Source organism: Dendrobates tinctorius, unplaced genomic scaffold, assembly GCF_039654945.1.
Source record: "Dendrobates tinctorius isolate UK_male_01 unplaced genomic scaffold, ASM3965494v1 ptg000146l, whole genome shotgun sequence".
NCBI lineage: Eukaryota > Metazoa > Chordata > Amphibia > Anura > Dendrobatidae > Dendrobates > Dendrobates tinctorius.
This window is the reverse complement of record NW_027361813.1, coordinates 196,073-267,902: the sequence shown is the minus strand read 5'-3', so window position 1 is coordinate 267,902 and position 71,830 is coordinate 196,073. Positions and strand designations below refer to the sequence as shown.

The following is a 71,830-nucleotide window of genomic DNA, read 5'->3' as shown; positions in this document are numbered from 1 at the left end:
AATATAGGAGAGGCCTCCATCCCGTGTAATATAGGAGAGGTCTCCATCCCGTGTAATATAGAAGAGGTCTCCATGCTGTGTAATATAGGAGAGGCCTCCATCCCGTGTAATATAGGAGAGGCCTCCATACTGTGTAATATAGGAGAGGCCTCCATCCCGTGTAATATAGGAGAGGCCTCCATCCCGTGTAATATAGGAGAGGCCTCCATCCCGTGTAATATAGGAGAAGCCCCCATCCTGTGTAATATAGGAGAGGCCTCCATCCCGTGTAATATAGGAGAGGCCTCCATCCCGTGTAATATAGGAGAGGCCCCCATCCCGTGTAATATAGGAGAGGCCCCCATCCTGTGTAATATAGGAGAGGCCTCCATCCTGTGTAATATAGGAGAGGCCTCCATCCCGTGTAATATAGGAGAGGCCTCCATCCTGTGTAATATAGGAGAGGCCTCCATCCTGTGTAATATAGGAGAGGCCTCCATTCCCTGTAATATAGGAGAGGCCTCCATCCCGTGTAATATAGGAGAGGCCTCCATCCCGTGTAATATAGGAGAAGCCCCCATCCTGTGTAATATAGGAGAGGCCTCCATCCCGTGTAATATAGGAGAGGCCTCCATCCCGTGTAATATAGGAGAGGCCCCCATCCCGTGTAATATAGGAGAGGCCCCCATCCTGTGTAATATAGGAGAGGCCTCCATCCTGTGTAATATAGGAGAGGCCTCCATCCCGTGTAATATAGGAGAGGCCTCCATCCCGTGTAATATAGGAGAGGCCTCCATCCCGTGTAATATAGGAGAGGCCTCCATCCCGTGTAATATAGGAGAGGCCTCCATCCCGTGTAATATAGGAGAGGCCTCCATACTGTGTAATATAGGAGAGGCCTCCATCCCGTGTAATATAAGAGAGGCCTCCATCCCATGTAATATAGGAGAGGCCCCCATCCCGTGTAATATAGGAGAGGCCCCCATCCTGTGTAATATAGGAGAGGCCTCCATCCCGTGTAATATAGGAGAGGCCTCCATCCCGTGTAATATAGGAGAGGCCTCCATCCCGTGTAATATAGGAGAGGCCTCCATCCCGTGTAATATAGGAGAGGCCTCCATCCCGTGTAATATAGGAGAGGCCTCCATTCCCTGTAATATAGGAGAGGTCTCCATACTGTGTAATATAGGAGAGGCCTCCATCCCGTGTAATATAAGAGAGGCCTCCATCCCTTGTAATATAGGAGAGGCCCCCATCCCGTGTAATATAGGAGAGGCCCCCATCCTGTGTAATATAGGAGAGGCCCCCATCCTGTGTAATATAGGAGAGGCCTCCATCCCGTGTAATATAGGAGAGGCCTCCATCCCGTGTAATATAGGAGAGGCCTCCATCCCGTGTAATATAGGAGAGGCCTCCATCCCGTGTAATATAGGAGAAGCCTCCATCCCGTGTAATATAGGAGAGGCCCCCATCCTGTGTAATATAGGAGAGGCCTCCATCCTGTGTAATATAGGAGAGGCCTCCATCCCGTGTAATATAGGAGAGGCCTCCATCCTGTGTAATATAGGAGAGGCCTCCATCCTGTGTAATATAGGAGAGGCCTCCATTCCCTGTAATATAGGAGAGGCCTCCATCCCGTGTAATATAGGAGAGGCCTCCATCCCGTGTAATATAGGAGAAGCCCCCATCCTGTGTAATATAGGAGAGGCCTCCATCCCGTGTAATATAGGAGAGGCCTCCATCCCGTGTAATATAGGAGAGGCCTCCATCCTGTGTAATATAGGAGAGGCCTCCATTCCCTGTAATATAGGAGAGGTCTCCATCCTGTGTAATATAGGAGAGGCCTCCATCCCGTGTAATATAGGAGAGGCCTCCATCCCGTGTAATATAAGAGAGGCCTCCATCCCGTGTAATATAGGAGAGGCCCCCATCCCGTGTAATATAGGAGAGGCCCCCATCCTGTGTAATATAGGAGAGGCCCCCATCCTGTGTAATATAGGAGAGGCCTCCATCCCGTGTAATATAGGAGAGGCCTCCATCCCGTGTAATATAGGAGAGGCCTCCATCCCGTGTAATATAGGAGAGGCCTCCATCCCGTGTAATATAGGAGAGGCCTCCATACTGTGTAATATAGGAGAGGCCTCCATTCCCTGTAATATGGGAGTGTGCATCTGTGGAGACACGGGGGTTCAGTGGGCGCCCAGGTCCGCTAACTGGAACCGCATGGACCAGGGATCGTCCTGCCAAACGCCCGCTCTCCTTTACCATGGGCATAACGCTACTCGGACAACACAGGGTGAGGGTAACAGTGTGGCAATGCTTTATTGAATCACAAAACTGGCAGATAACACATAGAACAGTCCCAGCAAAATACCCCAAGCTGGTGCACATTACAGAGTCTCACCCTTCTGCTCAGTCTCCGGGATAACTGCAGCTGTTACTTCAAAGCTTCCAGGGTCGACTACCCCACCTGACGCACACACACAGAGCGGAGGTAACGACCAGCGTAGGAAGATGACCGTCCATTGAGATACAAGGCCAGTTGACCCTGAAGCAGATCCCTTCATGCCATGTAATAATCTAGTTGCCACCTTTGAACTGATTCTAACATTCCAATGTCTTATTTAAGTATGGAGCCCAAAACTGCATTATATCTTCAGGATGTGGACAAAATTGTTGGTATCCTTTTCTTAAAGTAAGAAAGATCCACAACGGTCACTGAAATAAGTTTAAACTTACAATTTCCTGAATAACAACTGAGAATCGCGCTTCGCTTTTGAATTAATGACACCACGCTTTCCCCCGTACCGGAGGTCCGCTGCCTTGGAGTAACCCTTGACACTGCCCTGTCCTTCAAGCCGCACATCCAAGCTCTCTCCACCTCCTGTTGCCTCCAGCTCAAAAATATTTCCAGAATCCGTCCCTTCCCAACCCTCAATCTACTAAAATGCTTGTACATGCCCTCATCATCTCCCGCTTCGACTACTGCAACATCCTATTCTGTGGTCTCCCTGCTAACACCCTCGCACTTCTCCAGTCCATCCTTAACTCTGCTGCCCGACTAATTCATCTCTCTCCTCGCTACTCCTCCGCTTCTCCTCTCTGCAAATCTCTTCACTGGCTTCCATTCCCTCAGCGTATCCAATTCAAATTACTAATACTGACCTACAAGGCCATCTATAACCTGTCTCCTCCATATGTCTCTGAACTAATCTCCTGATACCTTCCCTCACGTAATCTCCGGTCCTTCCCAGACCTCCTTCTCTCCTCCACACTTATTCGCTCCTCACCCATCCGCCTCCAAGACTTCTCCCGAATAGCCCCTATTCTCTGGAATTCTTTGCCCCAACAAGTCCGACTATCAACCACATTCGGATCCTTCAGACGGAACCTGAAAACCCACCTCTTCAGGAAAGCTTATAGCCTGCAGTGACCCCACTACCTCCTTCTCTCTCACCACTACCAGAGCTACCTCCTCACCACTACCGGAGATATCACCTCAACCAACACCGGCACTGCTGCAACCCACCAACCCACTGTCTCCTTCCCCACCATCCTGTAGCATGTAAGCCTGAAAGGGCAGGGTCCTCTCCTCTCTGTACCAGGCTGTCATTGTTAGTTTACTGTAAGTGATATCTGTAATCTGTATGTAACCCCTTCTCATGTACAGCACCATGGAATCAATGGTGCTATCTAAATAAATAATAATTTTGAGAGGTAGCATCCATAGTGGATCAACAGTTTTGGTCAGAGGTAATGTCATAGCTCTGTTGCTCGGTGTCCTTCCCTTGAGAAAGCCGTGGCGAAATGCACGTCGGGGTAGAGCGAGGTCCCCCCCTTGGTATTTCCAGCATGGGTAAGTGACAACAGCATTTTAAAGACTATGGGTATTGTCCCGGTATGACTTGGGTTACTTTGAGCAGCACCTTGGTGTTGTGTGTACGGATACAGCTCGGGCATGTTATAATATATTACACACTAGGGGCTACTCTGCAGTGATATTATTTAGGAATGTGGTGCTCTTTTTCCCTATCTGTCTTGCCTCTTATTTACAGGGGTGATTTCTCGCTCAGTTTCTGGAACGCTTCTCCTAATCACCTCATGCATATTTATAAATGTTTGATAATTTTTTTTAAAATAGCACAATAAAGATTTGCCTTTTACATATTATATACTTTTTCTTTTGTGGTTTATGGCTACTCCAATTTTCTTGTGTTTTGCAAGTTTCGGTCAGAGGTAATGTCATAGCTCTGTTGCTCGGTGACCTATCCCTAACGCTAGGGTCACCCTAGCTCACCCTGTTCCCCGGATTACTTATAATTGTGGAGATGCCGAGGCCACGTGCCTTCCCTTAGCTCCTGAATCCACCAAACAGACTAACAAGGTCATACGGACAGGGATAACGAAAAATACAAAACATACAAATATACTCACACATGTAACACAGGAATGCATCAGGGAGTCAAGGGTGGGGATAAACCAAAATAGGATAAGGAAAGGGAATTATCACACACTCAAAACCTAGCAACAGTCACAGATAAATCCACCAAACTCCTTCTCATATAACCACCAACAACCTCCAGCCATGCAGCATAAGCTTTCTGACAATGAGTGCGAGCCAGGACCCAGATTATATAGGAGATGGGAGTGGCTAACAGTGCACAGCTGAGAGCCTTCGCTCCAGGAGCTCTGAACATGTCCGATTAACCCCTGAACTGCTACAAGAAATCTGTACCGTTTAGGCTGTGTTCACACGTAGCTTTTTTTGTGTTTTCGTGGCGGTTTTAAACTTGCGATCTTGCCGCGAAAACGAAAAAAAAAAAACATCCCATGCATTCCTATGTGATTCCGCACATGCTGTGCTAATGCTGCGTATTTTTCCGCAGCGTAATTGCATCCTGGAAAAATACGCAGCATGTTCATTCTTTGTGAGGAATCGCGGGAAAATCCGCACACATGGGAATGCATTGTTCTGCTTACTTTCCACATGTGGCTGTGCACACCATGCGAAAAGTAAGCGGAACACCTGCGGATGGTACCCACGGTCCAGAGGACTGGAGGAGAGGGGAGTGTCCTCCAGGCTCTGGGTACCATATCCCTGTTAAAAATAGAATTAAAATAAAAAATTGTGTTCTTCTCACCTTCCGACGTGCCTCGCAGCGTCACCAGGCCTCAGCGATGCTCCCGGCAAGTCCCGTTCCCAGGGATGCCTTGCGACAATGACCTTTGATGACGTCGCGGTCTCGCGAGACCGCGACTTCATCAAAGGTCATTGTCGCAAGGCATCCCTGGGAAAGGGACTTGCCGGAAGCATCGCGATGATCAGGAACGCTGCATGGGACGCCGGAAGGTGAGAAAAACACGATTTTTTATTATTTTTATTATTTAAAACTTTATATCTTTTTACTACTGATGCCGCATAGGCAGCCTCAATAGTAAAAAGTTGGTCACACTAGTCCAACACTATGTTGGACGAGTGTGACCAACCTGTCAATCAGTTTTCCAAGCGATGCTACAGATTGCTTGGAAAACTCTAGCATTTTGCAAGCTAATTACGCTTCCAAAACGCTAGTTTTCCCGCGGGAAATAGGCGGGAATTTAAAATGCGGATTTCTCGCATATTTCCCGCGGAATGGAATTCTGGAATTCCCGCGGAAATTTCCGTGGGAATTCCAAATGTGTGCACTTAGCCTTAATATGAAGGTGAAGTGCTTTTAATCTGCCCCGTGTATCATATAAGTGTGAAGAACAGAATTAATCCAGAATGATGTATACAGACTGTGCCCTGCTATCTGCCACCATCGCACTCTAATCAGCATGTCCATTTATCTTTTCTCCTTACAGGTACGTAACCCAACTTTCCACACAGACTTTCCTTGCCTCTGCTGCTAGCATTCACTCGGTGCGTAACCCAACTTTCCACACAGACTTTCCCTGCATCTGCTCCTTGCATTCACTCGGTGCGTAACCCAACTTTCCACACAGACTTTCCCTGCCTCTGCTCCTTGCATTCACTCGGTGCGTAACCCAACTTTCCACACAGACTTTCCTTGCCTCTGCTGCTAGCATTCACTCGGTGCGTAACCCAACTTTCCACACAGACTTTCCCTGCATCTGCTCCTTGCATTCACTCGGTGCGTAACCCAACTTTCCACACAGACTTTCCCTGCCTCTGCTCCTTGCATTCACTCGGTGCGTAACCCAACTTTCCACACAGACTTTCCTTGCCTCTGCTGCTAGCATTCACTTGGTACGTAACCCAACTTTCCACACAGACTTTCCCTCACTCGGTATGCTTTTCAACTAACCTCTGCTGTACCCCCAATATTATTTATGAGCTTGTTTAGTTGCCTTGATCATATGCATCTGGCTCATTCTTAATTATGTGACCCAGATGAGCACAGACCACTCCTCTCTGCTTCACACCTGAATGTATTTTCTAGCAAGTATATTACAAACCATACGTCTGCCAAGACGTCAGTCTGCAGCGTCTATCATACAAGTGTGGAGCTCAGAATTAATCCAGTATTGAACCAGAAGGGAACTGAAGGTAACTGGATACAGTCACTGTAAACAATGTTTGTTTGTTTTCACTCTCACCCCTATAATCTTCTACTAACCCCTCTAATCCCTACACCTAGTAAGGAACTGTTCATCTCTCCGTTCATCCACATACAATCCTTTCTCCAAATACAGACAGCCCCCTCTTGCTCCCACCTGCTAACACTCTCTCTAGTCGTCCTCACTGCCGGTGACATCTCTCCAAATCCTGGTCCTCCTCACCACAATCCCACAGTCATCTCTACCTTCCATCCATGCCCAATCACAACTTTCTGTAACTTCTCTAACCTTATACCCATTCACCCAGCCCCGCTACCCCAGTCCCACTAACAGGAGCTCTGTGGAACGCTCGCTCTGTCTCCAACAAACTTTCCTACATCCATGATCTTTTCATTACTAACAAACTTTCCTTCCTCTCCATCACCAAAACCTGGCCCAGACTCTGACACAGCCTCTCCTGCTGCACTCTCCTATGGTGGATTCCACCATTCCCACACACCCCGCCCCATCAGCAAGCATGGTGGAGGAGTTGGTTTTTCCTGTCAGATAACTGCTCCTTCCCCCTAATCCCACTGCCACCCTCTGTTACCCTCCATTCCTTTGAGGTGCACTCTGTGCGCATCTACTCCTCCACCAACCTTCAACTGGCTGTCATTTATGTCACGCCTCCCACCGGCGCCGTTACCTGCGCGATCCCGGGTGCACCTCTCGCCGCGCTCCCGCTCCCGACATCCGGCCTCCTCGATGTCGGTCCTGCGTGCCTGCGCCCGACATTCCACCCGGCGCTCAGGCTGATGGGACCTGTGACGCGGTGGCTCCGCTCCCAACATGGCGGCGCCCACCGTCTATTTCTTCCCGGCATCTTCCCAGATAAGACGCCTGTTTATCCTATGCGGTGACGCTGTCTGTTCGGCCAGCGATCACTCATTCTTCAGGCCCTGTATCGCTACTTCTATTCTCTCTGCCGGTGTTACCGCTTTTAGCCTCTGTGTCCTCCTCCTGTCTATACTCGGTGTCCCTGTCTTCCCGGCTCCTTTGTCTCCCACCGTGCTACCATCTCTGGTAGGCCCTCTGAGTTTCTCCTGTCTTCGAGTTTCTTTGTTTGTCCTTCCTGAGGTCCTTGCCTGCTGTATTACCATATCTCTCCCTCTCTTGCAGCCTCCAGCTTCCTCCAGTCCCGTGTGCTCCCAGTCCCTTAGTCTCTCTCGCTCCGTGGTCTCTGTTACCTCCCCCTGCTGTTGCATCTCGGACTCTCTACCTCTGCTTTTCTGGTGCCTACCCAGTCGTCCCTTTGGCCCCAGCTGTCATGGTTTCATCCCTTGTAGGCCTGCCCCTAACGCTCCCTGTATAGGGGGTGGCTCCACCTGGTCAGCTCGCCCGCAGGGGCTCTAGAGCCGTGACCCAGAGGGTCCACTTCCGGGTTGTACTAGTGTTCTCCCCTCACCATAGCACAACCGTAACAGATAAACAGGCCATGGACCCCGCTGGAGTCTCGGCTACTCAGAAGGAGTTAGTTTTTTTACGGGAGAATCAGACGCGCATAATGTCCTTTATGAAATCTATGGACGCGCGCCTCTCCGCCCTCCAATCATCTGACCCTAGTAATGCAGCTCAGCTGGCCGGCTTACAACAGGAGCTGGCGCAGCAGCGTGATGCTCAGACCCATATTCTCAGCTACATGGCGTCGGTTGATAGTCGGTTACTCTCGCTACAGGCAGCTGCTGCTGCTTCTCCTCCAGCCGCTGGTCCCCACCCTCAACCGCGGTTGGCCAAACCACCCCGGTATAACGGTGACGCAAGACTATGCCGGGGCTTCCTGAACCAATGTCGCCTCCATTTCAAACTTTTGCCCCAGCAATACCCCACGGACCGGTCCAAGGTGGCCTTCATAATCTCCCATCTTGAAGGGGACGCTTTGGCATGGGTGAATCCCCTCTGGGAGCGGGACGACCCCCTGGTTACCCACCTGTCGGTCTTTTTGGATAATTTTCGTCGGGTATTCGACGAGCCAGGCAGTCTTGCCTCTACTACTGAGTCTCTGTTCAGTCTGTGCCAGGGTGCTCAATCTGTGGGCCAATACGCCATTCAATTTCGGACACTGTCGTCCGATTTGGGCTGGAACAATGAGGCGTTGGTGGGAGCCTTTTGGCGAGGTCTTTCGGGTCGTATAAAAGACAAGCTTGCGGGTCGCGACACTCCTACTGCCCTTGAGGATCTAATTTCCCTGGCTACTCGAATCGATCTTCGGTTCCAGGAGCTGGCTCATTAGAGAAGACTTGCGCGCCCGCTGCCGCCTATTCGCAGACCACCCAGTCCTCGACCCAGGGCTCTCACTTCCGCTTCCGCGCCTGAGCCAATGCAAGTGGACCGCCTGAAGCTTTCCGAACAGCGTCGCAAGGAGAGAAGCTCCCATGGCCTCTGTTTCTATTGCGGCAGTGGGTCTCATCTGCTCCGAACCTGTCCGGAAAACTTCTCCGCCTAGGTCAGGTAAGAGAGGCCTCCCTAGGTGTACATGATTCCTCTCAACCCCTTTCTTTGTCTGTCCTCTTGCATGTTAGTGATAAGCGGGTTTCTTTAGCGGCCTACGTGGACTCAGGTGCCGCCGGAAATTTTATTAGGCACGATGTAGTCACCAAATTTTCTGTCCCCGTGAGAACTCTAGAGAATCCACAGGTCCTTGCATCCGTAGATGGTAACCCTTTGCAAGAAACCATTACGCTAGTTACGCATGAGATCGAGCTGCAGATTGGGGCTCTGCACATAGAGAGAATTACGTTCTATGTTTTAGCAGGTATCTCTCATCCTGTCCTCCTCGGTCTTCCCTGGTTGCGGCTTCATGAGCCCACCTTGGATTGGCGTAACGGCAATGTTCTGCGCTGGGGGGAGTCCTGTCAGGCTCGGTGTCTGCTGCCGGTGCGTCCTATAGGTGTCCCCGTCCTCTCCCTGTTCTCTCCGGATTGCCGCCGGCATATAGCGCCTACTCGGATGTCTTCGACGAGAGAAGCTGGGGTCCTTCCGCCACACCGACCCTATGACTGCCCCATCGAGCTCATTCCAGGTACCACTCCTCCCCGCAGGAAGATTTACCCTCTCTAGCTGAGACGCAAGCCATGTCTGAGTACATTCAAGATAACTTGGCCAGAGGTTTTATCCGGAAGTCGTCCTCGCCTGCGGGAGCGGGTTTCTTTTTTGTGAAGAAGAAGGATGGGTCCCTTCGTCCATGTATTGATTATCGAGGTCTTAACCGCATCACGGTGAAGAACAAATATCCGCTTCCGCTCATCTCTGAGCTCTTTGACCGCCTGAGGGGAGCACGAGTGTTCACCAAGCTTGACCTTCGAGGAGCCTACAACCTTGTTCGCATACGGTCCGGGGATGAGTGAAAGACCGCGTTCAACACACGAGACGGTCATTGCGAATATTTATTCATGCCATTCGGTCTCTGCAATGCTCCTGCAGTATTCCAGGAACTCGTCAATGACATCTTTCGAGATCTCCTCTGTGTCTGTGTTGTGGTCTACTTATAGAATCATAGAATCGTAGAGTTGGAAGGGACCTCCTGGGCCATCTGGTCCAACCCCCTGCTCAAAGCAGGATTCGCTAAATCATCCCAGTCAGATGTCTGTCCAGCCTCTGTTTGAAGACTTCCATTGAAGGAGAACTCACCACTTCTCGTGGCAGCTTGTTCCACTCATTGATCACTCTTAACTGTCAAAAAGTTTTTTCTAATATCTAATCTGTGTCTCCTCCCATTCAGTTTCATTCCATTGCTTCTAGTCTTTCCTTGTGCAAATGAGAATAAAGTTGATCCTTCTGCAATGTGAAAGCCCTTTAGATATTTGTAGGCAGCTATTAAGTCTCCTCTCAGTCTTCTCTTTTGCAAACTAAACATTCCCAAATCCTGCAACCTTTCCTCATAAGACAGGGTTTGCAGACCGGTCACCATTCTGGTCGCTCTTTTCTGAACTTGCTCCAGTTTGTTGATGTCTTTTTTAAAATGTGGTGCCCAAAACTGGACACAATATTCCAGATGAGGTCTGACCAAAGAGGAGTAGAGGGAAATAATGACTTCACGTGATCTAGACTGTATGCTTCTGTTAATACATCCTAGAATTGCATTTGCCTTTTTTGCTGCTGCATCACACTGTTGACTCATATTCAGTCTGTGATCTATTAGTATACCCAAGTCTTTTTCACATGTGCTGTTGCTTAGCCCTATTCCTCCCATTCTGTATATACTTTTTTCATTTTTATTGCCCAGATGTAGTACTTTGCATTTTTCCCTGTTAAAAACCATTCTGTTAGTTGCTGCCCACTTCTCCAGTTTATTTATATCTTTTTGAATCCTCTCTCTCTCTCCTCTAGTATTAGCTATCCCTCCTAGCTTTGTGTCATCAGCAAATTTAATCAGTTTACCCTCAATTCCTTCATCTAAATCATTGATAAAGATGTTGAACAATACAGGGCCCAGGACAAAGCCCTGTGGTACCCCACTTGAGACATTCTTCCAACTGGATGTGCAGCCATTTACGACCACTCTTTGGGTCCGATCACTAAGCCAGTTATGAATCCACCTAACAGTTGCCTTGTCCATTCCATACTTAGTCATTTTTTCAATAAGGATTGTATGAGATACTTTGTCAAATGCTTTCCTGTAGTCAAGATATACTATATCTACAGCATTTCCTTGATCCACCCAATCAGTGATTCCATCATAGAAGGAAATTAAGTTAGTCTGACATGACTTATTAGTTACAAACCCATGCTGACTCTGTTTAATCACTTCATTCATATCCAGGTACTGACATACATGTTGTTTAATAATTTGTTCAAAGATCTTTCCTGGTATAGAAGTCAGACTCACCGGCCTATAGTTGCCTGGGTCCACCTTCTTTCCCTTTTTGAAGGTAGGAACAACATTTGCTCTTCTCCAGTCTTCTGGGACTTCTCCTGTTCTCCAAGAATTTTCAAAGATTATGGAGAGGGGTTCAAAAATTTCTTCTGCTATCTCCTTCAGTACTCTGGGGTGTAATTCATCTGGACCTGGAGACTTGAATTCATTTAGGTTAGCTAAGTGTTTCCTCACTATCTTTCTGTTTATAGATATCCTGGATTCTTCAATTCCCTTAATAGGACAGTGAAGAACAGTTGATGTTACATTTCCTTTCTGAGAGAAAACAGATGCAAAATAGGAATTTAAAAGTTCGGCCTTCTCAACATCCTGTCTTACCATTTCATCATTTTCATCCTGTAAAAATCCTATAGCATCTTTGACTTTTCTTTTACTTTTGACATACCCCCAAAAACCTTTATTATTGCTTTTGACATCTCTTGCAAGCCTCAATTCATTGTCAGCTTTAGATAATCTGATTTGTGCCCTTACATGACATCTTGATCTTCTCTCCCGACTTGTCTACCCACCTTCGAGACGTCCGTCAAGTTCTCCATCGCCTCAGAGAGAACCACCTTTTCGCCAAGTTGCAGAAATGCCTCTTTGAGCAAGCTTCGCTACCATTCCTTGGTTACATTATCTCGAGCTCCAGCTTGGAGATGGATCCTGAAAAGGTCTCTGCCTTCCTCAAGTGGCCGCGTCCCCTGGGTGTGAAAGCTATCCAGCGCTTTTTGGGCTTTGCCAATTATTACAGGCAATTCATCCCCCATTTTTCTTCACTGACCAAGCCTATTTCAGCTCTCGTACGCAAAGGGGCCAACCCCAACACTTGGCCCTCAGATGCTGAGACCGCCTTTGAGGCTCTGAAACAAGAATTCACTAAGGCTCCAGTGCTCCGCCGTCCAGATGCCAATAGGCCATTCATCCTTGAGGTTGATGCTTCGTCCGTGGGTACAGGAGCAGTTCTTCTGCAGAAATCCTCCGCTGGACGCGTGGTCACTTGCGGGTTCTTCTCTAAAGCTTTCTCTGCTCCAGAACGAAATTACTCCATCGGAGACAGAGAACTTTTGGCCATTAAGCTAGCCCTTGAGGAGTGGCGCCATCTTCTCGAGGGAGCCGTCCATCCTATCATCATATTCACGGATCATAAGAATTTGGCCTACGTTCAGTCTGCCCAAAGGCTTAACCCACGTCAAGCCAGATGGTCTTTGTTTTTTGGGCGCTTTGATTTTGAACTCCACTTTCGGCCAGGGGATAAGAACGTCAAGGCTGACGCCTCGTTCATTTTTGTCTGTGGACAATGAGGATGGTTGTGGTGCTAATAAAAATATGGATATCTTATAGCCTACATATTGTAATATATTGTTTATATGCTTTGATATAGTGTGGTCATTAGACCAAGGGTAGAAAGTATGAAATATGGTTGCTTGAATCCAAACACTATATTGCAATACTAGGGTGTAATCTGGACTTGTGTGGTATATTCTTACATATAAGCTAGGACAATAGGAATAACAACTGTATAGATAATGAATATGCTGCTTGAACAAGGAAGTCTTGTGCTCAATAATAGTCAATATTGGGTCGTGCATGACATCCATAATCGAGGAACGATTGTGATACATATCTTGACATGTTTGAATGTGTGTCTGAGTTACATAGGTATCCAGTTTTCAGAATAGGTGATTATGGAAGTCATGCCACCATCTTAGAGCATGATGCTATGAGCATGAAGAGTTAACTTTGTAACAAGCAACATATGTTGAACTTTGCAACTTTGACAAGTTGACCAGAGGCAAACAGATTCTAGGTTGACATACTATTGGCAAACAAATCTCTGGTTGGTGCAAACACACTAAGAGGCTATAGCAAACAGACCTTGTGAAGTCTTGTGCAGTTTCCAGATTCTGATGACTCAGCATACTGCACAGAGGGAATGTGGGAATATTGTGTATAAAAAGGTGGACCTGTGTCAGTGAGGTGGGGACATTTCCAGAAGCTATCGTGGGTGCACGGTCTCTGTGATGACAAGACCAGAGTATTTCCTTCTCACTGACACTGTGGGGTCCCTCCAGTGGAGAAGTGATGTTGCTATGCTACCTGGTAATGTATTGATGCTTATTTCTCTATGTAAACAAGACAGGGTAATATTATATCTGCCATTCCATTAATTTGGTGTTTTATAATCATTGTATAATAAAATTGTGTTATATGCAAGTAGTAGCCTTCTTCAAAGCCGTATCCGAACCTTATTGCTAAACAGTTGGCAATACAATGGTCCTACGCATATCATCAATCCGGCCAAAATCCTTACCGTGGCTCCGCTAAGTGTGCTTACCCCACCACCGGGTTAATCCTTTGTTCAAAGTGGAGACAGGCCGAAGGTCTTGCGTTGGGGACATTCGTCTAAATTTTCTGGACATGCAGGAGTCAAGAACACTCTCTTTCTTGTCTCCGGCCGCTATTGGTGGGCGTCACTTCGCCAGGACGTCTTGGACTTCATCGCTTCTTGTCCTTCGTGTGCCAGGAACAAAGTCCCTCGACATCGTCCTCCAGGGCGTTTACATCCGTTGCCCATACCTACGACCCTGTGGACCCACATCGCCATGGACTTCGTCACCGATCTACCACCGTCCTCAAAATGTACTGTTATCTTGGTGATCGTTGATCGATTTTCCAAAATGGCTCACTTAGTTCCATTGTCCAATCTGCCTTCTGCCCCTGAGTTGGCGAAGATTTTCTTGCTCCACGTGTTCTGACTCCATGGCTTCCCTCAGCATATTGTCTCTGATCGTGGAGTCCAGTTTACCTCCCGATTTTGGCGAGCTCTCTGCGGATTGATGAAGATAACCCTGGATTTTTCTTCAGCTTATCACCCCCAGTCGAACGGGCAAGTGGAACGGGTCAACCAGGTCCTAACTTCCTACCTCTGGCATTTTTCCAACGCCCACCAGGATGACTGGGTTACTCTTCTTCCGTGGGCAGAATTTGCGTACAATAATCATCCCAGCGAAGCCTCTTCCAAGACTCCCTTTTTCGTGGTTTTTGGACAACATCCCGGCATTCCCCTTCCCGTTTCCCCCACCTCGGGTGTACCGGCGGTGGACTCCTTGTCTGTGGATTTCTCTCAGATTTGGAGGGACACCAAAATGGCTCTTGAGAGAGCCAGTCGCAGAATAAAGTGTTATGCCGACAAGAAACGTTTGGACGCTCCCCCGTATCTCCCCGGGGAAAAGGTCTGGCTATCCTCACGGTATATCAGGCTAAAGGTTCCCTCCTATAAGTTGGGCCCACGTTACATTGGTCCCTTTGAAGTCTTAAAGTGCATCAATGACGTGGCCTACAAGTTGAAATTGCCCGCCTCGCTTAGAATTCCCAATGTTTTTCATATATCGCTCCTCAAACCCGCGGTATTTAACCGCTTCCACTCGGCTTCTTCTCAAAATCCCCAACCTAGCAGCTCAGATAATAACTTTGAGGTTAAAGATATACTCGCTATGAAAACTGTTAGGGGAAGAACTTTGTTTTTGGTTGATTGGAGAGGTTTCGGTCCTGAGGAGAGGTCCTGGGAGCCTCGAGAAAACATTGATGCTCCTCTTATCATGAAACGATTTCTCAACAGCATTAGGAAGGGGGGGAGTAGAGGGGGGGGTACTGTCACGCCTCCCACCGGCGCCGTTACTTACCTGCGCGATCCCGGGCGCACCTCTCGCCGCGCTCCCGCTCCCAACATCCGGCCTCCTCGATGTCGGTCCTGCGTGCCTGCGCCCGACATTCCACCCGGCGCTCAGGCTGATGGGACCTGTGACGCGGTGGCTCCGCCCCCAACATGGCGTCGCCCACCGTCTATTTCTTCCCGGCGTCTTCCCAGATAAGACGCCTGTTTATCCTATGCGGTGACGCTGTCTGTTCGGCCAGCGCTCACTCATTCTTCAGGCCCTGTATCGCTACTTCTATTCTCTCTGCCGGTGTTACCGCTGGTAGCCTCTGTGTCCTCCTCCTGTCTATACTCGGTGTCCCTGTCTTCCCGACTCCTCTGTCTCCCACCGTGCTACCATCTCTGGTAGGCCCTCTGAGTTTCTCCTGTCTTCGAGTTTCTTTGTCCTTCCTGAGGTCCTTGCCTGCTGTATTACCATATCTCTCCCTCTCTTGCAGCCTCCAGCTTCCTCCAGTCCCGTGTGCTCCCAGTCCCTTAGTCTCTCTCGCTCCGTGGTCTCTGTTACCTCCCCCTGCTGTTGCATCTCGGACTCTCTACCTCTGCTTTTCTGGTGCCTACCCAGTTGTTCCTTTGGCCCCGGCTGTCACGGTTTCATCCCTTGTGGGCCTGCCCCTAACACTGCCTGTATAGGGGGTGGCTCCACCTGGTCAGCTCGCCCCCAGGGGCTCTGGAGTCGTGACCCAGAGGGTCCACTTGCGGGTTGTACTAGTGTTCTCCCCTCACCATAGCACAACCGTAACAATTTATCACCCCCCCCCCATGCCAGCCACCACTTTCTTCGAAGATTCCCTATAATGAGGCAGATGGAGGCACTTTGGATGCCATCTGACCTGTGAGACCCGGTATTGTCTGTCTTTTTAGGATTGCATAAAAGTGCTGTCGGCCACAGTTTTGTGCACTTCTGAAAAGGACATCGCTAAACAGAGGTCAGAGGGAGTCTACAGTAACTCGGCTACCTCATTATAGTGAATGGATCCTTTGGGAGTTTCTTCTGAATCAAGTCACTCAGAGATTTAGATGGAAACCTGTCAGACTGCAGGTAAATACAAATTCCACTAGATGTCAGCAGAGTGGATAGAGGGCTGAAATCCTGCTCAGAGCAGACCAGCAGAACTTAAGCGAGGCTACCACCAGGTGGCAGCAGAATAGTCAGACAAGCCGGGTCGATACCAGAGAGTAGCGTAGTTCCAAGGGGAATTCCAAACATAGAGTCAGAGAAGCACCAAAAGGTCAGTACCGGTCCATAACAGAAGTACCAAAAGGAAGAGACGGAATCAGGTCAGAGCCATAGCAGAGTCGAGTACCGGGAAATCCAAACCCACAGGGATAAGCAGAGTCGGGGCAGGTAAGAGAGAAATGAAGAGACACGGACTAAGACAGCTAAATGCAGCAGGACAGATCAGTGTTTCACCAGAGCCAGCTCCACATGCTGTAGGCAGGAAATATAACTGGCACTGCCTGCAGAAAGCGCAGAGAAATACTGTAGCAGACCCGACACCGGAACGAGGAAGAGAATGTTAACCCCTGACATGACCAGACCGGGAAAGGAGAGACAAGACCCAAAACCCGGTCTGGATCATGACAAAACCCCAAAGTAAGTGCTCAGCGTAGAGCGCCAGATATATGTGATTCCAAATGTTAGGTAAAATGTTACAGAACAAATGCACTACCAAGGTGCAGCGGACCCATTAAGATGGCACAGGTGCAAAAATACCTGATGAGGCAGCCAGCCTCCAATCAGGACATGGCGGCTTGGTATGATAATGCACAGAAATCTAATCTGTATGTGGCAGTGTTCACACAGGAGAAGCAAAGCAGCCGGCTGAGCCTATTAGTCACGCCCTGTGGCCTCTGTTCACACGGTATGCATTATTTAGCACTGGCTGGCCCGCCTGATCTAATAGTTTGGCCGTCACTAACAGGATCAGCCGGATGCTTTGCATCTCCTGTGTGAACACTGGCACATACAGATTAGATTTCTGTGCATTATCATACCAAGCGGCCATGTCCTGATTGGAGGCTGGCTGCCTCGTCAGGTATTTTTGCGCCTGTGCCATCTTAATGGGTCCGCTGCACCTTGGTAGTGCATTTGTTCTGTGGCCTTAGTGAGTGGGGGACACGTGATCGCTCAGCCGGAAGAGCTGGTGACACGGAATGAGATGCAGTGAGGGCGCGCAGGGGAGGTATATAGGATGTGTGCTGGAAGCCGGCGGCTGTCACGCTATAAGAGAACTGAATATTCATTGCCAGCGCAGCGAATATTCAGTTGTCTTTAGCAGCGGGCACAGGCTTTAGCCGCAGCGGGCACAGGCTTTAGCTGCAGCAGCCGGCTCCTGCCTCTGTGACCCGCTGCTCCACCGCTCCCCCTTCCCCACCGTCTTTCTGGGACAATGACAAAAAATGTGCTGAAAAACTCAGCTTATACACGAGTGCATTCAGTAATTTCCAAAATGGGGTCACTTGAGGGGGGATTCTGCTCCTCTAGCAATTAGGGGCTTTGTATATGGAGTCCGCAAACTCTTCTAGGAAAATCTGCGCTCCAGGAGGCCAATAGCGCTCCGTCCCTCCCGAGCCTCTCCGCATGGCCAAGCAGCACTGTACCGCCACACATGGGGTATCGCCACGTGTCATGGGAGTTTCAGTCTTCCAATTAGAAATCGTCCAGACCTGAATAAGTAAGATGCTTCTTTATTGGACATGCCGGCATGGAGAGAGAATGACAGCCACACCAGGTGTGAGCCGTCCTCTGTCTAACTCAATACATATTCTTAAGAGTTTAAATAGCAGAGTCGAAAGGGTGTTGTAACACATTGCGTTTGCAGAAAAGAGTATATGGAATATGCTTACCATGTTAGAACTTCTTATCTACCGTTAACAGAGAAGTCACGCAAGACAAGGAAAGCAGCTAACGTTCACAAAAAGTAACACTCAAAGGTAACACCCATGTATTACATCAGCTGAAAAGAGTCTCAAAGTCTTAATCAAAAATAAATGGCATATATGCAGTCATGTGCATAGATACATACATACATACATATACACACACACATACATACACGCATGGGTATATATATATACACACATATATATACACACATGCACATAAAAGGACTTTATTACAGTTATTATAACATTCCCTCATCTTGTAATAAAATCATCTATCTGTACACATTGGGGACAGATTTCTTTTTGTCAGATTTCACAGAAGATCTTCATATAATCTAGAGGGAGAGTAATATGTTCAGTATATTTATCATTAAGTCCAAAAATGTTCATTCTTTCGTTGGATTCCAAGGTCTCCATTCCTTGATACATAGTTTTTGTTATGGCAGAGTCAATCAGTCTTTGAACAAGTCCTCTAATGCATAGAATAGCGCAGCGTCCACAAACAATCAGCACTCCGGCCACGATGGTAAGAGATGTCAGCGCAGAAGTGAATACTCCGGACCATTCCCCAAACCATCCTTCAGTCCAGGAATATGTCGTCATATCCAGAGTTCTCTGCTAATTCATTAGACGGGGCAGTCAGTCCATCAAGAGCTTTGGAGATACTTCCATCAGGATCTGTATTAAGGATAAAGGGTGCAACAAAATCCTCCAAACATTTTATATACACCTCCCTTTTCTGCTAAGAACTTGTCTAATGCCATCTTATTCTACCAAGCCATGAGAGAAGTTGGCCCTAATTGCTCAGCTGTCCATGTAACTGCATCTCAGGTATAATTAACAAATCTCTGCTGGTTATAGTATAAGTAGTTTATCCAATCTACATTCATTTTTATAATCACCCACCAAATTATGGATTCCCACCCGGCTGCCACCTGGTTCCTAGCCTTGTACTCGTCGGTCACTCCCCTGGGAACTCCAATGTCATCTCTGTAGATACTAGAATGGAAGGATCCTTGCAGAGCTTCACGTTTCCATCTCTTCCACTACGTACCTTTGGCCATATCCCTGTTGACAACAGGTGGAACGGAATGATTGGCTGGACCACCGCACAATCCCCTCGGGAACCATGTGGTAGTCTGGCTCTTATCCTTTTATCACCGCATAACCACCATACATCCGCTCTCAGGGTAGTGTGGTCTGACCATACGGCTGAGTACTTGGCCCTGTGGGAGACAATGATCCATTCTCTACAAGAGTCGCCTTGGAGCTCTCCGAAGTCGTGCCCATGCCCTGGAAGACTAAAACAAGTATAGTTACCAGGATTAGCAATCACCTGTGGTGGGAGATCCGGTTTCTCAAGTGGAGGATATAAAAATGATAACATTTTACATTTTCCTTCCCTTTCTGAGGAGACATAAGTTTTACTATACAACTTAATTTTTTTTAAGCTTTTTGCAATGTAGTTAAGCCATTCTAACCTTTCATTCTTCTCCTCACAGCCTCTCTCTAGAGCTAGTTTATCTTCATAAGTTAGGTTAGACAATCTAACTATGAGCCCTATAGACTCTGTTATGGTTCTCTCTGGCATACCTTCCTTGGGTCTATGTATACTATTATTCTGAACTTCTATGTAGAAATATCATATTGGCTCTAATCCTGACATATCAGCTCCTATAACCTTTGATCCCTCATCTTAGGGCTGATTACAATTATTCTTATTTGTGTAAGGGGATCTCCTTTTTCCTACTGGGGAATCAGGCTCTAAATCTATGTAGCCATAAGGCTTATACCTATAGTCTCGGGCTGCAATTGTCCATGCTGCTTTACTCCAGTCACACATTCATCCCCTCTGCTATTAGAGCTCATAACACAACATACTTATCAGACTCGGCTAGTTTCACAGCTTGTTCCCTATCTCTACATCCTTTATACAACAGACAGAAATCCAGTAACATGGCGGCCTCCTGCCCGATTTCAAAAGTAAGATTGAAAGTCTTAAATCTGAAACCATTCTACCACCCTGGACTTTCCTCTCCTGCTGGGTCTATTGCCCTCCACTCTCCCATCACCATAGTTATAAAGACCATACATGTGACTAACCCTGATGTACACATCCTAGATCTGACCGTCTTGTCCGGGTAGGGGGATGAATGGGAGACTTCACCAGTTTGAGACAAGCTTTCCCTTGTGGAAAACCTCCCTTTGTAGCTGGACTTTGACAAGCAAGTCAGATCCTACTCTGTCCCTACCTGTCTGACAAGTTTACAGTATGAGAGATGGGTCCAGGAATCTTGACCGCAGTAGGAGAAGTCCACAGGACTTGGTAAGGACCTTCTCACTTAGGATGGTGCTGGTGTCTCTTCTTTATCACCTTCACAAGGCCCCAGTCTGCAGGTTTCATGATCTCAGGTTTTGTTAGTTGGTTTCCTGGAACAAAACTATGAGTAGAAACTTCTTTGTGAGTTAATATCTTAGCCATATAGTCTGCTAATGTACAATCACCTTCCTCATCTAGCCTTCTAAAGGATTTCAGCTGAGGTAACAGAAAAGATCTCCCGTATATGACTTCAGAGGCTGTCAGCACTACCGATGTCCGTGTGACATACATATTTAGTACAACCCATAGGAGACAGTACAACCAATCTTTCCTGTTTCCTGCATGGTCTTTGTCAACCTGTTTTTCAAGATCCCACTGTGTCTCTCCACCAGTCCGGCTGACTGAGGATGACAGGCACAGCGGTTTCCCAACTCAATTGACAATGTTATAGGTAATAATAACATTACTTAGTTTACTATATATTTTCTGGAACCCCAAATCTGGGTATGATTTCCTTTAGAAGGGCCTTCGGTACCATTAATGCATCAGGGTGGACAGCTTCAATCCACCTGCTGAAAGCATCCATAATAACAAGGCCGTACATTTTCCCTCACACTTGTTCAATAAAATCCATACAAATGTGTTGGAATAAGTATTCAGGGTGGGGACATTGTCCTCTCTCTGGTCTCAGATTCCTTTAGGAATTATTTTTGCACAAGTAATGCAGATTAAACAAAAAATTTAATAGTTAGTAAAGCCATACATCATAAATACGTAAGATATGACCTCTACCATCCATCCTGTTGAGACATAGCTTATGCCATGGCTCAATACTGTGACATATCTTAGGAGGTCTCTGGGCAGTTCATACATATAGGTCATTTTTAAAGATAACCCCTTTTGTTACCAAATTGTTTTTTTTTCTTTTTTTCTTTTAATGCTGAGGCATGTCATCCACATATAAGAGCATCTGGCTCCTTCTGGTGACTCACATTGACCTAGGTTAGCCGATTTTACCTGGAAACAATAGTAGGTAGTTCACAGTACCCCTGTGGGATTCCGGTGACTGTATACCTGCTCCCCTTATATGTGAATACAAACCAAACCTCGCTCTCTGGATGTACCAGGATGCTGAAGAAGACATTACTGAGATCACTGTAAAGACCTTATGTTCCGGCCTCTAGTCATTCAGCAGAGTATGGGGGTCTGGCACTGTGGGGGCTCTTGTTATCACCGCCTCGTTTACAGATGGGGGCGCCCTCCCTACTGGAAACAAGGCTGTGTTACAAGGTGAGCTGGACAGGATATAATCACCCCTATTATCAATCCCACATCTGCCGGTCATGTGGACCACAAAGATTCTGGGTATGTGGTCAATTCTTCCTCTAATTCTAGGAAAGGATCAGCATTTCTCACTCGTTCCCCCGCCTCGCTGCAGGTGGACACTGGGTTTAGAAATGGTGTTCCACTTTAGTACTTGTGAATAAGCCTGCAGTCTGGCATTGTAAAATGAGCCATCACCCAAATCCTCCCATCGTTACTTTCCTTACACCCCAACAAAATCACCAAGGAATTTCCACGATCTACCTTTACATCTGGAGAGGGAAACTTGTGGCTCAGGGCCTCTAAAAAGCAAAAACAACAATTTAATTTGTTCTGATAGTTTACACCTGACGGCACAGTTCCCTTTATAATTCCAGTATATGGTGCAAAGAACAATCTAGAGCATGGAAATTCCCATATTTTACATCAGGACCCCTGAAATACCTGTAGTACATGGTGCAGTGTAGTCCTTCAGGTGTGTGAACATCTACATTTGTATACCTTTATCGATTGCTTCCTTGATGAAGGACTCGGTAATAAAGGATGGTCCTGCAGTTATTAGATCTAGACTGTATATCTGGATTCTCCATACCCCTGGAGCACCATTGTCTCAGCCATGGATTTCACCTATAGTCCGGCAGCAGTACGAATTATTCCCAGGCTCAGGGCTGCATCATATCCCTCCCACACAGCTGATAATATAATTTGTGCAATTGCACTTTTACCTGTGCTGAGGGCTCGGTATCTCTACAGGTGTAGACAATGGTCCTCTGTGTCTTACCACTTGCTCCTTTTACCACTATGCAGGCAGCGGACAGTCCAATAGTCAGTATCTCTTCTGGATGGACTAAGGTTCTAGTGGCTCCTGAATCAACAAGAAAAGTGACCTCATGGCTTCCCACAAGGAGAGTTACTTCTGGAAATACAGTGTTTTTTTATAAATGTATTTCTACTTTAGCAAAATTAAATATTTCCTCTCATTACACATTTCTTGTACCAAATTTTAAACTAAGTTTATCATCAAATGCAACCCATCTGTCAAAAGACACATTCAGGGTCTCCTAGTGGCCCCTTCTTATCTCAAAACCACAACCACATTCCACAACACATCTCATGCTCACAGCTTATCTCCCACCTCAGGACTGTTTGCTCTGGGTGGTGCCTACTCCTTGTTTGTCAAGACTAAAAAGACAATGTCAGCGATATAGAATTTTCACTCTCTATTTGTTATAATATATGAGTTAGGCCTATAAGTTACCAATAAGGACACATTGCACATCTGATCTGAAGACTGTTATCTCTGGGTACCTGATGAGAAAGGACCATATCCAGTCTCATTCCAGGGATACCTTCTCGGTACAATATTAATAACTTTCCAGCCTTCAGATGAAATGGTCAATAACACTCCTGCCTTACAATGAGGACAAGGTCTTAAAATATATATCTATGGGATAAAGTCCCATAATGATGTTACATAAAATTCTTAAACACAAAAAGACAAACAACAAGATGAGGACTATACACAATATAAACCCTGGAGCACAATGGATTTCTACCCACTTATAAGAAGTTTGACAAATATCAATGGAATTCATATGTCAACAAGAAGACAAAAAAAACAATAGAAACAATACAATTACTGCTCCTAATATCCAGGATCTAAATAATCCTCACTGATTACACTATGTCCCAGATATTTACCTGCTTGTATCTCTATATCCTGCCATCTCCGTCCAATGAAGGCCTGTAAGGGCCTAGTATGACAACACAGTGTGACAAACGTGAACGGTCCCCAAGGAATGGGGTCACTTTGATAAATGTGGTCACTGATCTGAACAAGATAAATATGCTCACAGGGACTTCTGACCAGTGTAACAGTACAAACACACAACGTACAACACTCTTCACAGTTAGGGACTGGACAGACACATGCACACAGAGACATAAGACAAGAGATTAAAGTTCCCTCGTACTCCTATTCCTGAAGTGCTGAGATAAAGTCCAATGACACCGCCTCTTTATATACAAAGACGTTCCCGTTCTTAATATCAGGTATTCAGAGCACCACAGGCGCAGACTCTCCTCAGTGAAACGAGGAGGTTCAGTCACTCTGTGTTATTAAAAGAAAAACACATAACAAAACAACATAGAATATTCTCTATGGGGATCAGGTGACATGTACCTAGGTGATTTATACCACTATAATAACCTATGATTTGTCTCCAGTCCACAGATGACTGTTGACCACGCCTACTGGACTCCCTAATACAGTCAGGATTTTATATTGCAATCCTCATACATTCACTCAAGATAACATTCAAGGAGTCTCATGTGTAACATAAAACATATTTATGGCGTTTTAGTTCTATGTAGTTTTAAAAGACAGACAAAACAGCACACTTAACAGAAAACAACATTCAAGAAAGTACAGAAGACAAAACAGAATACCGGCAAAAATTCATCTTATACTGGGTTCTATTTTAGGTTAATCCAGCGGATTCCTTAATCCTCCGAGAATCTCCCTCGATTCTCCCATCTAGATCAATTTAACGTGCACACGGAGTTTTTTATTCCACAGTAGCCTTCTCACACTGGCTTTGTACCCATTCTACAGAATATCGTACAAGAACTAACAAACCCCATACACTATGGAGCTTAGCAACTTACAGGAGTTATTATATAACCCCAATTGCATGTAAACAACTTCCAACTTACAGGAGCCTCTCACAAACCCCAATTGGAAACGTCTACAATCACGGTTCCCATTCAATTCCAAGAATAACATTCATACTGGATTAACAAGGTTACCGAATATAATGAAAATTATTAAATGTTCTTACCTGTATTCAGATACAGACGACTCCCAGAGATCCTTAGACTATACGAAATCCGTCACTTTCCCTCAGAACGGGATAACTGATTAATGCCCCTGGTGACGCCTAATGTCAAGGCGGAGGACTTACTTAAGGAGTCCCAGACTCCCCCGTGCACGGTTTACAGTACTCACCGGTGAGGGAAAGGTGTTGGATTCCCGGCCAATGCACCAAAATGTCAAGGGAGTTTCAGTCTTCCAATTAGAAATCGTCCAGACCTGAATAAGTAAGATGCTTCTTTATTGGACATGCCGGCATGGAGAGAGTATGACAGCCACACCAGGTGTGAGCCGTCCTCTGTCTAACTTCAATACATATTCTTAAGAGTTTAAATAGCAGAGTCGAAAGGGTGTTGTAACACATTGCGTTTGCAGAAAAGAGTATATGGAATATGCTTACCATGTTAGAACTTCTTATCTACAGTTAACAGAGAAGTCACGCAAGACAAGGAAAGCAGCTAACGTTCACAAAAAGTAACACTCAAAGGTAACACCCATGTATTACATCAGCTGAAAAGAGTCTCAAAGTCTTAATCAAAAATAAATGGCATATATGCAGTCATGTGCATAGATACATATATACATACATACATATACACACACACATACATACATATATACACATACACCCACGCACACAAAAGAAAGAACTTTATTACAATTATTATAACACCACGCTCAGTAGAAATTGTGGGACACATTTTGGTACCAGTTCTACCCACTTCTTGTGTGAAAATGTAAAATCTGGGGTTAAAACTTAATTTTGGTGGTAAAAATGTAGTTATTTTGTCCTCACTGCCCAATGGTATAAAATTCTGTGACACACCCGTGGTGTCAATACGATCACTGCACCCCTAGATGAATTCAGTGAGAGGTGCAGTTCTAAAATGGGGTCACTTATGGGGGTTCTGCTGTTCTGGCTCCTCGGGGGCTCTCCCAGTGGGTCATGGCACCTGCAAGCAGTAAAATCTGGCGCTCCTCGCCTTCTGAGCTTTGCACTGTGACTGAAAACTATTTCCCGATCACATGTAGGGTATTGGCGCACTCAGGAAACAATGGACCTCAGTTTGTTGTAAAAAAAATTCCTGTTAGCCCTGATTAAATTAAAAACGTGGGGCTAAAACAACATTTTTGTGAGAAAAATATGATTTTATTATTTTTACGGCTCAATATTATAAACTTCTGTGAAGCACCTGGATGTTCAAGGTGCACACCACACATCTAGATACATTCCTTGAGGGGTCTAGCTTCCATAATAGTCACTTGTGGGGGGTTTCCACTGTTTAGGTACATCAGGGGCTCTCCAAATGGGACATGACATCCGCTAATGATTCCAGGAAATTTTACATTCAGGAAGTCAAATGACGCTCCTTGGCTTCCGAGCGCTGCCGTGCGCCTAAACAGTAGTTTTCTTCCTCATATTGCTTATCGGCGTTCTCAGGAGAAATTTCACAACAATCATATAGTGCAATCTCTCCTGTTACTCCTATGAAAATGCAATATTTTGTGCTGAAAACATATTTGTGAAGAAAATGTGATTTTTTTTTCTATTTTTACGGCTCAACGTTATAAACTTTTGTGAAGCCCCTGAGGGTTGAATGTGCTCACCATACATCTAGATCAGTTCCCTGAGGGGTCTGCTTTCCAAATCGGTGTCACTTGTGGGGGATTTTCACTGTTTAGGCGCATCAGAGGCTCTCCATACGCGACATGGCGTCCACCAATTGTTCCAGCAAATTTTGCATTCAGAAAGTGAAATGGCCGCTCCTTCCCTTCCGCTCTCTGCCGTGCACCCAAACAGTAGATATCCCCCACATATGGGGTATCGGCATGCTCAAGAGAAATTACACAACAAATTTTAGGGTCATTTTTTCCTGCTACTCGTGTCAAAACAAAAAAAAATGGATTTAAATTCAGTTTTTTGTGAAAAAAAAGTTAAATCTTCATATCGCCTGGTATGTGGCCAGTGGAGCTACTGATCTCAGATTGGGAACTTGTGGACCGAGGACATTGTATGTGGCCATCTACGTGGACTTGTTGTACAACCATGGATGTATTGGATATAAAATAGTTGCATCCTTAACCTGCCTAGGTGATTTTTATAACCCACAGTTTCAGATTCTCACATGGATAATTGGACATCTTGGGGCACAGAATTCCGGAGGATGCGGGACGGGATATTCGGGAGAAGTCTTGGAGGCGGTTGGGTGAGGAGCGAATAAGTGTGAAGGAGAGAAGGAGGTCCTGGGAGGAGCGGAGATTACGTGAGGGAAGATATTGGGAGATGAGTTCGGAGATATACAGAGGAGAAAGGTTATGGATGGCTTTGTAGGTCAGTGTTAGTAGATTTAACTGGATACTCTGGGAAATTGGGAGCCAGTGGAGGACAAAGGGGGGAAGCAGGAGAGTAGCGAGGAGAGAGACTAATTAGTCGAGCAGTAGAGTTAAGGACGGACAGGAGGGGTGCGAGAGTGTTAGAAGGTAGGCCACAGAGGAGGATGTTGTGGTAGTCGAGGCGGGAAATGATTAGGACATGCACAGGCATTTTGGTAGCGTGAAGGTTGAGGAAAGGACCTATTTTGGAAATATTTTTGAGCTGGAGGCGACAGGAGGTGGCGAGACCTTGGATGTGTGTTTTAATTTAAAGGACAGGGCAGAGTCAAGGGTTACTCCGAGGCAGCGGATTTCTGGTGTAAGATATCAAGCAGGAACACGGGATGCAGTGGCAGAACGCAGGCAGAGCAAGGGCTAACAGGTTTATTTACAGGGAATAAAATACTCCACGCAGGGAGATAAAGTTAACCAGTAATAAAGGCACAAAACAATGCAACGGCTCAAATATTAGCAAACAAATAAGGAAGTCCTAACACTGCAGCTCCTGCTGCGAGCTCAAAGGGGTCACGATCTGATATGAGCCCCACGTGGCTCAGAAGTTGTTTTAACAGTCAGGGTACAAGGGTACAAGAGTCTGTCCTGTCTTCAGTCACTAGTATGGGGCACGTGTGCAGCACTCACGGACACGGATTGCCCTGCGTCTCGCTTACTGGAAGTCACCGGCACTCTTCGTCCCTCTCGCTCTCTATCCCCAGCTGCTGGCGGCGGGAAATGATGGTCACTGGTCTGCGGGGCACTGGGACATTACTAAGCCGGGCTTAATGTCACCTTACAATAGCAAGGTGACATTAACCCCTTATGACCCCACTACAAGGCAAGTGGGCAGAACCGGGCAAAGCTCCAGAATAGGCACATCTAATAGATGCACCTTTTCTGGGCAGCAGCGGGCTGCTGTTTTTAGGCTGTGGGGGCCAAGACTATCAGCCCTCAGCTGTCAGCTTTAGTCAGATTGGTTGCCAAAAATGGGGGGACCCCACGCCGTTTTTTAAAAAAAAAATTTAAATAATTAAAAAAAAACAGCGTGGGGACCCCTCTATTCATGAGAACCAACCTTGCTGACAGCTGAGGGTTGCAGCCCCCAGCTGTAAGTTTCGTCTGGTTGCTTCAAAAAATAAGGGGGACCCCACGCCGTATTTTTTTTATATACAGCGCAGGAGCGGCAGATGAATACTCCCATCATCCGCTCCAGCTCTCACTGTAATTAGCAGCTGTAGGTGTCAGATGATGGGAGCAGTAGTCCCATCATCTGACACCAGTGACCAGAGCAGGGGCGTAACATCTGCGGTCGCAGGGGTCGCAGCTGCGACGGGGCCCCTGAGCGCTTAGGGGCCCGGGCCCCAGGGCCGCTAGTCAGGGCATTAATGCCCTGACTGGCGTATGGAGCCCGATGAGCAGAGGGGGCCCGCATAGGGCCCCAGCGGCGGGGCAGGCTGGGCTGGAGGGGGGGTCAGAGAGGCACCGTGTCAGCGCCGACTCCCCCCGCCGCCGCATTGAACTATACCGGCGTCTATAACGCCGATACAGTTCAAAGTAATGATGGAGAAGAGAACGTCAGCTGACACTCCCTCTCCCATCATTCCCCGATCTGCCTCTGACACAGCGGGTGCGCGATGACGTCATCACACACTCACTGTGTATCAGGCAGGAGACAGGAGCCAGGAGCAGTGCGAGCACGAGGAGAAGGTGAGGAGTGTGTGTTTTCTTTTTGTTTTTTTTATGCAACAGTGAGTACAGCTAAGACTGTGGGACCTAGCTCGGGGGGGGGCTGTATACCATGGTGCTGTATACCATGGGGGGTGCTTTATACCATGGAGGGCTGTATATCATGGGGGGGTGCTGTATACCATGTCTGTCCCTTTGTCTGTCGCTGTTCCCGTTACAGGCAAAGGCACAGCTCAAACAGGAGCCGTCACAGGTCACGGTCCTCCAGAGGGCGCTCACCCTCCACATCAGCACGCTCCGATGCATCCAAAGGTCGCCGCAGACGTTCTTGGGCATCAAACAGAAGACTGGGCACAAGATGTTCATCCCAGACTGCCAGTCGGAGGGTCACCTCTACACCACTTAGGGCAGAGGTCTCAAACACCCGGGCCGCATGCGGCCCCTGAGGCAGGCATCTGCGGCCCGCGGTGCACCACGTGTCTCACTCCCTGAGGCAGGTGGAAGGCACGCATTCAGGAGCGCGCGATGGCTGCTCTGTGTGCACACACTGCACAGGACAAGGGATGAGGTCACAGGAGGGGGAGGAGTCAGGGGTCACATGATCAGGGGCCTCAGTGTATGCAGGACCCTGCTGTCTGTGTTGGTTACCATCGTGCTGGTGGATGAGGGGAATTTTATGTGTGGGGTCAGGAGGGGTTTACAAGGTGGATGTAGCAGCGCCGTGTGTGTACAAACTATGGAGCGCTGCCATGTGTGTATGAGGTATGCGGAGCAGAGCCGTGTGTGTACGAGATATATAGAGCGGAGCCGCGTGTGTACGAGGTGTACGGAGAGGAGCCGCGTGTGTACGAGGTGTACGGAGCGGAGCCGTGTGTGTACGAGATATATAGAGCGGAGCTGCGTGTGTACGAGGTGTACGGAGAGGAGCCGTGTGTGTATGAGGTGTGCGGAGCAGAGCCGCGTGTGTACGAGGTGTACGGAGCGAAGCCGTGTGTGTACAAGATATATAGAGCGGAGCTGCGTGTGTACGAGGTGTACGGAGCGGAGCCGCGTGTGTACGAGGTGTACGGAGAGGAGCCGCGTGTGTACGAGATATATAGAGCGGAGCCGCATGTGTACGAGGTGTACGGAGAGGAGCCGTGTGTGTATGAGGTGTACGGAGAGGAGCCGTGTGTGTATGAGGTGTACGGAGAGGAGCCGTGTGTGTACGAGGTGTGCGGAGCAGAGCCGTGTGTGTACGAGATATATAGAGCGGAGCTGCGTGTGTACGAGGTGTACGGAGCGGAGCCGTGTGTGTACGAGGTGTACGGAGAGGAGCCGTGTGTACGAGGTGTACAAAGAGGAGCCGCGTGTGTACGAGGTGTACGGAGAGGAGCCGTGTGTACGAGATGTACGGTGCGGAGCCCTGTGTGTGTACGAGGTGTACGTAGCGGAGCCGCGTGTGTATGAGGTGTACGGTGCGGAGCCGTGTGTGTACGAGGTGTACGGAGCAGAGCCACGTGTGTACGAGGTGTACGGAGCGAAGCCGTGTGTGTACAAGATATATAGAGCGGAGCTGCGTGTGTACGAGGTGTACGGAGCGGAGCCGCGTGTGTACGAGGTGTACGGAGAGGAGCCGCGTGTGTACGAGATATATAGAGCGGAGCCGCATGTGTACGAGGTGTACGGAGAGGAGCCGTGTGTGTATGAGGTGTACGGAGAGGAGCCGTGTGTGTATGAGGTGTACGGAGAGGAGCCGTGTGTGTACGAGGTGTGCGGAGCAGAGCCGTGTGTGTACGAGATATATAGAGCGGAGCTGCGTGTGTACGAGGTGTACGGAGCGGAGCCGTGTGTGTACGAGATATATAGAGCAGAGCTGCGTGTGTACGAGGTGTACAAAGAGGAGCCGCGTGTGTACGAGGTGTACGAGGTGTACGGAGAGGAGCCGTGTGTACGAGATGTACGGTGCGGAGCCCTGTGTGTGTACGAGGTGTACGTAGCGGAGCCGCGTGTGTATGAGGTGTACGGTGCGGAGCCGTGTGTGTACGAGGTGTACGGAGCAGAGCCGCGTGTGTACGAGGTGAATTAAGTTTGAAAGGAATGCGACCCCCGAGCTCAAATTTTTTTTTATGTGCGGCCCATTTACTCTGCCGAGTTTGAGACCCCTGACTTAGGGCCTCCAGCCAGATCATCATTCAAGAGGGATCTGGAGGGCCGCCATCAGCGGCAGCAACTCTACCTAAGGCAGACGACAGCCATCAGCTGTCACATGCTCCATCTATAGCTGCTATCCGGGGAGACCCATCCCTATCCCTCACGGCCACCGGTCAACATCGACCCATTACTTTCACTTTAACTGGAGCAGGAGTTCCGCCATGTTCCGCTGGCCAGGGGATCTCTGATCCATCTTGTCGGGCCGCCAGCCAGGAGCAGGACATCGCCACCGCAGGAACCGGGGTACCTCCATCACCTGGAGACACTCGGTCGGCGACAGACAGCGGTGAGTTTTGTATAATCAACGAGCTTAACAACGTTAACAACACAGGAGACAATGTTTTGGCATCTGCCATCAGGGCGCTAGTTCAACACTTAAATCAGCCTGGAGGTCAAACCGTCACCAGGACAACACCTCCGTCGACTAGTCTACACAAAGACGCCTTTTTCTGCGGAATTAGTCCGCTAGGTACACATTTAGACCTAGAGACAAAAGAAAAAATCTGGAATAATGACTGTAGACATATGGTCACTCTTATCAGCAGACCAACATTCAGTGGATAAGGAAAGGCACCTCCAACAGTGCTTGCCGGGCCGAGCTGGGCAGATTCCCTCTACACCTAACGGTTTTAAAGAGGGCACTGTCATTCCGGGCTCACCTGTATAGGAGCAATCCAAGCTCCCATCACCATAAATCCCTGACACATGTAGGGGAAACAGAAAAACCAGGACCCTCGGAACAGCTCACCCAAACCCAACCTGACCAGAAAACCAATCACAACAACCTGACAAAAGCCGGAATCAGGAAGATGGTAGACGAAGGCCAGGAGAGGTACGTAAGTGACTGGAAGAACGACATCATCAGCTCACAGAAACTGACCATGTACCAGAGTCTACAGAGAGACTACAGACTGGCCCCATACCTGGAGAAACTCCCGGACCCCAAAGACCGCAAGATCCTGAGCCGGTATAGACTCAGTGCCCACAGTCTGGCCTTCGAATCCGGCCGACACAGGCAGAGCTAAAAGCCCAGGGAGGAAAGACTGTGCCAACACTGTGACCAGGAGGCCCTGGAGGATGAGACCCACTTCCTGCTACACTGCTCCAAGTACTCAGCAGTGAGGGACTCTCACTTCATGAGACTCTCACATCTCTTCCCGGATTTCACCACCATGAAGGAGGAAGAGAAAACATATATCCTGCTGGGGGAAGAAGTGAGAGCAGTGGAGATAGCAGCGCAATATGTGAACGAATGCCATAGACTGCGAGAAAGAGAACTCTGATATGCCATGGACTTCTATGGCACCCACCCTGGATATGCCCCAATCCCCCATCCACCTTCCCTATGCCATGGACTTCTATGGCCCCCACCCTGGATATGCCCCATCCCCCATCCACCTTCCCTTTGCCATGGACTTCTATAGCCCCATCCTGGATCTGCCCCCATCCCCCCATCCACCTTCCCTATGCCATGGACTTCTATGGCCCCATCCAGGATCTGCCCCATCCCCCCTTCCACCTTCCCTATGCCATGGACTTCTATAGCCTCATCCTGGATCTGCCCCCATGCCTCCATTCACCTTCCCTATGCCATGGACTTCTATGGCCCCCACCCTGGATATGCCCCATCCCCCCATCCACCTTCACTATGCCATGGACTTCTATAGCCCCATCCTGGATCTGCCCCCATCCACCTTCCCTATACCATGGACTTCTATAACCCCCACCCTGGATCTGCCCATCCCCCCCATCCACCTTCCCTATGCCATAGACTTCTATAGCCCCATCCTGGATCTGCCCCCATCCACCTTTCCTACAGCCCCTTCCCAACATCCCTACAGCCCCTATCCCTATTCCCTTCTGTACACTTGCTTTGGCAAAACTAATGTGTATTTAGTCCTGCCAATAAAGCTTCTTTGAATTTGAAAGGAGGACTGGCGAATGGTCATATGATAGAAATAGAGGTAAAATAGCGCATACAATGAACAACTGGCTACAGGCCTTCGCTGTCCTCGGCTGTATTATGAGTGTAAAACACCCAGAACGCTGCTCTGTGCTATTATCAGGATTTAATATACAACTCATATAAATCTCATGGCGGTGTTGCATGGAGGCGCTAAGACGTGGAGTTCCGCAGGCGGCTAGCCCTGCAACCAGATCTAGGATGGGGAGTAAAAGCCACAGATGTATGGTTATGACTAATGCTAACACAAAACCATGCTCCCTTTTCAGCATCTGCCACTAGTTTCTCAGCAGCCGCCGGCCAGAACTCCGTGATCGTACGGAGACCAGGGGCCTGCCTGTTATATGACAGAAACTGCCGCTTCCAGGCATCATGCAGATACAGACACGACTGCCCAGCCTGCGGAAGCGGACACCCCGCATGTAGGTGTACACGCCATGGAAAAGTGGCTACGAGGCAAGACCCCGGTGAGCGTAGTCACCATGGGCCGTTGGCTAAGCCTTTATCCCAATAAAGAAGCTGACTAGCAGCTGTACGACGGCTTTTTTATCCCCTTCAAATTTAACCTTACACCGACATCGGCGAAAAATCTAAAATCAGCACGAGAATTCCCCGAGATTTTACATAAAAAAATCAGAAAAGAGGTCGAACTCGGCAGGATGGCGGGCCCATTTAAATCATTGCCTTTCAAAAATTTCAGAATCTCGCCTTTAGGTATTGTGCCCAAAAAAGAACCCAGTAAATATCGGCTAATACATCACCTTTCCTACCCAAAAGGTGATTCGGTCAACGACGCAATACACCCAGAAGACTCGTCGGTAACCTACACTTCGTTTGACAGAGCTGTTGAACTTGTGCGCGCGGCGGGGCCCGGCGCCCTGCTGGCAAAATCCGACATTGAGTCAGCTCTCCGTCTTTTACCCGTGCACCCTGAATGCTTCCATTTGTTGGGCTGTAAGGTGGGCCAGCTTTTTTATTTCGACATGTGCCTGCCAATGGGCTGCTCCATCTCCTGTCACTATTTCGAGCTTTTCAGCACCTTCTTAGACTGAGTAGTGCGTCACGAAACAGGCAGCAATTCAACAATCCATTACCGCGATGACTTTTTGTTCGTTGGACCTAGGGAATCTAAACTACGTTCCTTCCTTCTCCAAAAGTTTAAGTTTATAACTCGGCGCATCAATGTTCCGCTATCGCCGAAAAAAACGATCGGTCTGTGAAACGTGCTCCCTTTCCTTCGGCATTGAAGTAGATACAAATGAAATGATTTTTCGTTTACCGGCGGATAAATTGGAAAACACTGCAAACGGTTGAGAGTTTCCTCGATGCGAAAAAAAAAGATCACCCTCCAGAAAATGCAGTCCTTGCTAGGTTTGCTCAACTTTGCTTGTCAAGTAATGCCAGTTGGCAGAGCTTTTTCTCGTAGATTATCATCAGCAACAAAGGGCATCGCCCAGCCGAGCCACAGAATCAGACTCAACCGCTCTTTGAAGGCGGATTTGTTGGTCTGGAAGACATTTTTGGAATCCTGCAATGGCTAAGCAAGGATCTAGGTCTAACGGTGGGTGGAGATTTCACAAATGGTTTTGTCGCAATTTACAAGGACCAATGGTGCAAAAGCAGCTGGCCGGACCTATGGACCTCAGCCACCTGGGGCCGCAACCCTGTTTTGTTGGAGATTTTTTCTATAGTAACATCAGTCAAACTTTGGGGTGACAAATTAAGAAATACAAACATCAGATTTTTAACCAAACACACGGGAACCGCAAAAAATTTAAACAGCATGTCTTCTTCTTCCCTGTCGGTTCTCACACTGTTGCACCGCCTACACTGTTAAGTCTTAAGGCCCCATCACACTAAGCGATATCGCTAGCAATATCACTATAACGTCACTGGTTTTTGTGACGCAGCAGCGATATCGCTATGTGTGATACTTACCTCCGACCTCTCCCCCGCTGATTATCGCTGATAGGGCGAGAACGTCCAGGACTCTTTCTCGTCGGCCGCTTCCTGCTGGGCTTCCTGCTGTGGAGACGAGCGACGCGTGGACGCGGGCGGGAGGACGTCTTCATTGCCGCATCTGACAGGTAAGTAGCAATCCCCGACCCCTGCGATGTTGCTGGTGAGATCTGCCTGTGTGGCAGCTCACTAGTGACCACTTAGCGATGCACCAGCGATCCTGACCGGGTCATATCGTTGTCGGGATCACTGGTGCATCGCTAAGTGTGATGGTACCTTAAGACACAACATCTGGTGCCGTCGCCAGAGTTACGTCTACTGTTGATAAGATTGTTAACTCTTTGTTATCTTCCGATTGGCAGGCCTTCAAAGTCTTCCTTCCCAGCGCAGAACCAACGGGCCTACTGTGTCCTCCCTCCCTCTGGGACACGGTGGCTAATCACTGATGCCCCTCAGTGACACCAGCTACCTGGCAGGTTTATGGTAAGGCATGGGAAGAATGGTGCTTGTTAATTAAAGGGAGACCAGTCAAAACGTGCAATCAGGCGAGCTGCGACGTGGTAGTAGAACTCTTGAACTTTCTCAGGCATAGAGGCGCGTCAGGTGCATTGGCACAACGGCATTTATCGGGAATAGCCTTTTTCTTTCAGCTAATGGGGTGGGCGGGCGTAACAAAATATTTTTTCATCAAGCAAGCCGTTAAAGGCTGGAAAAGGCTTCAACCTAGTCAAGAATGTCGTCGCCCCGTTTCTTTAAGTCTGTTGCATAATGTTATCACAATCTCTAAAACGGTATGCAGGTCACAATACGAGTCAACCCTAATATCTACTGCGCTTGCAATCGCATTCTTCGGAGCGCTACGAATTAGCGAATTAGTGCTGCAGTCAAAACGCATCATTAGGCGGTTTAATCAACGAAGATCTCATTATATGAGGCAACGCTTTGCGCATTAGGGTACGGAAATCCAAATGTGACCCCACTGGTAGAGGGACGTGGGTTCTGGTCAAGGCTCTCGACGGCCCCGTATGCCCTGATAAAATAGTAAAACGCTATACGGTTATAAGACACGCGAGTAGATTCTTTCTCTCACACACCGGCGGGTCCCCACTTACTAAATATCAATTTCACGCAATTTTTAAGCAATGTCTAGAAACTGTCGGCGTAAATCCAAAGGAATACGGAACGCATTCCTTCAGAATAGGGGCGGCCACCGAAGCAGCTAGGACCGGGGGGAGCGGAAGCTGAAGTACAGAGATTGGAAATCCGCATGCTTTGCAAGATACATAAGACCAGACCTGCTCTAACACATCTTGTCTCTTACAGGCGGTCAGAAGCCCACAGTATGGGAAGTGGGACATTCTTTTATTTATTGGGCGTGCAAAACAGCCGGAATACACCCCGGTGGAAAACATACTTCCCACAACTAGAGGTCAACTGGAGAGGCATCAGAGGGCTCCGGTGGCGTCAGATCTTCCCGGAGGTGGTAAAAAATTGCTAAGATGGCCAAAGGGCCGCTGATATTGGTATTACACACTGGTGGTAACGATTTGTGGAAGAAAACAGGTGCTGAGCTCTACACAACGATGTCAACGGACATAGAGCGGGCTGTTTATACCGGATATAGTGGTGGTGTGGTCGGACATAATACCACAAGTGGTCTGGCATGGAGCTAAAGATCCTAAAGCCATCGACAAATCAAGGAGAAAGATAAACTCGAAAATGTCAGGGAAAACTACGGCATCGTAGTTCGCCACCACGACCTGGAGAAAGACAACTCAAACTTGCTGAGACCGGACGGCGTTCATCTCACGATATCGGGCTCGATATATTTCTTAATTTGCAGGACGGGGTTGAACAGGCCTTAATGATGTAGTGTCAGGGTCGGAGTCCTGTGTAGGTCATACACATGATCCTCCGTGGCGGTAGTGTAGAGGGGGCTAGGTTTGTAACCGCTCATCAGCTTCCTTGCCCAGCGGTCAGTGACGGGACTTCCAGCTATGAGACCGCTGCGAATTGTACTTGCCTCTCTCTGATTATTAATAAACTGTGACCAACCTGTTCACCCATCCATGCTTGTCGGTGTCTTGTTATTGCGGGATTGGTGGGAGGCGGGAAGGCACTGCTTACGACACACAGGTCTCTGCAGTCTCATCATTCAGCCTGCCATCTAGACGTAGCAGAGCCGAGTGATGTCACATCCGGCTGTCCTTGACTTTTCTGCAGCAAATATACTGCAAGAAAAGTCAACCAGCGTATTTGCAGCGTTTTTTCACCACTCATTCAAGTCAATGGGTGAAAAATGCTGAAAAAACGCTGAAAGAAGAGACAAGCTCTATCGCTACAAAAACTGCAAAGCACAAAATCCTGATCCCAAAACAACGAATGTGTGTGTCTGAGATTCCTGAAATCACATAGGCTTTGCTGCTAGTGAAAAAAGCAGCTGAAAATTAGCATTAAAAAAGCGACGTGTGTGAACTTACCCTTACTGTACTGAATGTCGGGGTCTCCGGGCGTGTACTGCTCATAGGGAGGTCTCCAGCAGGATGCTTTGCTTTTGCATTGTTTAGGCTATGTTCACACGTTGCGTTTTTGCTGCGTTTTTGCTGCGTTTTTGTTGTGCATGTTGATATTGGTTTAGTGCCCCCCAAAGAGCAAGTTGTGTCTTCAGAGAAGAAGAGGACTAGAGCTCCAGTGCCCCCTATAGCATGCGTTAACGTCCTTAGGTATTTGCACCAAAATCACAGTGAGACCTGATACCTGCCTTTTTTTGCTGCATTTTTCTGTTTATTGCTTCTATGGATGAAAAAACACTGAAAAATGCGACGCTGCAGATTCCCAATCCAGACATCAAAAAGCAATGTATGCAGCGTGCTGAGATCTCGGAGCCTGGGCGGATTCTGGAAAACACAGCTTAAAGTGTGCATAAAAAGTGCAGCAAAAGCTCCTAGTTATGAGGGTCAGGTGGAGATGTAATGAGAGTCAGGGGAGGGGTGCTGTAGTAATAATGAGGGTCAGGTGGGGGTGCGATAGATATAATGAGAGTCAGGGGAGCGGGTGCTGTAGTAATAATGAGGGTCAGGTGGGGGTGCGATAGATATAATGAGAGTCAGGGGAGGGGGTGCTGTAGTAATAATGAGGGTCAGGTGGGGGTGCAATAGATATAATGAGAGTCAGGGGAGCGGGTGCTGTAGTAATAATGAGGGTCAGGTGGGGGTGCGATAGATATAATGAGAGTCAGGGGAGGGGTGCTGTAGTAATAATGAGGGTCAGGTGGGGGTGCGATAGATATAATGAGGGTCAGGGGAGGGGGTGCTGTAGTAATAATGAGGGTCAGGTGGGGGGTGCGATAGATATAATGAGAGTCAGGGGAGGGGGTGCTGTAGTAATAATGAGGGCCAGGTGGGGGTGCAATAGATATAAAGAGAGTCAGGGGAGCGGGTGCTGTAGTAATAATGAGGGTCAGGTGGGGGTGCGATAGATATAATGAGAGTCAGGGGAGGGGGTGCTGTAGTAATAATGAGGGTCAGGTGGGGGTGCGATAGATATAATGAGAGTCAGGGGAGGGGGTGCTGTAGTAATAATGAGGGTCAGGTGGGGGTGCGATAGATATAATGAGAGTCAGGGGAGGGGGTGCTGTAGTAATAATGAGGGTCAGGTGGGGGTGCGATAGATATAATGAGAGTCAGGGGAGGGGTGCTGTAGTAATAATGAGGGTCAGGTGGGGGTGCGATAGATATGAGAGTCAGGGGAGGGGTGCTGTAGTAATAATGAGGGTCAGGTGGGGGTGCGATAGATATAATGAGAGTCAGGGGAGGGGTGCTGTAGTAATAATGAGGGTCAGGTGGGGGTGCAATAGATATAATGAGAGTCAGGGGAGCTGGTGCTGTAGTAATAATGAGGGTCAGGTGGGGGTGCGATAGATATAATGAGAGTCAGGGGAGGGGGTGCTGTAGTAATAATGAGGGTCAGGTGGGGGTGCGATAGATATAATGAGAGTCAGGGGAGCGGGTGCTGTAGTAATAATGAGGGTCAGGTGGGGGTGCGATAGATATAATGAGAGTCAGGGGAGGGGTGCTGTAGTAATAATGAGGGTCAGTTGGGGGAGCGATAGATATAATGAGAGTCAGGGGAGGGGGTGCTGTAGTAATAATGAGGGTCAGGTGGGGGTGCAATAGATATAAAGAGAGTCAGGGGAGGGGTGCTGTAGTAATAATGAGGGTCAGGTGGGGGGGTGCAGTAGATATGAGGGTCAGGTGAGGGGTGTTGGTGTGGTAGTAGTACTGAGGGTCAGGGGAGGGGGTGCAGTACATATATCGGTCAGGTGAGGGGGTGCAGTAGATATAATGATGGTCAGGTGAAGGGTGTGGTAGTAATAATGGTCAGGTTGGGGTGTGTGGTAGATATAATGAGGGTCAGGGAAGGAGGTGCGATAGATATAATGAGGGTCAGGGGAGGGGTTCTGTAGATATGAGGGTCAGGTGGGGGTGCGATAGATATAATGAGAGTCAGGGGAGCGGGTGCTGTAGTAATAATGAGGGTCAGGTGGGGGTGCGATAGATATAATGAGTCAGGTGATGGGTGTTGGTGTGGTAGTAATGAGGGTCAGGTAGGGGTGTGATAGTAATAATGAGGGTCAGGGGAGGGGTGCTGTAGATATGAGGGTCAGGTGGGGGTGCGATAGATATAATGAGAGTCGGGAGCGGGTGCTGTAGTAATAATGAGGGTCAGGTCGGGGTGCGATAGATATAATGAGTCAGGCGAGGGGTGTTGGTGTGGTAGTAATGAGGGTCAGGTAGGGGTGTGATAGTAATAATGAGGGTCAGGGGAGGGGGTGCAGTACATATAATATCGGTCAGGTGGGGGTGCAGTAGATATAATGATGGTCAGGTGAAGGGTGTGGGTGTGGTAGTAATAATGGTCAGGTTGGGGTGTGTGGTAGATATAATGAGGGTCAGGTGAGAGAGGAGAAGAATCTGCAATGCTTATATATTAATAAGTGCCACCAAGTCCTGTCCCATTGCTTCTCTGTGAGTGAAGGGTGGAGTGGCCCTGTAACGAGTCTGGCACCATGAGAGAGAGTCTGTACCTGAGGGCCCTGGATAGACCGAGACCCTTTTCCCTTTTTCCCAGGAAGAATTGCTTGGCTTGTAAGGCCAGATGGGGGTCTCCACAAGTATAGTCAGGACCTCCATAGTTTGGAAGCCTATTCTTGTGGAAATGGACAATACAAGGGACAAGTAGAATAAAAACAAGATTTTATTGAGTTTTTTCTTCCCCTGAAGATTTCTTAGTTCCAACTTTAAGACATTGAAAGTATTCAGGGACAAGAGGACGGGGGTTCAGAGAAAGAACGGGCGACAACGCGGGGCCGCTTCCAGACCAGTAGAAGAAATAAATTACAGTGGTGTCTTTGATGGGTCAAGTTTAGAAAATAAGACGCAATATACAGCAAGTTGGGGTTCAGCGCTGGGCAAGAGAGCGCACCCCAGAGGGATGACATGACTCCATTACTCCTGGTCTTTGTCCTCTCCGTGGGTGATGACGTAGCAGATGTTCTTGTAGTCTACGTTGCCGGCTACATCAGGAGGAAATGCTGTCCACATGTTCTTGATCTGAGGGAGAGAATGAACAAAGGATGAGGGGATGTCGGACTCATGAAACGCCATTATAAGTCACTGCTGCCACAATGGGCGCTCACCTCCTCAGGAGTGAATCTGTCACACTGTGTGATCAGGAGTTCTTCGAGGCTGAAAGAAAACACAGAAAATGTGAGGACAGAAGAGCAGTATGGAGCAATGGGACAGATGGGTAACCGACCTGAAGAAGGAGTCGGGGAGAATAGTGCCGCCTTATTACTGTGGTGTATGGTGGGCAGTGCTGGGGAATGGGACAGAGGGGTAACAGGACCTGGAGGAGAAGTCGAGGAGAATAGTGCCACCTTATTACTGTGGTGTATGGTGGGCAATGCTGGGGAATGGGACAGAGGAGTAACAGGACCTGGAGGAGAAGTCGGGGAGAATAGTGACATCTTATTACTGTGGTGTATAGTGGGCAATGCTGGGGAATGGGACAGAGGAGTAACAGGACCTGGAGGAGAAGTCGGGGAGAATAGTGACATCTTATTACTGTGGTGTATGGTGGGCAATGCTGGGGAATGGGACAGAGGGGTAACAGGACCAGGAGGAGAAGTCGGGGAGAATAGTGACACCTTATTACTGTGGTGTATGGTGGGTAATGCTGGGGAATGGGACAGAGGGGTAACAGGACCTGGAGGAGAAGTCGGGGAGAATAGTGACACTTTATTACTGTGGTGTATGGTTGGCAGTGCTGGGGAATGGGACAGAGGGGTAACAGGACCTGGAGGAGGAGTCGGGGAGCAGAGGGCCACCTTATTACTGTTATGTATGGTGGGTAGTGCTGGGGAATGTGACAGAGAGGTAACAGGACCCGGAGAAGAAGTCAGGGAGCAGAGGGCCACCTTATTACTGTGGTGTATGGTTGGCAATGCTGGGCAAAGGGACAGAGGGGTAACAGGTCCTGGAGGAGGAGTCGGGGAGCAGAGGGCCACCTTATTACTGTGGTGTATGGTTGGCAATGCTGGGCAAAGGGACAGAGGGGTAACAGGACCTGGAGGAGAAGTCGGGGAGAATAGTGCCACCTTATTACTGTGGTGTATGGTTGGCAGTGCTGGGCAATGGGACAGAGGGGTAACAGGACCTGGAGGAGGAGTCGGGGAGCAGAGGGCCACCTTATTACTGTGGTGTATGGTGGGCAATGCTGGGGAATGGGACAGAGAGGTAACAGGACCTGGAGAAGGAGTCGGGTATAGTAGTGCCACCTTATTACTGTGGTGTATGGTTGGCAGTGCTGGGGAATGGGACAGAGGGGTAACAGGACCTGGAGGAGGAGTCGGGGAGCAGAGGGCCACCTTATTACTGTGGTGTATGGTGGGCAATGCTGGGGAATGGGACAGAGGGGTAACAGGACCTGGAGGAGGAGTCGGGGAGCAGAGGGCCACCTTATTACTGTGGTGTATGGTGGGCAATGCTGGGGAATGGGACAGAGAGGTAACAGGACCTGGAGAAGGAGTCGGGTATAGTAGTGCCACCTTATTACTGTGGTGTATGGTTGGCAGTGCTGGGCAATGGGACAGAGGCGTAACAGGACCTGGAGGAGGAGTCGGGGAGCAGAGGGCCACCTTATTACTGTTATGTATGGTGGGTAGTGCTGGGGAATGTGACAGACAGGTAACAGGACCCGGAGAAGAAGTCAGGGAGCAGAGGGCCACCTTATTACTGTGGTGTATGGTTGGCAATGCTGGGCAAAGGGACAGAGGGGTAACAGGACCTGGAGGAGGAGTCGGGGAGAATAGTGCCACCTTATTACTGTGGTGTATGGTTGGCAGTGCTGGGCAATGGGACAGAGGGGTAACAGGACCTGGAGGAGGAGTCGGGGAGCAGAGGGCCACCTTATTACTGTGGTGTATGGTGGGCAATGCTGGGGAATGGGACAGAGAGGTAACAGGACCTGGAGAAGGAGTCAGGTATAGTAGTGCCACCTTATTACTGTGGTGTATGGTTGGCAGTGCTGGGGAATGGGACAGAGGGGTAACAGGACCTGGAGAAGGAGTCGGGGAGAATAGTGCCACCTTATTACTGTGGTGTATGGTTGGCAGTGCTGGGGAATCTGACAGAGAGGTAACAGGACCTGGAGGAGGAGTCGGGGAGCAGAGGGCCACCTTATTACTGTGGTGTATGGTTGGCAATGCTGGGCAATGGGACAGAGGGGTAACAGGACCTGGAGAAGGAGTCGGGGAGAATAGTGCCACCTTATTACTGTGGTGTATGGTAGGCAATGCTGGGGAATGTGACAGAGGGGTAACAGGACCTGGAGAAGGAGTCGGGGAGCAGAGGGCCACCTTATTACTGTGGTGTATGGTTGGCAGTGCTGGGGAATGGGACAGAGGGGTAACAGGACCTGGAGAAGGAGTCGGGGAGAATAGTGCCACCTTATTACTGTGGTGTATGGTTGGCAATGCTGGGGAATGTGACAGAGAGGTAACAGGACCCGGAGAAGGAGTCGGGGAGAATAGTGCCACCTTATTACTGTGGTGTATGGTAGGCAATGCTGGGGAATGTGACAGAGGGGTAACAGGACCTGGAGAAGGAGTCGGGGAGCAGAGGGCCACCTTATTACTGTGGTGTATGGTTGGCAGTGCTGGGGAATGGGACAGAGGGGTAACAGGACCTGGAGAAGGAGTCGGGGAGAATAGTGCCACCTTATTACTGTGGTGTATGGTAGGCAATGCTGGGGAATGTGACAGAGAGGTAACAGGACCCGGAGAAGGAGTCGGGGAGCAGAGGGCCACCTTATTACTGTGGTGTATGGTTGGCAGTGCTGGGGAATGGGACAGAGGGGTAACAGGACCTGGAGAAGGAGTCGGGGAGAATAGTGCCACCTTATTACTGTGGTGTATGGTTGGCAATGCTGGGGAATGGGACAGAGGGGTAACAGGACCTGGAGAAGGAGTCGGGGAGAATAGTGCCACCTTATTACTGTGGTGTATGGTTGGCAATGCTGGGGAATGGGACAGAGGGGTAACAGGACCTGGAGAAGGAGTCGGGGAGAATAGTGCCACCTTATTACTGTGGTGTATGGTGGGCAGTGCTGGGGAATGGGACAGAGGGGTAACAGGACCTGGAGAAGGAGTCGGGGAGAATAGTGACACCTTATTACTGTGGTGTATGGTGGGCAGTGCTGGGGAATGGGACAGAGGGGTAACAGGACCTGGAGAAGGAGTCGGGTAGAGTAGTGCCACCTTATTACTGTGGTGTATGGTGGGCAGTGCTGGGGAATGGGACAGAGGGGTAACAGGACCTGGAGAAGGAGTCGGGGAGAATAGTGACACCTTATTACTGTGGTGTATGGTGGGCAGTGCTGGGGAATGGGACAGAGGGGTAACAGGACCTGGAGAAGGAGTCGGGGAGAATAGTGACACCTTATTACTGTGGTGTATGGTGGGCAGTGCTGGGGAATGGGACAGAGGGGTAACAGGACCTGGAGAAGGAGTCGGGGAGAATAGTGACACCTTATTACTGTGGTGTATGGTAGGCAATGCTGGGCAATGGGACAGAGGGGTAACAGGACCTGGAGAAGGAGTCGGGGAGAATAGTGCCACCTTATTACTGTGGTGTATGGTTGGCAGTGCTGGGGAATGGGACAGAGGGGTAACAGGACCTGGAGGAGGAGTCGGGTAGAGTAGTGCCACCTTATTACTGTGGTGTATGGTGGGCAATGCTGGGGAATGGGACAGAGGGGTAACAGGACCCGGAGAAGGAGTCGGGTATAGTAGTGCCACCTTATTACTGTGGTGTATGGTGGGCAGTGCTGGGGAATGGGACAGAGAGGTAAGGGTACCGGTAGAAGGAGTCGGGGAGAGGAATGAAAGGCTGATGGCTACTTACAACTGCTTTTTGATGGACCCTTTTGCCTCAGGATCAAGCACCTTAAATGCCCCGGTGATAACGTCCTCTGGATCAGCACCTGCAGACAGACATTGTCAGAGAAGGCCCCAGCCCAATATCAAATCCTAGTAGCCTGTGTCAGGTAGTGGTTCACTGCCCCCATATAGCAGCTATAAGTTCCCCAGCCCTGTCTGTACCATGTATATATTCTGCTGCCCACTATATACCAGCTATATGTTCCCTTGCCTTGTATGTACCATGTAGAGGGTCTGCTGCCCGCTATATACCAGGTATAAGTTCCCCAGCCCTGTTTGTCTGTATATACCATGTATACGGACTACTGCTCCTATATACCAAGTATATGTTCCCCAGCCCTGTCTGTACTATGTATATATTCTGCTGCTCACTATATACCAGCTATATGTTCCCCTGCCTTGTATGTACCATGTATAGAGACTGATGCACCTATATACCAGGTATAAGTTCCCCAGCCCTGTCTGTACCATGTATAGAGACTGATGCACCTATATACCAGGTATAAGGTCCCCAGCCCTGTCTGTACCATGTATAGAGACTGATGCACCTATATACCAGGTATAAGTTCTCCATTCCTGTATATACCAGGTATAAGGTCCCCAGCCCTGCCTGTACCATGTATAGAGACTGATGCACCTATATACCAGGTATAAGTTCTCCATTCCTGTATATACCAGGTATAAGGTCCCCAGCCCTGTCTGTACCATGTATAAGGTCTGCTGCCATTATATACCATGTATAAGGTCCCCAGCCCTGCCTGTACCATGTATAGAGACTGATGCACCTATATACCAGGTATAAGTTCTCCATTCCTGTATATACCAGGTATAAGGTCCCCAGCCCTGTCTGTACCATGTATAAGGTCTGCTGCCATTATATACCATGTATAAGGTCCCCAGCCCTGCCTGTACAATGTATAAGGTCTGCTGCCATTATATACCATGTATAAGGTCCCCAGCCCTGCCTGTACAATGTATAGGGTCTGCTGCCCTTTATTTGACTCTCACCCTTGAGCTTCTCGCCGAACATGGTCAGGAAGACGGTAAAGTTGATAGGTCCTGAAGCCTCTTTGACCATTTCATCGAGTTCCTCATTCTTCACGTTCAGGCGGCCTGTAGGGAACAGTTACAGGGGTCAGAGGGGAAGAGCGCCCCCAAATGTGTACTTGCCATTCATGAAGCCCTGTCATAGGATGTTGTCCTATAGATTCTGGACATATGTTCCTTAATGTCACTAGGGGCAGTAAGTATAATAGTAGGGCTCAATCACGTTTACTGGGGGACAGTTCATGGAGTTTGGGGGATCACCTGGCTCTGCACTCACCCATGGCTGCAAAAGTGTCTCTCAGATCTTCCTTATCGATGATCCCATCTCTGTTCTGATCGATCACTGTGAAAGCCTGAGGAGAGAGGAGAGCAGTTTACCCCCAATCTGCCTGTGCTCATAGTAGGAGTTTTATAAGAGGCCCCCCAACTGTGCTGATAGATGGGGGACCCCAATACCAAGAGCCAGTACCAGAATGGTTATAAGAGGTCTCAGCACTGTAGACTGTCATCGGTGCAGAGAGGTTTGTATATTTCCTGGCACCAGCCCCAAAGATGAAAACTACAGCTATCGACTATTCAGCCCGAAATATCTGACAACATGGAGCAATAGCCTTCAGCTAATCTACAGTCAGCCTCTGTATAGTCACATGGCTGATTACAGAGGACAGTAGTTGTCATCCAGTAGACTCCATATTCTGCCTTCCCCCCATTCACACACCTGTCTACCCCTGTTGTGTCCTCCGCCCCCACACAAATAGCGGAGCAGGGTCACCTACTCCCTTGCATGTGGTCTGGACTAACAAGGGTGACTACAGGCCTCACACCACACTCACCTCCTTAAACTCCTGAATCTGGGTTTGGTCAAACATGGACAAGACATTGGAGGAGCCTCCTTCTGCTGCCTTTCTCTTGGCCTTCTTTGCTGGTGCCTGTAAGAGAAGGAAGAGTCAAGCGGTGCAGACAAGTGGGGGAATCCTCTAGGAGTTCAGAAATAATAATATGCAGTTCTTCTGGGAGGTTCAGAGGTGATTATATACAGGTGATCTAGGGGTTCAGTGGTAATTATCTGCAGATGTTCTGAGGGTTCATAGGCAATTATCTAACAGTCTTCTACGGGTTCAGAGGTAATCTACAGATGTTCTGGGGTTCAGGGGTAAATATTTACAGATGGTCTAGGGGTTCAGAGGTAAATAACTGTAGATGGTCTAGGGGTTCAGAGGTAAGTATCTACAGGTAAATATCTACAGATGGTCTAAGGATTCAGATCTAGGTTCTCCCATTAGCCTAGTAATTGTAGGAGCTCACTATGAGCATAGATTTCGAAGTCCATAGCTACAATAGTAGTGATGGAATTGGAATTTTTAAAGGTGTCAGCTGGCATACTTCAGGTCAGAAGATCTGGAGAGAAGAGGACGAGCCGTAGAATGTGGGTGTTGGATAGTTGTGGATGAGGCACCAGTTGGAATTGAGGAAATTCTGCTCGAGTTGCGTTTCTACTCCCTTACTCGTACAGGACACATGAGTTTGGGGTCTGCTACATCCAGAAGGGTCACAAGTTGAACCCCAACGTGAATCCTTCTCCCAGTGCCTGAACCCAAAGTGTAGCTCCGGCTGATGATTGGCTTCTCTCCTTTCCTCTGCCCTGTCCAGCACATAATCCAGGGGCTCCTAGCTCATTGACTTACCATGTCCTCGGTTGAGTTGGTGCTTGTCCTGGTCAGAAGGAGTGAGTGACATGGAAGAGCAAACCCCAGAACGTATTATATACCCCACTCCCTCAAGACGCTGCTTCTAACTTTAGCCTCATCCTCAACTTTGGCTGTAAGGAGAAGGGAGGTGGGAGGCCCAGGGACAGAATAGTCCTGACCAAAATAGCCCAGGACTCTCAAGGCGTCTTCTGCTCCTTTCTTGGACACATGAAGAGAAATTGGACAGCTGCAAGGGGGAAGGGGGAAGACGCAGGGTCCGAGAGAAAGAAAGAAAAGGGCTGGAGGCCTCGAAATAATGAACACTGCTCCCAACATTCCTTATTATATATCAATGCAGGCCAACAAGATGTTGTATCACCTATCTATTATCTATCATCTATCTATCTATCATCTATGTTATCTATTATCTATCTGTTATATATCTATTATCTATCATCTATATATCTATTATCTGCTATCTATTATCTATTATATATCTATAATCTATCAATCTATTATCTACCTATATATTATCTATCTGTTATATATCTATTATCTACCTATCTATTATCTATGCACCAAAAAAAGAGCATGCCCCGCACCTCCAAAAATCATTCAATGATCTAATGCCGCTAGCCAAAAGTATATATAACTGACCACGAGGTTCTCAGTGTAACATTCTGACCAGACTGCATGAAGCCGCGGCCACGTCACGGCAAACCTCGTGATGGGTCCTAACCGGCTGGAGCCGCGCGCCGACCACCACCACAGCAGCCATGCACCGGCAGAGCAGGCGGCCCGATTTCTCAAGACCGCACCGCTCCACCAGCACAAAACCACAGCAACAATGGCCGCCACACAGCACCAAGTGTAAGGAGCAATGACACTCACCTCCATCAAGCTCTTCAGTGAGAGCAGGAATGGGCTAGCCCAGTGTTCCCCAACTCCAGTCCTCCAGAGCCACCAACGGTCCGTGTTTTGAAGATTTCCTTAGTATGCCTCAGGAGATGATTGCAGTACCTGCACAGGCAATAATTCCATCACCTGGACAATACTAATGAAATCCTGAAAACATGACCTGTTGGACTGGAGTTGGGGAACTCTGGGCTAGACTCTTTACTGTGCAGTCTCCTGCTAACTAAAATCACCCGTGCCAAATGCGAGGCGTGCTGGGCCAAGACAGGGGAAAGAGCATGCTATGCACCATAAAAAAGCATGAACCGCAACTCCAAAAATACGCGCCCATGTACCTGCGCCCAGTGTAGAGGCCCAAGAGGGTCTCGGTTCTTTTGACCCAGCTGATCTTTTCTCTGTTCTACCCACAGGACGATATGCAGATTGTTATCAATCAGCAGCTAAACTCCCAGAGAGAGCAGGAAAGGACGACCGAGACTGCACCATCCACCCCCACCAGAAGAGACAGCCGCCGAAGACAGAGAGATGGCGGCAACAGCATCTTTTCAATCTTCAAGAGGAATTTAAGATGAGAGACTCTGAAAATTCAGCATAGTTTGGAGATATGGCCAGGAGCAGGGCCACCCTCCCACCATATCAACAGGTATGACTCGGAGAGCCAATCCCCCCGACGAGTGACTGCACAGAGCTATATAGGCCCTCATGACCATCCGACCACCATATCAACGAGCATGACTCAGAGAGCCAATCCCCCCGACGAGTGACTGCACAGAGCTATGTAGGCCCTCGTGACCACCCTCCACCATATCAACGAGCATGACTCGGAGAGCCAATCCCCCCCGACGAGTGACTGCACAGAGCTATATAGGCCCTCATGACCATCCGACCACCATATCAACGAGCATGACTCAGAGAGCCAATCCCCCCGACGAGTGACTGCACAGAGCTATATAGGCCCTCGTGACCACCCTCCCACCATATCAACGGGCATGACTCGGAGAGCCAATCCCCCCGACGAGTGACTGCACAGAGCTATATGGGCCCTCGTGACCACCCTCCCACCATATCAACGGGCATGACTCGGAGAGCCAATCCCCCCGATGAGTGACTGCACAGAGCTATATAGGCCCTCGTGACCACCCTCCCGCCAAATCAACGGGTATGACTTGGAGAGCCAATCCCCCCGACGAGTGACTGCACAGAGCTATATAGGCCCTCGTGACTATCCGACCACCATATAAGTGAGCATGACTCGGAGAGCCAATCCCCCCGATGAGTGACTACACAGAGCTATGTAGGCCATCGTGACCACCCAACCACCATATCAACGGGCATGACTCGGAGAGCCAATCCCCCCCCCCGAGTGACTGCACAGAGCTACATAGGCCCTCATGACCACCATATCAGTGAGCATGACTCGGAGAGCCAGTCCCCCCGACGAGTGACTGCACAGAGCTATATAGGCCCTAGTGACCATCCGACCACCATATCAGTGAGCATGACTCGGAGAGCCAGTCCCCCCGATGAGTGACTGCACAGAGCTATGTAGGCCCTCATGACCACCCAACCACCATATCAACGGGCATGACTCGGAGAGCCAATCCCCCCCCGACGAGTGACTGCACAGAGCTATATAGGCCCTCGTGACCATCCGACCACCATATCAACGGGTATGACTCGGAGAGCCAATCCCCCCCCGACGAGTGACTGCACAGAGCTATATAGTCCCTCGTGACCACTCTCCCACCATATCAACGGGCATGACTCGGAGAGCCAATCCCCCCCCGAGGAGTGACTGCACAGAGCTATATAGGCCCTCGTGACCATCTGACCACCATATCAACGAGCATGACTCGGAGAGCCAATCCCCCCGACGAGTGACTGCACAGAGCTATATAGGCCCTCGTGACCCCCCGACCACCATATCAACGAGCAAGACTCGGAGAACCAATCCCCCCGACGAGTTACTGCGCAGAGCTATATAGGCCCTCGTGACCATCTGATCACCATATCAGCGAGCATGACTCAGAGAACCAATCCCCCCAACGAGTGACTGCACAGAGCTATATAGGCCCTCGTGACCATCTGATCACCATATCAACGAGCATGACTCAGAGAACCAATCCCCCCAACGAGTGACTGCACAGAGCTATATAGGCCCTCGTGACCATCTGATCACCATATCAACGAGCATGACTCGGAGAACCAATCCCTCCGATGAGTGACTGCACAGAGCTATATAGGCCCTCGTGATCATCTGACCACCATATCAACGAGCATGACTCAGAGAACCAATCCCCCCAACGAGTGACTGCACAGAGCTATATAGGCCCTCGTGACCATCTGATCACCATATCAACGAGCATGACTCGGAGAACCAATCCCTCCGATGAGTGACTGCACAGAGCTATATAGGCCCTCGTGATCATCTGACCACCATATCAACGAGCATGACTTGGAGAACCAATCCCTCCGATGAGTGACTGCACAGAGCTATATAGGCCCTCGTGACCATCCGACCAACATATCAACAAGCATGACTCGGAGAGCCAATCCCTCCGACGAGTGACTGCACAGAGCTATATAGGCCCTCATGACCATCTGACCACCATATCAACGGGCATGACTCGGAGAGCCAATCCCCCTGACGAGTGACTGCACAGAGCTATATAGGCCCTCGTGACCATCCGACCACCATATCAGTGAGCATGACTCGGAGAGCCAATCCCCCCGACGAGTGACTGCACAGAGCTATATAGGCCAACATGACCATCCGACCACCATATCAATGGGCAGGAGGCATTATATGACTTGTGGAGGGGCTGTCCTCTCTCTTTTTCAGCACATTGCATGATCTGTCCTTTATTCCTGTGGATGTGCGCTCCTCCCATTTGGCACAGGTGATTTTAAGTAGCAGGAGACTGCACAGTAAGGAATCTAGCCCATTCCTGCTCTCACTGAAGAGCTTGATGGAGGTGAGTGTCATTGCTCCTTTCATTTGGTGTTGGTGCTGTGTGGCGGCCATTGTTGCTGTGGTTTTGTGCTGGTGGAGCGGCGCGGTCTTGAGACACCGGGCCGCCTGCTCTGCCGGTGCATGGCCGCTGTGGTGGTGGTCGGCGCACGGCTCCGCTCGGTTAGGACCCATCACGAGGTTTGCCGTGACGAGGCCGCGGCTTCATACACTCTGGTCAGAATGTTACACGGAGAACCTCGTGGTCAGTTATATATACTTTTGCCTAGCGGCATTGGATCATTGAATGATTTGTGGAGGTGCGGGGCATGCTCTTCTTTCAGTCTATTATCTATCTATATACAGTTGTGCTCAAAAGTTTACACACCCCAGCAGAATTTTTTCTTTCTTGGCCTTTTTTCAGAGAATATGAATGATAACACCAAAACTTTTTCTCCACTCATGGTCAGTGGTTGGGAGAAGCCATTTATTGTCAGACTACTGTGTTTTCTCTTTTTACATCATAATGACAACCCAAAGCATCCAAATGACCCTGATCAAAAGTTCACACACCCCATTTCTTAATGCCGTGTATCGCCCCTCTCTAGCATCAATGACAGCGTGAAGTCTTATGTTGTAGATGATACAACTGTATCTATCGCTTTATATCTATCTATTATTTATCTATCTTTCTATTAATTATCTATCCATTAACTATTATCTATCTATCTATTATCTATCTGTCTATTATCTATCTATCTATTATCTATCTGTCTATTATTTATCTATCTATCTATCTATTAACTATCTATTAGCTATTTATCTATCTATCTATTATCTATCTATTAGCTATTTATCTATCTATCTACCTATCAATCTATCTATCTATCTGTCTATTATCTATCTGTCTATTATCTATCTATCTATCTATTATCTATCTATATATCTGTCTATTATTTATCAATCTATTATCTATTTTCTATCTGTTATCTATCTAATAGTAAATAAAAAATGAAGGCAGCACTCCATAGTCCACGTGTTGAAAAAAGGTTGTGAATGTATTCAGACCCACACGTCTGGGCAACGTTTCAGTTCTGTTATCTATCTAGCTATTTATCTAGAAAATAAAGAAAGATAGAGGCAGCACACCATATGAAATTAGAAAGGTCTGCACTTGAGACCGAAACGTCGCCACATGGGCTATTAAAAAGCACTTTTTTCTTATTTCATATGGTGTGCTTCCTCTATCTTTTTTGGTTTTCTATTTACAAGGACTGGTATACCTGTGAGGCTTTGCACCTTACTTTTTCCTGTGCTGTTGTTATCCAATTTTTATCTATCTATCTATCTATCTATCTATCTATCTATCTATCATCTATCTATTATCTATGTATCTATCTATTATCTAGCTATGTAATATCTATTATCTGTCTCTCTATGTATCTAGTTGAGTGTGCAGGGCAGAGCCCCGGCGCGCGTTTCGCGCGTTGCTTCTTCCTGGGGATGTAGTGTAGGGGTGGGGCTCTGCGCTGCACACTCCGGTTGTATATACATAACTGCTGCTTCTTCCATCCATTACACTTGCTGCTGACTTGCACTCTATCTTTAGTATGCGGCTGTTTGCATATGTACCTTTTTGCAGAAATCACTGCCAGTCATTAATGATTGTTTTATTATGCTTCTTTATTTTTGCACTGTGTTGTATATTATGTGTATTCAGCCAGGACTCCCTTAACCCATGTGGCACTTTGATTGCACCTGAAGCTGCGCCTTCGGTGACCTTATGTAACCCTCTATGGTAGACGCCATGCACTTCCCTTATCCTAGGTGCTATCAGCACAAATATCGGAAAGCTTTGGCAGTGTAGTCTCCTACATTGTGGATGTGAAATGTCTGAATTTTCCTTTCTCTCCCTTCTACTGGATGAATATACTCATGTATTGCTCTGGATGACGTCCTGGAGACAGGCTCAGAATAGCCCTCCGCCTTTGGACACTTGCAGTGCTCGGCTCCCTGACGGTGCAGGGTTGTGTCAGTGGAGCTCCTTTTAGGGGATGTGCGCACGTTGCAGATTTGCTGTTGTCAAAATCTGGCGGATTCTTCCTCTTTTGGCAGAAAGCACAGCTGAAAATCCACACGGATTTTCATGCGGATTTTCATGTGGATTTTCATGCGGATTTGTAAGCTAAATAAAGATATATAACAAAAAAGAATGGTGAAGTCATTTCCTTGTGTCACCTCTTCCTTTACACTCTCTATTGAAGAACATAGTATCATTACATACCATGTCCAAATAGAATGTTTACACACAGAAAACAAAGATAAGTGACTATGTAATACCAAGCCCGAGGTTTAGGAATGAACAGGTGTCAGCCAGATACCCTCATTAATAAAATGGTAAATAAAGAGTTAAATAAAAGACACACACACACACACACAGGAAATCTGCATGAAGTGCAATATCTGTTTAATTTTCAAAAAATGTATAAAAAAAATTGCGTGGGCTCCCGCGTAATTTTCATAACCTTTTTCATGACGGCTGAGGGCTGATGTTAATATTCTGGGAAGGCGCCAATAGCTATAAAGGTTCCCAGGCTATTAATATCAGCTCACAGATGTTTGCTTAGCCTTTACTTGCTAGTTTACAGGGGAACCCCCCCAAAAAATTGACATGCGATCCCCCCTATAAAATCGAACCAGCAAAGGCTAGGCAGACAGCTGCAGGCTGATATTAATAGCCTGGGAAGGGGCCATGGATATTGACACCCCCCCAGGCGAAAAACATCAGCTCTCAGCCACCCCAGAAATGCTGCATCTTATTCATGCACCAATTCTGGCACTAAGCCTCACTCTTTCCATTTGCCCTGCAGCGGTGGCAAGTGGGGTAATATTTGTGGTGTTGATGTCACCTTTGTATTGTCTGGTGATATCAAGCCCACGGCTTAGTAATGGTATGGCGTCTATAAGCACCTATCCATTACTAATCCTATAGTTATATGGTAAATAAAGACACAGAATAAAGTCCTTTATTAATCTTAAATAAACCATACTTACTAAACACCTAGTCCCCGACTCTCTCGTCTCCTGCAACAAAAATAAAATAATAAACCAACATATAATACTCCGCCATAGTCCTAAATAACGAGTGTTCCATGATGATCTCATGTGTAGAACACTGACATCGGGAAATGTGACTGCTCTACCCGGCCTCGGGTGATACACTGACAGGAGATAATCGCTCCTGCAGTGCTTCCCTAAGAGTTCACCAGAGTTTGTGCTCTCACTTTATGGCACCGCTGCGTGAGAATATTCTCACGCAGCGGTGCCACAAGTGACAGCACGAACTCTGGTAAACTCTCTCGGCAGCACAGTGATACACTGCGGGAGGATCACCTCCTGTCAGTGTATCACCGGTGGCCCTGTAGAGCGGTCTCATCTCCCGATGTGGCTGTTCTATACATGAGATCGTTGTGGGACACTCGTTATTAAACGGATTACGGCGGAAAGGTGAGTATATGTTGGTTTATTATTTTATTTTTGTTGCAGGAGAGGCGGGAGCGTTGGGGACTAGGTGTTTGGTGAGTATGAATGTGTTTTTTTGTTTTCTAATTGAACACAGTCGCCGGATGATGGGACTACTACTGTCCCATCATCAGCTCACGCTGTCACTGTTATATGTGACAGCAGACATAGCCGGATGGGAGTAGCAGTCCCATCAGACAATGCCTGGCTACACACAGACACCTGTAGACAGACACCCGCTTATTCTCCGCTCACACACTCTTCCTCTTCCTTTCTGCAGCGTTTTTGGCACCCAAATCCACAAAACTTAGCTGTGGATTTGACTGACTCAATGTAAATCAATGGGAGGAGAAATGCTGCAAATCCGCAAAAAGAATTGACATGCTGCGAAAAAAATAAAATGCTGTGAATCAGTGCGGAATTTTCCAGAGCGTGTGCACAACAATTCAGGAATGTCATTAACATTGGTTGTGCTCCCCTTTGCGGGTTTGGTGCAATTCCGCACAGAAAAAACCACTGCGGAGGAAACACCAAGGCACGCAGCCTCCATCGGAGGAAACACCAAGGCACGCGGCCTCCATCGGAGGAAACACCAAGACACGCAGCCTCCATCGGAGGAAACACCAAGACACGTGGCCTCCATCGGAGGAAACACCAAGGCACGCGGCCTCCATCAGAGGAAACACCAAGGCACGCAGCCTCCATCGGAGGAAACACCAAGGCACGCAGCCTCCATCGGAGGAAACACCAAGGCACGCGGCCTCCATCGGAGGAAACACCAAGGCAAGCGGCCTCCATCGGAGGAAACACCAAGGCACGCGGCCTCCATCGGAGGAAACACCAAGGCACGCGGCCTCCATCGGAGGAAACACCAAGACACGCGGCTTCCATCGGAGGAAACACCAAGACACGCGGCCTCCATCGGAGGAAACACCAAGGCACGCGGCCTCCATCGGAGGAAACACCAAGACACGCGGCCTCCATCGGAGGAAACACCAAGACACGCGGCCTCCATCGGAGGAAACACCAAGGCACGCGGCCTCCATCGGAGGAAACACCAAGACACGAGGCCTCCATCGGAGGAAACACCAAGGCACGCGGCCTCCATCGCAGGAAACAGCAAGGCACGCGGCCTCCATCGGAGGAAACACCAAGGCACGCGGCCTCCATCGGAGGAAACACCAAGGCACGCGGCCTCCATCGGAGGAAACACCAAGACACGCGGCCTCCATCGGAGGAAACACCAAGGCACGCGGCCTCCATCGGAGGAAACACCAAGACACGCGGCCTCCATCGGAGGAAACACCAAGGCACGCGGCCTCCATCGGAGGAAACACCAAGACACGCGGCCTCCATCGGAGGAAACACCAAGACACGCGGCCTCCATTGGAGGAAACACCAAGACACGGGGCCTCCATTGTAAGAAACACCAAGGCTCGCGGCCTCCATCAGAGGAAACACCAAGGCACGCGGCCTCCATCGGAGGAAACACCAAGGCACGCGGCCTCCATCGGAGCAAACACCAAGGCACGCGGCCTCCATCGGAGGAAACACCAAGGCACGCGGCCTCCATCGGAGGAAACACCAAGGCACGCGGCCTCCATCGGAGGAAACACCAAGGCACGCGGCCTCCATCGGAGGAAACACCAAGACACGCGGCCTCCATGGGAGGAAACACCAAGGCACGCGGCCTCCATCGGAGGAAACACCAAGGCACGCGGCCTCCATCGGAGGAAACACCAAGGCACGCGGCCTCCATCGGAGGAAACACCAAGGCACGCGGCCTCCATCGGAGGAAACACCAAGACACGCGGCCTCCATCGGAGGAAACACCAAGACACGCGGCCTCCATCGGAGGAAACACCAAGGCACGCGGCCTCCATCGGAGGAAACACCAAGACACGCGGCCTCCATCGGAGGAAACACCAAGGCACGCGGCCTCCATCGCAGGAAACAGCAAGACACGCGGCCTCCATCGGAGGAAACACCAAGGCACGCGGCCTCCATCGGAGGAAACACCAAGGCACGCAGCCTCCATCGGAGGAAAAACCAAGGCACGCGGCCTCCATCGGAGGAAACATCAAGGCACGCGGCCTCCATCGGAGGAAACACCAAGGCACGCGGCCTCCATCGGAGGAAACACCAAGGCACGCGGCCTCCATCGGAGGAAACACCAAGGCACGCGGCCTCCATCGGAGGAAACACCAAGGCACGCGGCCTCCATCGGAGGAAACACCAAGGCACGCGGCCTCCATCGGAGGAAACACCAAGACACGCGGCTTCCATCGGAGGAAACACCAAGGCACGTGGCCTCCATCGGAGGAAACACCAAGGCACGCGGCCTCCATCGGAGGAAACACCAAGGCACGCGGCCTCCATCGGAGGAAACACCAAGACACGCGGCCTCCATCGGAGGAAACACCAAGGCACGCAGCCTCCATCGCAGGAAACAGCAAGACACGCGGCCTCCTTCGGAGGAAACACCAAGGCACGCGGCCTCCATCAGAGGAAACACCAAGGCACGCAGCCTCCATCGGAGGAAACACCAAGGCACGCAGCCTCCATCAGAGGAAACACCAAGGCACGCAGCCTCCATCGGAGGAAACACCAAGACACGCGGCCTCCATCGGAGGAAACACCAAGACACGCGGCCTCCATCGGAGGAAACACCAAGGCATGCGGCCTCCATCGGAGGAAACACCAAGACACGCGGCCTCCATCGGAGGAAACACCAAGACACGCGGCCTCCATCGGAGGAAACACCAAGGCACGCGCCCTCCATCAGAGGAAACACCAAGGCACGCAGCCTCCATCGGAGGAAACACCAAGGCACGCTGCCTCCATCGGAGGAAACACCAAGGCACGCGGCCTCCATCGGAGGAAACACCAAGGCACGCAGCCTCCATCGGAGGAAACACCAAGGCACGCGGCCTCCATCGGAGGAAACACCAAGGCACGCAGCCTCCATCGGAGGAAACACCAAGACACGCGGCCTCCATCGGAGGAAACACCAAGACACGCGGCCTCCATCGGAGGAAACACCAAGGCACGCGGCCTCCATCGGAGGAAACACCAAGGCACGCGGCCTCCATCGGAGGAAACACCAAGACACGCGGCCTCCATCGGAGGAAACACCAAGACACGCGGCCTCCATCGGAGGAAACACCAAGGCACGCGGCCTCCATCAGAGGAAACACCAAGGCACGCGGCCTCCATCGGAGGAAACACCAAGGCACGCGGCCTCCATCGGAGGAAACACCAAGGCACGCGGCCTCCATCTGAGGAACAAGAGGAGATACTGACCGGCCCAGGGTGGACCTCGTCCAGCTTCATCCTTTCTAAAGCACACGTTTCCATGCCTGAGGAAGGGTTGAGTTTTTGTCTTCAAGACTATTTTGGACACCAGCAAACTAGTGAGGAATTTAGCTCTCACATATCATTTTTTTCAATCTGGAGACTATGACACTTGTCCAATTTCTTCTACCAATGCAGACCCCTCTGGCAGACTAGGAAATATCCACATGTGTATAGTACATTTATCCCATCTCACGGATGTAGACTCGGAATCCCTGACCAATGACGTTTCCCTCAATAACCAGCTTTCTATGTCTAGCCCTTCTTGTATCCAGGCCGGCCAGACTGGACACGTTCCAGGAATTCGCTGAAGACGATTTGGTTTTTCTTGATAAAGAATCACAACGTAATATTGATAATCTTACAGACAATTAGAGAAAATATAAACCTATATAGAAATTGGAGTATAAACGCCAAGCAATCAATAAAAAATACAAATTTTTATAATATCAAAATTATTTGCTCTTTATTAATACAGGTGCAAAAAAGTATATTCAAAGTACAATCATATGGTCAGATACCGAGGATGACACAGAAAAAAAGGGGAGTAGGATCGCTGCACATACACAGTAAATGCAATGGTAAAAAATTGAATTAAAACCCCAAGTCTGTACAAAAATTCATCACCATGCAACATAGTCTCACCCTTAGCCGTCCATTATTTTTGCCAATGTATAATCCATGCCAAGGGACATAGGGAATTCATACAGAACCTTCCATTAAAGTGCTATGTGCAAAAAGGTATGGGGAAAAAGATGAAAAGGTAACCATGCTTACCCATATAGAGAGTGCATATGCGGCGTATCCGATCCCCAAAGCCCCTACGCACGTTTCGCGCTGGGCTTCATCGGGGGGGCATGTGTGGTGCTGCTGAGTATGCGGGGTATAAATATATAAGGCACAGGTGTCCAAAATTAGTGTCGCTGCAGGAGGAAGTGAGCGCATGAGAAGCGGGCCCCGATCCCGGCACGTCACGTCCGGCCGTCATCGCCTGCGGGAGGGACAAGGAGAGACACTGCTCTCCTGACGTCATTGTCCCGCCCCAGGTTGTATTGACGCCTTCCGGGACGCCCGTTCACGACGGGACCAACCGCGCATGCGCAACCCCGCAGCGGCCATTTTAACTACTGGCCAGGAAAAGGGTAAAAAAAAGGAAAGATTAATGTATGATAGAAGAAAAAAAGGGGGAAATACAGCACTAATTCCAATAATCATACAATATGACCAAAACATCAATCTTCCACGGACAATATTATCATCATTTTTTATTCTGTTGCCAGGGTTACCTTCCGCACCTGAATTAGCAAATATTTTCGTCACCCATATCTTCCGGATTCATGGCTTCCCCAAGCATATCGTTTCCGACAGAGGGGTGCAGTTCACCTCGTGGTTTTGGAGGGCCCTATGCCATATGATGGAGGTAACGTTGGATTTCTCCTCTTCCTACCATCCTCAGACTAATGGCCAGGCAGAACGAACAAATCAAATTCTCGTGACCTACCACAACCAAGATGACGGTGTGACCAGAAGATCGTGGCAGATCAGTAACAAAGTCCATTGCGATGTGTTGCCATGGGACCGAAGGAATCGGAAGGAATATTTCCCAGGTCCCAGCATTCCTCAACCACGAAACCATAAAAACACTAGTGCATGCTCTTATCTTCTCCCGCCTCGACTACTGCAACCTCCTACTCTCTGGCCTCCCCTCTAGACTCTGGCTCCGCTCCAGTCCATCCTACACTCTGCTGCCCGACTAATCCACCTGTCTCGCCGCTATTCCCCAGCCTCCCCCCTATGCCAGGCCCTTCACTGGCTTCCTATTGCCCAGAGGCTTCAATTCAAAACCCTAACCATGACATACAAAGCCATCCACAACCTGTCTCCTCCATACATCTGTGACATGGTCTCTAGGTAACTACCCGCACGCAACCTTCGATCATCTCAAGATCTCCTTCTCTACTCCCCCCTCATCTCTTCTTCCCACAACCGCATACAAGACTTCTCCCGTGCTTCCCCCATACTGTGGAACTCTCTACCCCAACACATCAGACTCTCACCATCAACGGAAACCTTCAAGAAGAACCTGAAGACCCACCTGTTCCGACAAGCCTACAGCCTGCAATGATCATCGGTCTACTGAACCACCGCACGACCAGCTCTACCCTCTCCTACTGTATCCTCACCCATCCCTGTAGACTGTGAGCCCTCGCGGGCAGGGTCCCCTCTCCTTATGTACTTGTGTGTCCCTTGTCTTACACATGTTTACTAAATTTGTCTATATTTCCCCTTTTCACATGTAAAGCGCCATGGAATAAATGGCGCTCTATAAATGCATAATAATAATAATAATAATAATAATAATAATAATAACACTGGTCAGAAATAACTTGAATCTGACAAAAGTAATAATAAATAAAAAGTCTATGAAACTGAACAAATGATAGTCAGACATTGCTTATCAGCCAGGCTTCCACAGAATTTATAAAAAATAAACCTCATGAGATAGGCCTGGACAGAAATGATGGCGCCCCTGAACATAATGTGACAAATGGGACATGTTACATCACGGTGTGTCCACTAATGATCATCAGAGGGTCTACAGTCCTGGAGTCAGTGAGCGGCCGGTATAGAGGGGGCTACAGATCCTCACTGTGCTGTGTGGTGACATCAGAGGTGTATCGAGCCTTTCCTGCACCCGGGGCAAAGGGTCAGTTTGGCGCCCCCCCCCCATTTGAACCTTAGCTCTATTTGACCAAGCCAAGGTACATTCCTGTTTTTTCCACAATGCTTTATTTAACTTAATAAACAATAAAACGTTATGTATATATTACACACTATACACGTATATATGGCATTTTAACAAAACAATCTATAATAATAAATGCCCTAAGCAACTTCCGGTTGTAACAACTTCCGTCCAGTTGTAACCGGTGACGTCACCGCACACCTCTTTCCATGTTAACCCTCAACACACACTCCTCTCACCTTTCACCATCTCCACTCACTCTTTCACTCCACATACGACCCCTTCTCTCACTCCGTCTCTCATACTCACGCCGTCATCGCCGCTGATCCACGATCTTCTTCCGCCGGCGCCATCCTGGATCCAGACGTCCTCCACGCCAGCGACATGTTCTTGCGGTGACGCCATTTTGGATCGGCGAAATCCCGCGATACTCAAGATGGCGTCGCCGCAAGAACATGTCGCCGGCGTGGACAACGTCAGGATCCAAAATGGCGTCGGCAAAATCTCGCGAGATTTCGCCGACGCCATTTTGGATCCCGACGGCATGGCGTCGGCGAAAACTCGCAAGAACATGTCGCCGGCGTGGACAACGTCTGGATCCAGGATGGCGCTGGCGGAAGAAGATGTCGGGGATCGTGGAGCAGCGGCGATGACGGCGTGAGTATGAGAGACGGAGTGAGAGAAGGGGTCGTATGTGGAGTGAAAGAGTGAGTGGAGATGGTGAAAGGTGAGAGGAGTGTGTGTGTTGAGGGTTAACATGGCAAGAGGTGTGATGCTATCGCATCCTCCTGATGCGATAGCATCGGGCCATAATCTAGTAACTTATACTAAACTAAGCTAGTCAGTGGCTATGACCAGACCTGCTGGTCTACCGGAGAGGCTGTTGGTGGTATAATAAGAATTCCTAGGTTTCACAATGGAACTGTCTAAAATTTAATTTTACGAGCTTTTTTGGCTGCAAAGGATTTGATAATATCATCATAAGAAAGTTTTGAAGCCAACTCATGCTCTATGGAAATAATGCTTGTTTGTCAGCCGTTGTTGTCCCATGACACTCCGAAGATATGTTTTCAGCGACTTTAGCCTGCTAAAGCTTCCTTCACCGGAAGCAACCGATACTGGTATAGTCAGGAAGATTTTCAGAGCTGTGGCTATATTTGGATAGGCATCTTGTAGTGCATTCTTGTATATCTCGATAAGCAGACTGTGAGATTGGGGACCTCCAGAGTGAACCCTCAGGACCGTGATGACGAACCTCCCTCGGGCGAGCTGAACCAGGTGGACCACCCCCTATACAGGGAGAGTTAGGGGCAGACCCAAGGGAGACTATCGCCGCGGAAGCTGATACCTGGGAACAGCCGGGTAAGTAAATAGGCAGGGAAATACAGGCGACCAGATGAGAGATGACGACCACAGGGATGGCTGCTGAGACTGCGGGAATGGTGGTGGACGGCAGACGAGACTGGCAATGTCGGGAGGCAGGAACCGGTACAGGATAAGACACAGGAGCAGGAGGATGGAAGCAGGAACGGACTGGATCTAGGAGGGAACACAGGAAAGTCACAAACAGGAAGAACAGCGGAGGCCACGGAGAGGTAGACAGTGCAGGAACGAAGAGGAACGCAGGAGCGCGTGGACCCGATACCACAAATGATAGTCAGGCAGTGAGCATAGGGTGAGACTGCCTGATATAGGACATGCTAGAGAACTTCCGGGTCAGAGTGCAGCTGAACCATGGGACCAGGAGATAGGACGCCAGGTCTAGGGGGCGTATCTAGCAGTACGCCTGTGTGAAGGAGCAGGAGCCGGCCGCAGGAAGGATGATTGACAGGTGCCAGCAGAGGGGGCGGAGCGAGAGGAGCGGACGTGCTGGAGAGGCCCAGACGGCGTGGAGGCACGGGAGGTGGCGGGGACCGAAGGCGCCGCAAGCGGTGGAGCCGCGGCATCGGCAGATGGAGAGACCCGGGCAGAGGTAGCAGAGACAGCGGCGGTCGGGACAGCAGCCGCAGACGCCGCAGAGCGGACCAGAGCCGGAGAGGTGAGCGTGCCAGGCGCCGGGGAGGAGGTGAGCGTGACAGTACCCCCCTCCTTACGCCCCCTCTTCTTAAGACCGGAAAGGAATCTGGCCAAGATACGAGGAGCCTGAATGTTTTCCCGAGGCTCCCAAGATTTCTCCTCAGGACCGAAACCCTTCCAATCAATTAAGAAGAGGGTCTTACCTCTGGACTTTTTCATTGCGAGAATGTCTTTGACTTCAAAGACATCTTGTGCAGATACAGGCGGAGGAGGACGGCCGGTGGTGGGGTGAAAGCGGTTAAGTACGACAGGCTTTAAGAGAGAGATATGGAAAGAATTTGGAATCCTGAGCGAAGCGGGAAGTTTCAGCTTGTAGGCCACATCGTTGATACGAGCCGAGACTTCAAACGGACCTATATACCGAGGACCCAGTTTATACGAGGGTTGCTTCAGGCAGACTAACTTAGAAGACAGCCATACTTTATCTCCGGGCTGGTACCGTGGGGAATCCAGGCGTCTCTTATCGGCATGTCTCTTGATCTGGCCTTGAGCCTGATCAAGCACGGTTTTGGTCTCCTGCCAGACCCTGGAGAACTCCTCGGTCAGAAGATCGGCCGCCGGCACACCCGAGACAGGACGTACCGGCAAAGGAACACATGGATGTTGCCAGTAGACAATAAAGAAGGGTGATTTGGAGGAGGACTCACTGTAATGATTGTTGTAGGTGAATTCGGCCCATGGGAGCAGGTTGGACCAGTCGTTCTGGTGAGCATTGGAAAAATGCCGAAGATAGGTCACGAGAATTTGATTTGTTCATTCTGCCTGGCCGTTAGTCTGAGGATGGTAGGAAGAGGAGAAATCCAACGTTACCTCCATCATACGGCATAGGGCCCTCCAAAACCGCGAGGTGAACTGCACCCCTCTGTCGGAAACGATATGCTTGGCGAAGCCATGAATCCGGAAGATATGGGTGACGAAAAACCTTGCTAATTCAGGTGTGGAGGGTAGCCCTGGCAACGGAATAAAATGGGCCATTTTGGAAAATCGATCCACCACAACCAAGATGACGGTGTGACCAGAAGATCGTGGCAGATCAGTAACAAAGTCCATTGCGATGTGTTGCCATGGGACCGAAGGAATCGGAAGCGGGTGTAAGAGACCAGATGGTAGATGCCGAGGAACTTTGTTTCTGGCACACGACGGGCAGGAGGCGATAAAACTTCGGACATCCTGAAGAAGAGATAGCCACCAATAGAATGAGAGATGAGGAGTGTCTTCTTGAGACCCACGTGGCCGGCCAGCTTGGAGGCATGACCCCAGTGTAACACTCGCTTCCTCTCGCTCTCTTGCACAAAGGTCTTACCGGGCGGCAAAGAAGTCAGGTTAATGGGTGCAACCATGATGACTTTACCAGGATCTACGATGTGTGATGGCTCTTCCTCAGTATCGGAGACCAGAAAAGACCTGGATAGAGCGTCAGCTTTCAGATTCTTGTCACCGGGACGGAAATGAAGCTCAAAATCGAACCGGGCAAAGAACAGTGACCATCTGGCTTGTCGGGGGTTAAGTCTTTGTGCTGACTGGATGTATGCCAGATTCTTGTGGTTGGTGTAGATTTTAAACGGATGAACAGCTCCTTCCAGGAGATACCGCCACTCCTCCAAAGCCAACTTGATGGCAAGTAGCTCTCTGTCACCAACAGTGTAGTTTCGGCGGTGGAAAACATTTTAGAGAAAAAACTGCAGGTGAGTAGCCGACCGGAGGAAGATTTCTAGGAAAGAACTGCCCTGTTTCCTATGGCTGATGCGTCCACCTCGAGAATGAATGGCTTGTTAATTTCAGGACGATGTAGGACAGGAGAGGAAGCAAAAGCTTGTCTCAACGACAGAAAAGCATCTTCGGCCTCCGAGGACCTGAGGTGAGGGTTGGCTCCTTTACGGGTCAAGGCGGAGATAGGAGCGGTCAGAGAAGAAAAGTGTGGGATGAATTGCCGGTAATAATTGGCAAACCCAAGGAATAGTTGGATTGCCTTGACTCCCTGAGGACGCGGCCATTTTTCAGGGTCCATGCGGAGACACAAGTCGGAAATTATGTATCCCAAGAATGGCAGGGACGACTACTCGAAGGCGCACTTCTCGAGTTTGGCGTAGAGACGCTGCTCTCTTAAGCGTAGTAAAACTTGGCGAACGTCTTTTCTGTGGGAAGCCAGGTCCGCGGAGAACACAAGGATATCGTCCAAATACACCACCACACAGGAGTAGAGAAGGTCTCGAAAGATGTCGTTGACGAACTCCTGGAATACCGCGGGAGCATTGCACAGGCCAAAGGGCATGACTAAATATTCATAGTGGCCATCTCGGGTATTGAAGGCGGTCTTCCATTCATCTCCAGGGCAAATGCGGATCAGATTATACGTCCCTCGGAGATCCAGTTTAGTGAAGACTCGTGCTCCCCGTAGACGGTTGAATATCTCCGGAATGAGAGGCAACGGATATTTGTTTTTGATGGTGATATCGTTGAGACCCCGGTAATCAATGCAGGGACGAAGGGAACCATCCTTCTTCTTGACGAAAAAGAACCCTGCTCCTGCCGGTGAAGATGATTTGCGAATAAAACCTCTGGCCAGGTTCTCTTGGATGCATTCGGTCATGGCCAGGGTCTCGGAGGGAGACAGAGGTTAGATCCGACCACGGGGTGGAGTAGAACCAGAGACCAGGTCGATCGGGCAATCATAGGGCCGATGCGGGGGGCAGAGCCTCCGCCTCCTTCTTGTTGAAGACGTTCGCGAAGGCCCAATAGGCCGAAGGTAATCCTGTAGGGACTGGAGCGGAAGGTTTGACGTTCTTCGGTTGAACGGCAGACAGACATTCGGCTTGACACGACTGTCCCCAACGCAGGATGTCCCCAGAGCGCCAATCCAAAACAGGCTCATGAGTTCTTAACCAGGGCAGGCCCAAGAGGATGGTGTGAGATAACGAAGGCAGAACATAAAAGACTATCCTCTCTCGGTGTAAGGCTCCAATCTGCAGTTCCACTTCTTCAGTGACCTGAGTGACGAACATCCGCAGGGGTCGACCGTCGACCGAAGCAATCTGCCGAGGAGTCACCAGGGATCGGACAGGGATCCAAAGTCTTTTAACCGCCTCAAACTGAATAAAATTGCCGGCAGCACCCGAATCAATGTAAGCCCACTCAGAGGATCGTTTGGAGCCTACGTGCAAAAGTACGGAAAGAATCAGGGGTAGAGAGGAATCACAATCACCTAGGGAGGCCTCTCTTACCTGACCTAGGCGGAGGCGTTTCCCGGGCGTATGGGACATGAACGGAGGATGTGGGATGCACTCCCACAATAGAAACAGAGCCCCTGATCAATCCTCTCTCTCCGACGCTCCTCCACCGGCTTGAGATGATCCACTTGCATGGGTTCCGGTGCAGAAGCCGCCGAGGACGTCACTGAGCGGGAGCGAGGTGGACTTCGAGCGGCTAGCAGGACGCGAGGCCTCCTCTCTCTAGCAGCCTCTCGGGATCGCTCCTGAAAGCGGAGGTCGATACGGGTGGCCAAGGAGATCAAATCCTCCAAGGAGGCTGGAGTATCTCGTCCCGCCAGCTCGTCTTTGATTCGGCCAGAGAGCCCCCGCCAAAAAGCTCCTACCAAGGCCTCGTTATTCCACCCCAGTTCAGAGGATAGGGTGCGAAAGCGTAAGGCGTACTGGCCTACCAAGAGCGTGCCCTGTTGGAGATTAAACAATGCTTCGGTAGTGGAGACCAAACGTCCCGGTTCATCAAACACCTTCTGAAAGGTGTCCAAAAAATTGGAGAGTTGGGAGACAATGGGGTCGTCTCGCTCCCAGAGAGGATTTACCCAAGCTAGAGCCTCCCCCTCCAAATGAGATACAACAAAGGCCACCTTGGCCCGGTCCGTAGGGTACTGCAGGGAAGACAGCTCGAAGTGGAGCAGGCATTGGTTTAGGAACCCTCTGCATAATTTGGGATCCCCATTATACCGTGGAGGTCTCGCCAAACGGGGTGGGGGGTTACCGCCTGGACCGGAGCAGAGGCTGCGGACTGGAGGGCCAGGAGACGGTTATCCACTGAGGCCATATAATTTGAAATATGGGCCTGAGTGTCGCGCTGCTGAGCAAGCTCCTGCTGGAGACCCGCCATTTGGGAAGCGCTGGTGGGATCTGAGGACTGAAGGGAGGACAGACGAGACTCCATAGACTTGAGGAAGGACATTATCCTTGTCTGATTCTCTTGCAGGAACAGGAGTTCCTTTTGGGTCGGGGTCGTGGTACCAGCGGGGTCCATGGCCTGACTATACTGTGAGATTGGGGACCTCCGGAGTGAACCCTCAGGACCGCGACGACGAACCTCCCTCGGGTGAGCTGAACCAGGTGGACCACCCCCTATACAGGGAGAGTTAGGGGCAGACCCAAGGGAGACTATCGCCGCGGAAGCTGATACCTGAGAACAGCCGGGTAAGTAAGCAGGCAGGGAAATACAGGTGACCAGATGAGAGATGACGACGGCCACAGGGATGGCTGCTGAGACTGCGGGAATGGTGGTGGATGGCAGATGAGACTGGCAATGGCGGGAGGCAGGAACCGGTACAGGAAAAGACACAGGAGCAGGAGGATGGAAGCAGGAACGGACTGGATCTAGGAGGGAACACAGGAAAGTCACAAACAGGAAGAACAGCGGAGGCCACGGAGAGGTAGACAGTGCAGGAACGAAGAGGAACACAGGAGCGTGTGGACCCGATACCACAAATGATAGTCAGTGAGCATAGGGTGAGACTGCCTGATATAGGACATGCTAGAGAACTTCCGGGTCAGAGTGCAGCTGAACCATCGGACCAGGAGATAGGACGCCAGGTCTAGGGGGCGTATCTAGCAGTACGCCTGTGTGAAGGAGCAGGAGCCGGCCGCAGGAAGGATGATTGACAGGTGCCAGCAGAGGGGGCGGAGCGAGAGGAGCGGACGTGCCGGAGAGGCCCAGACGGCGTGGAGGCACGGGAGGTGGCGGGGACCGAAGGCGCCGCAAGCGGTGGAGCCGCGGCATCGGCAGATGGAGAGACCCGGGCAGAGGTAGCAGAGACAGCGGCGGTCGGGACAGCGGCCGCAGACGCGGCAGAGCGGACCAGAGCCGGAGAGGTGAGCGAGCCAGGCGCCGGGGAGGAGGTGAGGGTGACACAGACCTTCAGGTGTGGCAGTTTTCATGCTCATGTTTAAATTCAGTGCATGATCTTTAAAACTCTCCACTTCTGGAATTATTTCATCTTTATCAAGATCCTTCTGATATATCTGGGCTAATTTCATGGCGGCTCCTTGAGTTCTTCTGCTGTTAATGAGTGAAACTGAGGTCCAGAGAGAAAACCGAATGTATTGCTAAGCTTGTCTACAGCGTCAAATTGGGTTCTCATTTCAAAAATGATTTTATCACTGATTTCTAAAAGAGAAATCCTGAATTTGTCTTCCTGTGACAACTGAACGCTGTCATCTCCACATTTCGTCAGACATCTTATGAATCGTTCTCTCCCTTATCTGTCTGAAGTGCGGATCGAGGCCTCACCTTTCTGCCGTCTGCTGCATTACTCGTTCTAGTTGACTCATTCATGGTCTCTTGACCATGAATATGCTTTGCAGACTTATCAATACTGATTTTTTCATTTTGTAGCAGTTTGTTGATGCGATTAATGTGACTTAGCACTTTATACCAAGACATTGCAACAAAATCAAACTTCGCACTATTGTGCATCAGAGAACCTCAACCTGTGTCTCCATATTGGCTCCATATTGGCTCCATATTGGCTCCTCTGTTGGTTTTTAGATCTCTTAAAGCATCAATGATTTTGCTTCGATGCATATAAAGAGGTCTTACTGCTTCTAGCTTCGCTGACCACATGGTTTCGCTTAGTGACTTGAGGGTAACCGGTACATGTTCCTGTAAAACTTCCCGTCTAAAAGTGGAGGCAACAAAGAACAAAGACACTGCACATTCCAAATGAAGTCTCAGCTTCTCGTGCCACGCTAGCAGCATTTACACCAGCCAGATTTAGGGAATGAGTGGAACAAGCTGCCACGAGAAGTGGTGAGTTCTCCTTCAATGGAAGTCTTCAAACAGAGGCTGGACAGACATCTGACTGGGATGATTTAGCGAATCCTGCTTTGAGCAGGGGGTTGGACCAGATGGCCCAGGAGGTCCCTTCCAACTCTACCATTCTATGATTCTATGATTCTATGAATGAGCAGCACAGGGTACAAAACGCGCTAGGTTATTTTCTTGAAGCAATCGTGCTTTAACCCCTTTGTACTTTCCAGCCATATTTGCCCCATTGTCATAGGATTGACCCCTGCAATTTTTAAGATCTAAGCCATCTTATTTGATGTAAAATTATTTCAGTGAGAGCGAGTCCAGTCTCCTCACTCACAGTTAAAAAGTCTATGAAGCTTTCTGCGATTTCTGGGCCATATTTTGTTATTTTGACATATCTAATGACTTCAGACATTTGTTCCAAATGGCTTATGTCAGGTGTGCAGTCGGACATCACAGAGAAATATTTCGCCTCCACAGCATCATTAAGTATGTGCTCCCTTATTTTGCCTGCTATGATGTCTAAAAATTCATTTTGAATATTAGGTGAGAAATAGCTCCCTTGTCCTTTCTTATGACGCTGCCAATGTTCCCGCAGAGGGGCGCTATAATGAGAAGCAAGTTCTACTGCATTTAGAAATGTTCCGCTTTTAGGGTCTGCAAAATCAAGACCTTCACGTGAGCCTGGCAATGCACGCCCTTGTCTTGCTAAGGACACGTCCACAATTACATGAAGAACTTCCCTCCAGGTGTTTTCTTCCTTCAGTATCTGCTCTTGAAGTTCTTTCCCTTACCTAATGAGGCCTCCAGAGTTTCCCATCAACAGAAACACATTTTATGGTGGAAAGAACTTTCATGTTCAGGAATTCTCTCCCTTCATTTTTTCCATTGTGTCAAACGTTCCTCCTTTGACAAAAATGACCGTTTTGGTTCTGAGTTCGGAAACATTGGACATGGAATGCAGGATACAGCATTTCTTGACCGGCTGTATTCGAGCCCAGACCGGCGCACTTTCTCTCCATTTGTGAGTTTTCGTCCATCGCTTTAGCTATTACTGATGTGAGGTTCATGTTTTGCTTTTGGCCTCATGCTGGTAACAAAACACCTTTGTGCATCGGAAACTGTGCTTGGCCACATTCCTGGGTCACAACAGTCGACTCACCATGAGGAGAAGACGATGAAATAGCTTTCAGCTCTTCTCGAGAATGTGTCGTGCTGCTACAATACTGCGAAGCGTCGACCTCACGCTCGTGATCTTCCGTGGTTTCATCTGTGGTGGCATCTGCCGTCTTGTTTCCTGCTCCACCACAGTATTACCTTCTTGACTCTCATGCTCAGAGTTTCTATCAAGACTCACGTTTCCTCTGCTGACATCTAAAATAAAGCAAACGTAAAAAAATAAACAGCTGCCTGTCATGAGTCACATTATTATAACTACCAAAAAAACCACAATGTCTGAACTATAGGCCAGTGTATACACACCTTTTATATCTTCTGGTGTCTTCTTCAGCCATGACGACATTGAAAATGAAAATTGTCGCTCTTGTTTTTCTTTCTCCTTTGCTCTTTTTCGGAATTCCGCTCCGGATGGTTTTTCTGACATCGCTATTGGTAGCAGACCAATTTTTTCCCCTGTCCCGTAAACAAAAGCAAAAAACATTAATATCTGGTGTCATATAATGTATATATACATATAGTATTGTATAACAACGTTCGGTGTAAAACTGAGAGAAGCAGGAAGAGAAGCTCATTGTCACGTGACAGTAACTAGAAAAATCGCATATGAGCGAAGTGGCCATGTGATAACTGATGAAACCAGCAAGCAGAGCTGAATCCTGACAGTGAGGATATTACACGCTCTGCTAGGATTGGCTACAGGGCTTCATTTTATTATGGGGTGTAATTACGCTATAAGACTGCAGGCTTCTGAATTCCCACAGCGCATGCACTGCACACTTTCAGGATTCTCCCTAGCCAGTGCCAAGAGTGGACGATCATGTGAGCCAAGAATGTGATTTGTAAACTTCTGGTCCAAACGTGTCCTGTCCAGCCTTGCTCAATTCATTTCTATTGACCTGGCCATGCATTTCTAGTTGGCATGTGACCGTATGTATGCAAATTCCATACGTGTGGGTTCGTGACCTCCCACTCTCATCGCTGGCACCAGAGGATCCTGACAGCATGCCCTACTATGTATAAGAATTCAGAAGTCAGCTGCGCCGGACAGGACCACGACACCCATCGGACCGGACGCCGGGGTGAGTTTAATCTAACTCGTTTTTCTTCTCTTTCAGGTTACATCGGGGGCTTATCTACAGCATTACAGAACGCATTACAGAGTGCTGGAGATAAACCCCTGATGGCGGTGGCCGCATCTCATAGGAGAAAAATTAGGTGACAGATTCCCTTTATATAATTGCTCAACGCCCCAACATATTATGAATTGGCACCCTTATTGTACAGCTTTTTATGATTAAATAAATGAAAAAAATTATGTGGGGTCCCCCCAATTTTGGCAACCAGCAAACATAAAGCAGACAGCTGCGGGCTTATATTATCAGACCTGGAAGGATTGTGGTTATTAGGCCTTCCCCAGCCTAAACATAGAAGCCAGCAGCCGCCCCAGATTTGGGGCGTCACATGAGATGCTAAAATTCTGGCGCTTTGTGTTCGCTCTTCCCAATTGCTCTGGTGCAATGGCAATCAGGGTAATGGTGGTTGGGGTTGATGACAGCTAAGAATTGTCCAAAAACAAAGCTGGCATCAAGCCCTGGTGTTAGTAATGGAGAGGGGTCTGTCAGACACCTCCATCACTAACCCCGTAATCAAAAAAAGAAAACACACACAAATCTTTATTTAAATAGACACTCATCCATACTTTCACTAGTTCACAATGTACATTTTTTTTTCCCCGATACTGTCCTCAGGTTCCCCCCCATAATGTCCTCAGGTTTCCCCCATAATGTCCTCAGATTTCCCCCATAATGTCCTCAGGTTTCCCCCATAATGTCCTCAGGTTTCCCCCATAATGTCCTCAGGTTTCCCCCATAATATCCTCAGGTTTCCCCCATAATGTCCTCAGGTTTCCCCCATAATGTCCTCAGGTTTCCCCCATAATGTCCTCAGGTTTCCCCCATAATATCCTCAGGTTTCCCCCATAATGTCCTCAGGTTTCCCCCATAATATCCTCAGGTTTCCCCCATAATATCCTCAGGTTTCCCCCATAATATCCTCAGGTTTCCCCCATAATGTCCTCAGGTTTCCCCCATAATATCCTCA

At 49.0% G+C, this 71,830-nt stretch overlaps 1 protein-coding gene across 1 annotated transcript; it reads right to left on the bottom strand.

Moving 5' to 3' along the window:
* Positions 1 to 39,959: 39,959 nt before the first annotated feature.
* On the bottom strand, positions 39,960 to 47,064 carry MYL11 (myosin light chain 11). Its single transcript, XM_073546280.1, has 7 exons — positions 46,953 to 47,064; positions 46,101 to 46,196; positions 45,545 to 45,620; positions 45,229 to 45,333; positions 44,186 to 44,264; positions 40,420 to 40,468; positions 39,960 to 40,333 (listed from the first exon to the last, which is right to left on the bottom strand). Exons 1-7 carry the CDS (start codon positions 46,953 to 46,955, stop codon positions 40,229 to 40,231), a joined length of 513 nt encoding a protein of 170 aa, XP_073402381.1. The 5' UTR covers positions 46,956 to 47,064; the 3' UTR covers positions 39,960 to 40,228.
* Positions 47,065 to 71,830: the final 24,766 nt, after the last annotated feature.

Coding starts and splice junctions, on each gene's coding strand:
- MYL11 (XM_073546280.1), bottom strand. Junction 44,265..45,228: donor GTTCGGCGAGAAGCTCAAGG/GTGAGAGTCAAA, acceptor GTCTGTCTGCAG/GTGCTGATCCAGAGGACGTT. Junction 40,334..40,419: donor ACAGATTCACTCCTGAGGAG/GTGAGCGCCCAT, acceptor TCTCTCCCTCAG/ATCAAGAACATGTGGACAGC.